This window comes from Pinus tabuliformis, chromosome X, assembly GCF_031772625.1.
Source record: "Pinus tabuliformis cultivar Carrire ecotype Pingquan chromosome X, CPIR1, whole genome shotgun sequence".
In the NCBI taxonomy this organism is placed as follows: domain Eukaryota; kingdom Viridiplantae; phylum Streptophyta; class Pinopsida; order Pinales; family Pinaceae; genus Pinus; species Pinus tabuliformis.
In genome coordinates, this window is record NC_142308.1 from 528472094 (window position 1) to 528544182 (window position 72089).

The following is a 72089-nucleotide window of genomic DNA, read 5'->3' on the forward strand; positions in this document are numbered from 1 at the left end:
TGTCATCAATGTATGCTAATTTCATCAATTCCTCAAATTTTTCACATGGTAGTGCTCTCTTCAATGCTTCTCTTCTTCTCCTAGTATGGTTTAAAGGATGAATTGAATCATCTCATTGAATTCTTAATGGTCTAGTTGGATCTTGATCATTAATAGGTGTATCATCAACATCGTTTACCTATAATTAAATGCAACCATTATTTAATGTTAGATAGCAATTACTGTATAGAACATGGATCCATTTCAAAGATATACGCAATAAATTACTCAACAAAACAACATTATACATGTATACAATAAATTAAAAATATTATTTTTGAACACATTATTTTAAAAACAAGCCACATTAATTTCATATTCTTAGATTTTCTACCTTAGGAACATCCAAAAACAACAATTGTCTCAAATTATTCATCTATGCATGTAGTATCATCATGACCAACCTCTTGTTCATTGTGTTGATTTTCTATTTCATTTACAAACTCCATTGTCATATCCTCTTCCACCCATTTCTTTTTGCGTGATTTAATTGTACGGCGTAGGCCACGTCCATATGCAGGTATTTGTATTGGTCTATCAAAATTATTAAACTCCTCATTTGTTCTGATTCCATTGCCAACCTAAAATAATTGATACATGCATTATTTTTTCCAAGGTTAGAGATTAGACTATATGATGTACTTATATCGTCCATTAATTTATAACTGAACTTATTTATAACACCCACAAAGTATAACAATTGTATCAAAGTATTCATTCCATGTATTATCATCATGACTAACCTCTTGTTCATTCCCAACTTTGGTTGAAGATTAAGATGTCATCTAAATACACCACCACAAATGCATTGGTGAAGGGTCACAAGATGTCATCCATCAACTTCATGAAGGTTGCAGTAACATTCGTCAACTTGAAAGGCATGACCAACCATTCGAAAAGTCCCTCCTTGGATTTGAAGGCAGTCTTCCACACATCAGAATTAACCAAACTTCAAGTTAATATTGCTGGAATATTTGGCCCCCTTGAGCTGGTCCAGAAGGTCATCAATCCATGGGATTGGGTACCTATTATAGACAATGATTTTGTTTGGCACCCGATAGTCAATATAGAGTCTCCAGGTCCCATCCTTCTTATGTACCAATACAATCAGACTCCCACACAGTGATGAGCTTTTCCTAATGTGCCCTTTCTGCAACAACTCCTGAATTTGCCTCTTGATCTCATTCTTCTCCAGAACACAACGTCGATATATTAATCCATTGGGAATGACGCGCTTGGGGTCAGATCGATGGAGTGCTTGACCTGACAATGGAGAGGTACCCCTGCAGGTGAGGTGAAAATGTCCTTGTACTCCTCCATGACCTTGTCCATCTGCTACTACTGTGCGGAGGAGCCATGTTTGGAATTTGTGGCCACAATCTTCTTCTTGTCCTGAGGGTGAATCATAAGGAAAACAAATTTCCTAGTCTGTGAAATGATCTTACTACATTTCTTTGCAGAGATCAAATAGATGGTGGTAGGCGGGGCTACTCGAGCTAAAGGAGTTGGAGACTTTTGGCTAGTCTAGAGAATATCACAAAACAACTCCTAAACTTCAATGCACTCGCTTTCCAACACATACTAAGAAAGGGCAACAAGTTGGTAAACATGCTTGCCAATGAAGGGCTCAACTTCACTTTAGAGCTCATGGAATCTCTATGGGAACAAATTTTTGTTGCTCAATGGAAGCATGAATGTCAGGACATTGTTGAACAAGACAAAGTTCCCTAAGGTGGGTGCACAACATTAATTTTCCTGATTGACCATGATCTGTAGTAATCATATGAGAGGGAGGCAAGATGCCCACACCTAGCGACCTACATGGCATATCTGCCACCACCATCACAATTCTCAGTAGAGGATGATATTTATGGTATTAGAGGCATTTGTACGAAAGGAGGTGGGCTACTATCATTTCGTAGATCTCACACTCTTTGAATCGAGCACACATTCATGGTTTTGTGTAGGTGAGTACACCACTGTCATTTAAAGAAGCAAAGCATATCATGTTGGATCATTAAGAGAAAAATACAGCCAATTCTCGAAGCCTTTAAAATAGGGCATATGGTCATGGGGTCCTGCAACACTCTATCAATGACTCTAGCTTGCAAGCGCCATGTAATCCCCGACGTTTGCACTTGCAATCAACCCCTTAGGATCTCCACTTTCGGTTATCATCCATGCCTCTCCTTTACAAGGATCTCTATCAATCAAGTTTGGTCTTCTCCTTTACTCCCGTTGCAACTCACTTCAGGATTGGTTCTTTTCCACAACCTCTCTTCTTGCTCCGATTTGGAATTTCGGATCTTGTCTCTCTGTCCCCATGCTTGGCTTTATTTTTGTTGCAGTTTTCCTCACCTGAGCCTCCTCACAATTTTAACCCCCCCCCCCCCACTTTCAGTTAGAAAGCTTAACCTCTATCTAGTTTATTTTTACCCACCATCGACTTGTTCCTCCTTTCAATCGACTTTCTGCTGCCCCTACCTCTCACTCAGTCATGGTTCGATGTTGCACCACCATCTCCACAGAGGCAGAACATAGGGGCAGATCGAGTCAACCCCCCTCTCCTACTCCTCCCTCCCTGCATGTCTCCCATGCTCAGGATTCCACCGGAGCCATCGTGGACCATTATCAACGTCTCGTTCTTGAGGTCATGTAGTGAGCTATCGCTTACATCAAAGGGCAAGTTCGCTAGGCTAGAAGATACGTGCCAAATCATCACGTGGAGCGAGAAACACAAGATTATATTCATGATAACAAAAACTCCACCAGGGCGAGGGCCTCTGCTTAAGAATATTAACCTGTAATGGCATACTTAGACACTCATGGGCCGGGTGCTTACTGACAGGGTTGACACCTAACAAGAGCTCCTTATTTGATGTTAGAACTCCTAAACAGAATGAACAACATGGAGAACATGCTGAATGACATGGATGACAACCTCAACCAAATTCTATCTACTACCCAACCTCCATCAACCACAGGAGATGACTCTCACCCTCGAGCTCATACTTAACACCCTATAGAATGACAACTCAAGTGCAACTCTAGGAAAAATGATAACTCTCTCTATACCGTCTCTATTCTTCTACTTGTTTCAGAATGTATTTTGGTCTCTTAGTTTATGTAATTTTTTCTATGTATATCCTTGTTTTTGGTTTAAATTCCCAGACTCTCAGGTCAGAAAGAATGCGAGCAATATGAAAATTTTGTTTATGTGCTATTGCTTTGACCTCCCTAACGATAGACCAAACCAATCCATCTATGTTATAATCATGTTTTTTCTCGCAGTAATATAATCTAAATCCTCTAATCTTACAAAAATATGTCATTATTAGCTCAAGGCTGAACTCTTATGGGATTAATACCCTTACATACCGGATTTTATTTTAAAATACTCGTTTATCTAACTTACTTGCTACATTAACCCAACTACCTTGTTATTTACTGCGCTAAGCGCATGAAATAACTCCATTCTTTCAAACAATTCTATCTCTTTATTTATCCTGTAAACTATTTATAACAACATTCTTTAACCCTACCTTATACCTTTATAAAAAGATTTAATTATCATTATAAATCTCCATCAACAATTATGTTTTTATAATATCTTTCCTCAATGATCTTATTACCTTGAAATAAAAATTAAAAACTATCCTAATCCCTAAATATAAACCTTTCCTTTTCCCTAGAATGGAAAATGGTCCTTCACACTCTTATAACCCCTAAAAACATATTCTTTTAAAATATATAGCTATCTCAATTATCACTCCCTTTTAAAAAACACCCTAACATCATATTCACCACTTTTAAAGATTCTCTGCAAAGATTCACCACTTTCGAGGATTCCTTGGGATTGGACTATTCGACATACATAACAAACAACTAAAATGGTCCAATATCAATCAAAATATCCACAATATGACATATTCCATAAATAACTAACACCCCTGAAAAAAAAAACACTTTCCTTTTAAACACACCAAGATTTGCAATGTTTAAATACATTGTAAACTAGTCTGACCCCTAACCAGAGTTTGATAAAAATCTCCTAATATTATTAAATTTATTTAAAAAAATAAAATAAAAAATATCTCTATTTTATAATAACTTAATTAACATTTGACCAACTGAAAATTTCGATCACATGATGTTCCATTCCCAATCCCGTCCCCCCAAAAGAGGGATTTCTATCACGAGCTGTCTGATTGTCAATAACTAAGAATTTCGCAATAAAATAGATTAAACCAAAGCCCTGCATAGTACCGTGAGGCTTTAAAATCCCTTTTAACAAAGTCGTATCCACACATCTCCATTGATTCGGCCTTTAAGCTCTGGAATCTCCCCCTTCTTCTTCATCTACCTTCAGCTTGCATTCTTTCAGTGTTACCAGCGGCAAAAATGAGTTCTGCAATGCGACGATTGGTGGGATCTGCACTGAAGAATGCATCATCTTCTTCTTTCAAAACTAATGTTATGCCGAGAAGGTTTTATTCGAGTGGTGGAAGTCCCCCATGCAAGGTTGTTGTGTTGGGAGCTGCTGGGGGTATCGGGCAGCCATTGGCTCTTCTGATGAAACTCAATCCTCTGGTGTCAAAGTTGGTGCTCTATGATATCGCTGGCACTCCAGGTGTGGCTGCAGATGTCGGCCACATCAACAGCCGTGATGAGGTGGGTTCCTCTTTTCCTACCGCGTTTTTTTCGTTCTCTGTATGCTGGATCTGTTCTCTCTGCGAACGATAGAGATGTTTTGATTTTAGTTTCAAGGGATCTCCATTGGGATCGATCGTACGACGACCCACTTGGTAGGATCTACTTTTCGTTAGTGTTTTACCTGTTATTAGTTCTTTGATTTTACGTTTCTGATATTGTCCATGGTCAGATACTTTATTTATTTTGGTAAGCGCCTATTTTTTTAAAGGAACCAGGCCTTATACCAGGCTTAGACTCCACTGCTATAACCTGTCAAGGTCTCTGGGATTCTTCGAATGTGGAATTTATTCTTTTGGCCACATTTTTGCAGGAAATATGCCTTCCGGGGCTTTTGAACGTGGGTTTGAGCCCTGAAAGCGCAATGATTTAATTTCTTAAACACAACCCAATTCACGTTAATGGTCAACTCAATTCACTTTCATGGTCAGTTTGTAAATGTGTTTGTGCATATTTTGATTGATGAAAAAAAGCACCTAGATATTTATTTCGTGGAAATCCATGGCTGCATCATGTGCACCTACTCGATTAGGGTTTTTAATGTTGGAAATAATACTGAGAGGGGGGGTGAATCAGTATTATTAAGCAATTTACCAAATCTTCCTTATTTGATCTTTTTGAATTATTCTTGCATATCAGTACCATAAAATAATGAGCTTGAATAAAGAAAATAGACAGTCACACCAAAGAACACAAGATGTAAGGTGGAAACCCAATGCGGGAGAAAACCACCTGCTGCAATATGTCTCTATCTTCTTTCAAGAAATTCTTTTACAATGATTTTGTACTGGTGCAGTCCTTTACCAGCACGCAGGCTGCAACCTGCAGAGAGCTACAACTCTCTCTCGTTTTCCAGTTTCTCCTGGAAGGGAGCTACAACCCCCTACTTCTTTTCATGAAGAATCAAATGATCAACAAGTATATAACAGATACAGTCCACTACAGATATCAGATCAGTAATTACAGAACAGAAATATACAGTCAACAGATCATCTTAAGATAGGGACGCATATTTTCTTTCTGTGGCCTGCGACTGGACGCAGTCTACCCTCCGCTGTTCTGCGTGCAGACGCACTGTTCCTCTATGCTTTGCTGCGACCGGCGCACCCCGAAACACTATCGCGCCGCGTCTTTTGCTTCAGAGACGCACCCAATAACACAGTCGCGCCACGTCCTTTGCCTCAGAGACGCACCTGAGCCTTTACTGTACTGCGTCCCGGCGCACTTGCCCTTCACTGAACCTGCGTCCCTTCAGATATAAAAGATATGAGGACTTCAGAACCAACCCAAACACTCAGATCCACAGATCTGATCATGCGCCATAGAGATCACAGTCCATTAGAAGATTCGCCCTCATAGATCTGGACTAGATCTCACCAAAAGATATTCAACCAAGATGATGCTTAATCCAAATGAACTCCTTTGCTTTATATAGGCAAGCTTCTCCCCAAAACATGGAACAATACCACGAGCCGACACCATAGAAACACAAAACCGTCGGCTAGATACCACGCAAGAAACCCCCACGTGCTTTTCTCTGCCTTGAAATGTGTGCACTGGGCGGACGCACCTCCTGAACGGCTGGCCGGCGTCCCTGGACGCGGGTTCTGTATGGTATACCTGCGGGGACGCACTTGCTGAACATATTTCCTGCGTCCTTCTTGATTTATCACCTGAATGGGTTTGCCATCAAGGACAACACCTGAATCATAATGCCAACAATCTCCCCCTTTGGACTTGATGGCAACCACATAATCTTCAGCTTCATTCTCCCCCTTTGACATCAAGAGCAAAGGGTATGCTCCCCCTATGCTCATGCATCTCCAGATCTGTTACCAGAAATCCATCATGAAGGAGATAGAGACATATTGCAGCTATTTCCAAGATCTCCTTCTCCATAATGCCAACAATGCATTATGTGCTCCCCCTGAGCCTATACCACCAATAGGAAGATGATCAACAGTAAGATGATGCATCAACAACCCCCAGCTTTTGCCTGAGGTATTCAAAAGTGTCCCTGGGCAATGGTTTGGTGAAAATATCAGCAACTTGTTCCTTAGAAGGAACATACTCCAACTTGACCTTCTGTTCAAGTACTTGTTCCCGGAGAAAATGGTACTTGATTGGTATGTGCTTGGTTTTTGAATGCATAACCGGATTCTTTGAGATGCTGATTGCACTTGTGTTGTCACATAAGATAGAGATTGGAGGTGTACAAGTGATTTGATAATCCTGCAAAGTCTGCATCATCCAAAGGAGTTGGGTGCAACAAGATGCAGCAGCAACATATTCTGCTTCAGCTGTAGACAAGGCAATTGAACTCTGTTTCTTGCTGAACCAAGAGACCAGTCCGGGACCCATAAAGAACGCACCACCACTTGTGCCTTTCCTGTCATCCACGCTTCCGGCCCAATCTGCATCTGTATAGGCATGAAGAGTAAGATCTGTATCTCTAGGATACCATAAGCCATAATTTTGAGTCCCTTGAAGATATTTGAAAATTCTCTTCACTGCTTGAAGATGAGTCTCCTTCGGATTTGCCTGAAATCTTCCAACTATTCCAACTGCATGCATGATGTCTGGTCGGGTACCTGTTAAATATAGTAAACTTCCAATCATAGATCTGTAGGTTGGTTGATGTACTGCTGCAGATTCATCATTTGCACTGAGACTGCATCCTGTGACCATGGGTGTACATACTGGTTTTGCATCTTCCATGCCATATTTCTTCAAAATCTGCTTGAGATACTTGGTTTGAGATAAAAGGATTCCTCCTTCCTTTTGTTGGATTTGCAAACCAAGAAAGTATGTCAGTTCTCCTAGCAAGGACATTTCAAATTCTTTCTGCATGACTGAGGCAAAGCTTTGACTCATAGCTTCTTCATTGCTGCCAAAAATAATGTCATCTACATACACAACAAGTATTAGCAATTTGTCATTTTCAATTTTTATATATAGATTGCTATCTGCTGAACCTTTTGAAAAACCTTGTTGATGAAGATATTTGTCCAACCGGTAGTACCAAGCCCTTGGGGCTTGTTTGAGACCATAGAGAGCCTTTTTCAATCGGCATACAAGATTTGGATCATTTCCAAGAATGAAACCATCTGGCTGTTCAATGTACACTTCTTCTTCCAAGTCTCCATTCAGAAAGGCTGATTTTACGTCCATTTGAAATACTTTGAAATTCTGAGAACTTGAGAGAGCAAGGAACATTCGGATGGCCTCAAGTCTTGCAACAGGAGCAAAAGTTTCTTCAAAGTCTATTCCTTCTTGCTGTGCATATCCTTTACAAACAAGTCTGGCTTTGTTTCTAATTACTTCTCCATTTTCATTCAATTTATTTTTGAAGACCCATTTTGTTCCGATAACATTCTTATCCTTTGGTCTAGGAACCAGCTCCCAAGTGTTGTTCTTTTCGATTTGCTCAAGTTCTTCATCCATTGCTTTCACCCAACATTCATCTTTGCATGCCTCTTTCACATTTTGTGGTTCAGTAGAGGAGAGTAATGCCAAATAACTTGAAGCTTCTGCAACTGTTCTTCTAGTTTGTATACCTGCTTCTTTCTGTCCCATGATCTGAGATTCTGGATGGTTCTTTTGAACATATCTGGATGGAGTCTTTTCTTCTATTCTTGTTCGTTCTTCTGCTTCTTCGTGAGGTTCTTCTTGAGATTCTTCTTGCGGTTCTTCTTCTTCATCATTCTGTCTTTGAGGGTGGCTTTCATCTTCTTCGATGTCTTCACGATGTATTTGCCTAGGAATGTATCCCTTCTCATCAACCACTACATCAATGCTGTCAACAATTTTGCCAAGTCTTTTATTGTAGCATTTGTATGCTTTGCTATGTGGAGAGTAGCCAAGAAGAATACCTTCATCTGCTCTAGGATCAAGTTTACCAAGCTGCTCCTCAGTATTCTTGATATAGCATTTGCTCCCAAAGATTTTGAAGTGCTTTACCGAAGGAGTTTTACCACTCCAGAGCTCATGAGGAGTTTGAGTGCTGTTCACTCGGACATTTGTCTTGTTGAGAATAATAACCGCCGCATGTGCAGCTTCACCCCAGAAGGTTGCAGGGGTTCCTGATTCATCAAGCATAGCACGAGCCATTTGCTGGATTGTTCTGTTCATTCTTTCAACTACTCCATTTTGCTGAGGAGTTCTAGCTGTAGAAAATTCTCTCCTTATCCCATGTTCATCACAGAAATCGAAAAATTCATTTGAAGTAAATTCCCCACCTCTGTCAGATCTGAGGCACTTAATTTTGTGACCTGATTCATTTTCAACCAAGGCTTTGAAGGATTTGAATTTTTCGAATGCTTCATCTTTGTGCTTCATAAGTCCTAACCAAACAAACCTGGAGAAATCGTCAATAAATAATATCAAGTATTCCTCTCCTCTAGGTGTTCTTTTTCTGAATGGTCCACATACATCTGTATGTACTAGCTCAAGAGGCATGCTGGCTGATCCTTCTTTCTCTGGAAAGTTAGTTCTGGTTTGTTTTCCAAACTGACATGATCTGCATATGGTGTTGTCAGGAATTTTGATATCTGGAAGATCGCGAACTGCCTGATATTTGCAAGCTTTCCTTATTTGTGAGAAGCTTAGATGTCCCAACCTTCGATGCCATAGCCAGTGCTCTTCATCCTTGCTTAGATAGCATTGTTGTTGTCCTTCATCAAATATGTATAGATTATTTGGAGTTCTTTTTCCTTTGAGAACTGTTTTACCTGTATCAAGATCACGAACAAGGCATCCATTTGATCTGAATATAACCTCGGTTCTTTGATCACACATCTGGCTGACACTTAGTAGATTATGCTTCAATCCATCAACAAACAAAACATTTCCAGCCTTAACATCTTCTTTTAAAGGAGCAATACCTTTTCCTTTTATAGTTGCAGGAGTATCATTTCCAAAAGAGACTTTCTTTCCCTTTTCTAAATTAGAATAAGACTCAAGTTTTTCTTTATCACCTGTCATATGCTTCGAACATCCACTGTCAATGTACCATAGATTTTCTTGTCCTTCTGCATAAAATGCTATCCCACATCTTTCTGTTTGAGGTTCCTTTATTCTCCATGTTTTGGTGCCTGAGGCTTGTTCCTTTTTCTGCTCTTGTACCTTTCTTTCCGGAAACCTGCTTCTGCATTCAAAGTCTTTATGTCCAAAATTATTGCAAATAGAACATTCAACTTCATTTTCAAGAGCTGAAAAGTTGTTATAGGTCCTTTTTGTAATCCCTGTCATACTTCTTTGTTTTTGAGCTTCCCTAGTCATGATTGTTTTATACGCAACACATTGAGCTGCTTTGTGACCAAAGTTATGGCAAGAAAAGCATTGTCCATTGAAGAAGCTTCTGCGATTATTGGATCTACCAGCCAACTGATTGTAATTTCTATTTTCATCTATTCTTGAACCAAATTGAGAAGATTTTACCTGTGGCTGGTTGTGGCTTTTGTTCACCCTTAAGCTGGATTGCCCCTGATAGTTTCTGTTTGACATTTGTCCCTGCTTTACCTGATGATCTTCCTTGTGCTCTTGCTCATTTCTTCTTGCTGCATCAAGATAACTTTTTGAAGTGGATGCTTGAGAAGTTTCTCCATTATAGCCCAAACCTGTCTTATTTAGTGGAGACCGCTGCACACTGATAATCTCATCCAAAGTTTCAGATCCTTTGACAAACTTGAGATTAATAGTTTTTGTTTTCTCAATTTCTTTTCTAAGACCAACAATTTCACCTTCTAATTTTTCAAGATGTTTTTCCTTTTCATCAATTTGGAATTGTAGAGTATCAATAATCATGTTCTTTTCTTCTATGCATCTCTTGAGTCTAGTAATTTCATCATAAAGGTTATCCACATCTACAGCATCCTCATAATCATCATCTTCAAATGCCATTAACAACCTATATTTATTACCTTGTTCATCTTCATCACTGTTTGATAAGCCATCACTATCTTCATGGGTGTAGTAGCTTTTCTTATTTGCGCTTTGTTTCTTGTTCCATCTAACTGGTTCCTTTCCTTTATCCTTATAAGAGCATTTTGCAGCATAATGACCTACTCTTCCACAAGCAAAGCATTTGAAAGGTAGCTTACCTCTGAACCTTCCAGAACCTCTTTGAAGATTTCTGACAAAATTTGATTCTTCTTCCTCTTCTTCTGGATCATGGCTTGCTTCATAGTAATCTTCTTTGCCTGATGCTTTAAAAGCAGCCTCCCTTCTGTCTGATGGTCCTCCCTTTCTCATTTCATAAGCAGTTAGAATTCCATGTAGCTGAGACATAGTAAGAACACGGAGATTTTCTTTTTCTTCTATTGCAGATACTTTGGATTCAAACTTGGGGGATAATGATCTTAGAATCTTTTGAACTACTATGGACTCCTTTACTTCTTCACCCAAATTTTTCATACAATTAACAATCTCATCTACCCGAAGAAAATAATTAGCCACACTTTCATCATTATACATCTTGAGAGTCTCATATTGAATCCTGAGAGTTTGAAGTTTAGCTTGTTTTACCTGTTCATCTCCTTCATAGCTTGTGATCATTTTGTCCCATATTTCTTTTGCTGATTTGAAGTGCATTACCTTCATGAATTCTGTTTGGGATATACTTCCTAATAGAGTACTGATTGCTTTTGCATTTGTTTCATACTTCTTTTTCTCAGCTGGATCTGTAGGAGTAGCTGAAGGAAAAGCATAGCCTGTTTCTACAATGTCCCAAACTTCAGTACCAAGAGATTGAAGATATGCAGTAACTCTTACCTTCCAATAATTGAAGTTTTTCCCATCAAAAACTGGTGGCCTGATTGATGCTTCTCTCTCGTAGTTGCTCATGATGAACGATCTACCTTCAAGCGATCAAGCTTTTCTGAAGGACCTGCTCCGATACCAATTGTTGGAAATAATACTGAGAGGGGGGGTGAATCAGTATTATTAAGCAATTTACCAAATCTTCCTTATTTGATCTTTTTGAATTATTCTTGCATATCAGTACCATAAAATAATGAGCTTGAATAAAGAAAATAGACAGTCACACCAAAGAACACAAGATGTAAGGTGGAAACCCAATGCGGGAGAAAACCACCTGCTGCAATATGTCTCTATCTTCTTTCAAGAAATTCTTTTACAATGATTTTGTACTGGTGCAGTCCTTTACCAGCACGCAGGCTGCAACCTGCAGAGAGCTACAACTCTCTCTCGTTTTCCAGTTTCTCCTGGAAGGGAGCTACAACCCCCTACTTCTTTTCATGAAGAATCAAATGATCAACAAGTATATAACAGATACAGTCCACTACAGATATCAGATCAGTAATAACCCAGAACAGAAATATACAGTCAACAGATCATCTTAAGACAGGGACGCATATTTTCTTTCTGTGGCCTGCGACTGGACGCAGTCTACCCTCCGCTGTTCTGCGTGCAGACGCACTGTTCCTCTATGCTTTGCTGCGACCGGCGCACCCCGAAACACTATCGCGCCGCGCCTTCTTCTTCAGAGACGCACCCAATAACACAGTCGCGCCGCGTCCTTTGCCTCAGAGACGCACCTGAGCCTTTACTGTACTGCGTCCCGGCGCACTTGCCCTTCACTGAACCTGCGTCCCTTCAGATATAAAAGATATGAGGACTTCAGAACCAACCCAAACACTCAGATCCACAGATCTGATCATGCGCCATAGAGATCACAGTCCATTAGAAGATTCGCCCTCATAGATCTGGACTAGATCTCACCAAAAGATATTCAACCAAGATGATGCTTAATCCAAATGAACTCCTTTGCTTTATATAGGCAAGCTTCTCCCCAAAACATGGAACAATACCACGAGCCGACACCATAGAAACACAAAACCGTCGGCTAGATACCACGCAAGAAACCCCCACGTGCTTTTCTCTGCCTTGAAATGTGTGCACTGGGCGGACGCACCTCCTGAACGGCTGGCCGGCGTCCCTGGACGCGGGTTCTGTATGGTATACCTGCGGGGACGCACTTGCTGAACATATTTCCTGCGTCCTTCTTGATTTATCACCTGAATGGGTTTGCCATCAAGGACAACACCTGAATCATAATGCCAACATTTAATTTTATGGATCTAGGTGACATTTGGCCCAACAATCCATTGAAGCAACGCCCATCACATTGTCATTCTAAAACGATTGTATTGTACACCGTGAATATTGGATTTGACTATACCTGACATTCTTTGGGCCATTTCAAAAGAGGCAGATATTGAGGGCTACATTATTATTATTTTTTATTGTTTTCTTGTTGGCAAATGTATTTCTGTTAACATAGTGGGTTTTGCCCTCATCATAGATGCTACAAACATAGAATCTCTATTCCACCAATTTCATGCAGGATTTGCACCTAATCTTGTCTGTTGAATCTCAATATGGTAGTTAACTCCGATGGTGAGATAATGCTGCAACATACTTCTAAGAGGGCACTGAAAGTGCTATGATTTAACTACTTGACTACAATCTGCCTGACATTTATGGCTAGATTGAAATTTGGGCTGTGCTTATTATTATTATTAGTAGTAGTAGTATTTGCTATTGATAGGAGAAGGTTGAAATTGAGGTTGGGCTCACTATTATTGTTTTTGTTTGGTCAAGGCCTTTTGACTGGCGTGGGTGAAACACCTTAATTGCATCTATTCATCAAAGTCACGCATGACTTGCAGATGGGCTCATCTGTGCAAACCTCAATAGCACAGGGGTCATCATTAACAGCACCTCTGCATTATCATTGAACTGGTGTTTATCACGTTAACCCGACTTCATATTTTGGAATGACATGGGCAGCTGCATTATCATGGGAATATGCCTCCTGGGTTTTGAACCTGGGTCATCCTCATGACAAGCACCCTACAACTTGCCACTAAACCATAGCCCAATGGACGAGGTAGTTCATATTTTTTTGATGAAAAGTGCATCTATATTTTTAGCAGAATCCACGGCTGGATCATATGCCTCTGCTTAATAGGACTTTTTGATCTGATGGATCTAAGTCATACTTGGCCTAATGACTACTTAGAAGTTAGAATAGTCTCATTGCATTGTCAATTTGTTATTTTGTGAGGATTGAATTGATGACCCTCTGCATATTGGATTTGCCTCTATATCCAACCTTTTTGGGGTCGTTTAGATTTGTCTCTTTATCCATGAGTAGATTAAATCAAAATAGTCTTCGCAGCGTAAATTAAACTAAGGTTGAATAAACTCCCTAAAGTGGCTTGTGAGATGCTAATTATTTATCACAGCATCACTTTTATACCTAGATTGGATAAGAGTCTTAAATGATAAAACTAAGGTCCTATCCAGTCGTACAATGCTCCCTTTGATCATCACATTTAAAGAGGATTAGTTAAATGGCTACTATTTTGTTTAGCGAGTTGTGGTATTTAGCCCCCGCCAGACATACAAATAACCATTTATCCCTTGAAAGGGATTGGAGATCACATTGAATTACACTATCCAAATCACTAAATGTCCAATTCCTCTATGTATATTTTTAGAGTTGCCTGTGGCATTCTCAATATATATTTAGTATCAGTGCCGGTACGTCCTGACTACTTGTTCAATGTGCCTCCGACACAGAGGACATTCTGATAAGCGTGATGAGCATGATGTACAGCAGCACATATGGCCACACCTGTTGCACCAATAGCACACCCACTTAAAAGACTATTAATATTAAGCTATGCAATCATCAAGTTACATAACCCTGAAAACAGTTTCTACCCAAAAAAGAGGTTCGCTGTAAGAAGTAGAAGGATGAAACATACGGAACAAAGACTACATTATATTCTTGCTCCAAACATATAATACACAGAGCTGGCATGGGATTCTCCCTTTTCACTTCATGATCATGTTCGCTCCCTGCATCATTCTGAACCCCTGGGCAATTCAAATTACTTGAAAATTATTTATAGCAAAGATACTTCTTTTGGATATTCTATGAAGAATAATTCTAGGACAAATCTGAAGTGACTGCAACAAATTCTGGAGCTTACCTTCATGGACATTCTGCTCCCTCCGCTGAGCTGCAGCTCTCCTTACCCTACAGGAAACAAATTTTAATTGGGCTGACATCAAATGAATAGGTATTTTCGATGGTATCATTTACACCAAAAAATATGAAGTAAATATAAGCACTCAACCTTCTTTGCCATTCACGGTGCCTTCTCCTTTCCATAATATGCTGGATGGCATGTGTTGTCATTAAATACAAACCAAAAATGGTTAATCCCAGAGATGCAAACTTGTACCACCTGATGCCAAGCTTCTCTATAAGTACATTCTGTGGAATAGAAACACACAATATTCATGGAAAAAGAATCTTGTAATGCAAAATTCTCAAAGGAACTAACTACCTTGCCCATTTGCCAAGATTTGCAATAAGTTGGTCAATACTCTTTGGGGAGACATAAAATGGCCCTTTGCGAGGCTTTTGAATTCGAATTGTCCCTATGTCATCTTTCATGGCCTACATAAAAGTACAGCATGGAGAAAACCATGTTATTTATTTCAACAAAGAATTGAAAACTTTGCTTCTTGATTCGAATTGTCCCTATATCATCTTCCATGACCTACATCAAAGTACAACATAGAGAAAATCATTTTATTTATTTCAACAAATAATCCAAATTTTTCTTCATGGGTTTTCTAGAACAACTACTGATTGATTCCAAACATTCTTTGCTAGATGACGATGACGGAAGACTCATTATGCAAACAGTCATAGAGGATCGGAGATAAATGAAACTGGCCAAAATAAGTCATATACTCTAAGCAACTGCTTTAGATTTCTTGCCTATTCAGTGCTCTTAAACTTTAAATTTAATAGAGAATCAAAATCAAGCATCCTCGAATAAAAGTATTATTGGATCCCAATACAACACATGGAGCTTAAAACGCAAATTAGTCTAGGGGAAGACAATTGGATTGAGGCATTGCCTTTGAAATTGGGAAAAACCAGCTAAGGTTCTATAAGCACTATGCAAGGTCAAAAGGGCAGGCTTGGACCTGCTTAGCCATTCTCAAATAAAAAGTATTATTGGATCCCAATACAACACAAAGAGCTTAAAGTGAAAATTGATCTAGATGAAGACAACCGGATCAAGGCACTGCTTTTTAAATTGGTAAAAAACATCTTAAGGTCCTATAAACACTAGGCAAAGTCAAAAGGGCAGGCATGGACCAGCTTAGCCATATTCTCAATGCAACTTTGGTGTTTGCATTTGGAAAGATATTTCTGATCATAACAAAAATGGCACAATTTCTAGTCTTCAAGTTTCCTTCATGGCATTGTTGGATAATCCTCTAGAAACTAAATGACTAAAAGGAACATCCTTTTAGTTAACAATGAACATCAATAAGCATCAAAATTTAAAAACCAAGAGTAAGTCAAACGTCAAGACAAAGTAGTGTAATATGTAGTGCCAGGCACTGACGTTCCAAATAATCTTTTATCCTTGGCATTGTCTTCACACAGTCATCAGGATACTCTCTCACATAGTAAAATTGCCCAGTCCACCATTTCAACAATGACCATAGAATCTCAACAGTTCTTTCACAATTACAGGGATACATGAATAAACATCAAAAAATCTAATATTATGATTTAAATACATGGAACTGTCTTGTGTCAAGCACAACAATACCTCGCCAACAACTGTCAGAGTAGTACCTGTGGGAAGTACTTTCTCGACTCTCTTCACTCCAAGCATCTGTTGTAATAAGTTATAACATTCATTAAATCAACACAATGACTGATCTTCAATACTTCTTTATATAATGGTAGTATTTCAACAAAGCGTAAGTGTGAAACACAGACCTTAAGGCCTTGCAAATAGTCTAGTGTACCACGCACAGGTGACTGGCCAGATTCTTCAAAAACTTCACTTGCAACAGTTAATTCTAAGCCCCTTGCTCCACGAGCACCAACAACATATGCACTGCCTGTTCCATCCTCCTGAAAATAAATAGACATCCGAGATAGAGAACATAAAAGCATATGAATTGCAGAAATATATATTAGTAAGGCTCCTTAATGCATTTCTCACAAGATAGTTTTGAAACACTGGGCTCAAATATTTGTATTCTGATATGGTTGAAAATGTTGATAGGTACATAGTAAAGACTATACCCTGATTGAAATGTCGTATACCTGGATTCGACAAGATTATACCCTGATTGAAACGTGGGTTGGTATAGGTCTTCAATCTCCTACAAGCATAATCATTGCTTTTGGTGCTCTATCTCCTCGGTAAAAGCCAAAAGGTGGATTTTACTATAGAATACAAATAATCCTATTCTTGTTCACTATGAGGAGGACATACCATTGCTTGGGTCATGGAACAAGGATAACAAGTTTTACTTCTTTTGGAACTTTGCGATAATAATTTCTTTTCTTATTTTTTGGTCTACATATTTATCATTTAATTTGGTACTGCCATATTGATTTTATCATGCTTGTGTCACGACCTTGTCAGTAATTCACAGCAGTGTGACCTAGGTGCAGGTTGTAGGATATATGGGAGAGGAACAACTTGGCACGGCATTGGAGAATGCAGATGTTGTGATCATTCCTGCTGGTGTGCCTCGAAAACCTGGCATGACCCGTGATGATCTCTTCAACATCAATGCAGGGATTGTTAAATCTCTTTGCTCTGCAATTGCAAAATACTGCCCAGAGGTAAGTTGTCATGATTTATGATCTTCTTTGAAGTTTTTGTTTTCATGCGATTTTCTTACTGACTATTTCATAGGAATAAGCATGACGTTCAATGTAAGTTGCTTTGTCGAAGGCTTTGTATGTTTGAGATCTATAGAGATGGCAATATATACAAATACATATTTGCAAAAAACCTTTAAGCAAGTTGTTGATCTAGATTTACATACTGTTCTTGTATATAATCAATTCTACTGGAGAGGTTAACGAAGCTTGAAGACTTCTTTGAGTCAAACGAATAGGTGATTGACTCATTATTGACTCTTTATTTAGACAAATTGCAGCTAACTTTTGCCCATAAGAAGGAAATACTAATTGAAATGAACTTAAGAGTAATTAGCTGTGTAGTCCAATGCAAGTTTGCAGCCACTGTTAAAGCCCTGTTATTCTTGTTTCTCCTCTTGTAGTTAGTAACTTAGCTTTTGGACTTTTGAGAAAATTGGCATATGAATATCAATATAAAAAATATCCTTGGTATTCTATTTAACTGTGCACAAATCCACTTGATCACGAGGTATCCTCTATAACATTATTTATTACATACAATCAGTATGTACTACCATTAGTGTGGCAAGTTAATAGATAAAGAAGTATGTTTCACAATTATTTGTTTTGTACTGGTGTGTGTGTACAGTATGTATAGTATATTGTTACATATTATATAGATAGAGATATGGAGAGGGGGGAGAGTGTACTGGATAATGTTTTCCTTCTATCAGGAATGGTATATTTGGATTCAAGAAATCATCTAGAATTGGTTTTTATGGCATTGTTGAGGACTTGATATCCATGGCAGGCAATTGTAAATATCATCAGCAATCCTGTAAATTCTACTGTACCAATAACTGCTGAGGTTTTTAAGAAGGCAGGGACCTATAATGAAAAGAAACTCTTTGGTGTTAACTCTTGATGTTGTCCGCGCAAAGACGTTCTATGCTTCAAAAGCAGGAGTTCCTGTTGAAGGTATTTAAAATTCTGGCTTGTTATGCTTAGCTACTCTCAAATATCTAGTATTTTGTAAAATATTTTTATTTTTTATAATTTAATTATGAAATATGCATCCTGGGCAAACATGTCAGGCACTTCTCCTCATTTCAAGGATGGTATCATAGGGCTCAAGGCCATCAGAAATATAGTCAGCTCAAGATGTCACTTGAGGGAATTGAACCCGGGTGGGAAGGATAACAGTCTTTGCACACAACCATCTGGGCTAGACCCAATACATGATATGCTGCAGGATCTTACCAACATCATGCTTTTTTTAACATTAGATACAATTCTCAGTTTTATGTTTGTTGTTGATGTCATCCTATGCTGTCTGCAGAAGTTGATGTTCCTGTTGTAGGTGGACATGCGGGTGTTACAATTCTTCCACTTTTTTCACATGTATATGACTTTGTTGGATCCTCATCTTGAGTTTGTTCTTTACTCTTGGATATTAGAAGATTAATTTATCAAAGATAAGATGAGATCATAATTACCTACCCTTCAATACAGTTAAAAAGGGAACTAACACTTTTTTGTTTTGATAATTTTTTTTAGGCAACACCAAAGCCAAACTCTGTATTGTCTGAGGAGGACATTAAAACCTTGACAAAGCGCACACAGGATGGAGGAACTGAAGTTGTTGAAGCAAAAGCAGGGAAAGGTTCAGCCATGCTGTCTATGGCGTAAGTTTATGTTTTGGTCCTCTATAGTGGCTAATATGCATTCATATCTTTTGAGTGTTTTTTTATTCTTATGTGACTGTCTAGAGTGCTGAATTTTTCATCTTGATGCAGTAGTTGGAGTCAGATAATCTTATCATGGTGTGTGCTTCATGATTTCATGCTTGGCATGCAACATGATTTCATGCTTGATAAGTACCTAATCTGAGATTCACTGTCAGTGAGAATATGGCATGAAGGAGCTTCTTTCTCTTTATCTGAATCTTGTACTTCATACATTTGCATGTCTCAAATCTTTTGCCTTAAGCTTAGGTACTTATCCTACATGAAATCATGTAGCATGCATGTCTCAAATCTTTTCCCTTAGGCTTTCTCATTTGTGTGAAACTCAGCGGGTGCTTTTAACCTGTGAGGTTTGACCGATGGATTGTTGCCTTTTTACCTTAGTTTGATTGAAATGTTCAGAGTTAATCTAGATTCTGCATGCAAAGATCCTTCCCTAAGAAAAGCCATGAGTCTCTTCAAGGATGTTATTCCTTCTTAAACATAAGATATGTCAAATGGATCCCGCAAAAGTTGTGTGCTTGATGATGGGTAAATCTGGGTATGAGATTTACAAATTTGCACTTACATGTATGCCTGTGGTTGCAATTTCATAGATAGGCGCATAAAATCCATTCATTACCTCATCTTGAGCATTTGAGCATGGTTCATGCAAAAAACATTGCTGGTCAGTTAAATCCATTAGTTGAAAACTTGGAAGTGAAGAGTAGTGTTGTAGTCTTCTCTATGTTGATGAATGCTTTTTGAGACTTCAAAATGTTTAGACATGCAATTCCTTTTTCATCTTGCTCCTGTGTTCTCAATTTTTTTTTTTCTACTGTTTTTTAAGGCCAAATATAAACCATGGGATATATATTTTTACCCTAAAGACCTCCAAATCATTTGGAAAAGGAGGTGCTGCAGCAAAAGAGATGGGTTGAATTTGTTGTTTGGATGGACTCTATGGTATGTAATCTTAGTTGGATTTCCAATATACTTTTAAACCATATTTTCATTTTATTTTTTAGTACTATTAGATATTATATCTTACCTCATTTTATGGTTAACATTGTATAACAAAAACATGCGTTGTGTTATGTAATTAATACTAACATGTAATATTGAATTTTTTTGTCAGAATGCTATAGGTAATGATTGCCAAGACGATGATCCAAATTATGTTCAACATATATCAGGAGATGATGAGGATGAGGATGAGGATGATGGTGGTGAAGGAGGAGATGATGATGATAGTTGCGGTGTTGGTGATGATGTGGATCAGAGTAATGAGGATGGTCAAGATGATCATGAGGATGATCTTGGTGGTGGTAGCTAGGCATGCACATGCATTGTTTTTTATGAAGAAATTATTGTGTAGAATGACATTGTTATGTTTAAATGGGTGTTGTGAATTTACCCTATATCAATGAGACATTTTGATTTTGTAATCATACGATGAGTTTGATTTATGTATGTTGTTAATTTATCGTAGAATAACGATATTCATGAAATATTTTGATTTGTTAATCATATTTGAATTTTAGTTGTTTTGATTAAAATAATACTGATTTTATTAGTATTATGTTGCTATTTTATACATGTTTTGAAAATTGTTAATGACACATTGTTATTTTTTTGGATGGATGTTGTCAATTTCTCTTAAATTTCTTTACAAATGATTTTGAATTGTGATATTTGCTTTAATGATATTTAGAAACTATCATATATTTCACTATGAATCTATAAAGGGGGTCATATATGTAAAGAAAAATATACTCTATATAAGAAGTCAAATGCGGATGTAACCATGGATGCAAAATTGAAAGTAAAATTGGATGTTAAACTAGGAATTAATACAAAATGCAAACAATTGACATACAAAGTGTTTTAAATTAGAAGTGAAAATTTGTGCAATAGTTGACACAAAGAAGGGAACAAAACATGGCATACAAAAGGATATCAAATTGGGCAAAAACAAGGACACATAAATGGGCACCAAATTAGATGCAAAAAAAGACAACAACTAGATGTAAAATAAGATGCAAAGTTGAGCACTAAAAAGAAACAAAAAACGTTACAAATTAATATGCCAAATGATGATGCAAATAATGGTGTAAATTTGGGATGCAAACTTGGGTGCAAAAAAGGAAAAAAAAAAGATGTAAGAAAAGACATAAAACAAGATGCAAAATGGGGCTGAAAAAAGGTGAAACCAAGGATGCCATATTGGATGTAAAAAATGATTCCTAATCACATGCAAATTTAGGCTCGAACTCAGACACAAAATTATATGCAAATGTGGACACAAAATGAGGCAAAAAAAGATGCAAATTTGGATGGTGAAAATGATGTAAAACTAGACACCAAAAAAATGCAAAATTGGATGAAAAAGTCGGTGTAAATAATGGTGCAACATTGGACACAAGTAGACAAAAAAATGGTGCAAAAAGGGGCATAAAATAGCTTAAAATTGGATGCAAAACTTGGTGCAAAAACAAATACAAAAGTAGACGTAAAAAATGGCTCTAAATTGAATGTACCATTAGACACAAAATAAGATGCAAAGGTGGACACAACACATGACTCAACATAAGATGCAAATATAAATGCAAATTTGGATGCTCAAAATGATGTAACATTAGATGCAAGAGATGGTGTTAAAAATGATGCAAAATTGGATGAAACAAATGACGCAAAATATGGTGCAAAATGAGATGGGAAAAATGGAGACAAATCAAACGTAAATGTGGATGTAAAAAATGGTCCAAAAAAAGATGCAAAAATGGGCACAAAAATGGATGCAAAATTTGGTGCTAAATCAAATTCAACACATGGTGCAAAGATAGGCACCAAAGCTGGTGCAAAAATAGAAGCAAAAACTAGTGTAAGACTAGATACAAAACCTGGTGTAAGACTAGATGCAAAAACTGACACAAAATGGATGCATAAAAAGACGTTAAATTGGATTCAAAATACAGTGTAAACTTGATGCAAATGATGGTGCAAAAATGGAAGCAAAAAATGACACAAAATAGGAAGCAAAAGAGAATGAAAAATAGATGCAAAAAATGACACAAAACTAGAAGCAAAACCTGTCATAAAATAAGATGCAAATCTTGGTTCAAAATTTGATGCAAAAAATGATGCATAGTTTGGTGTAAAAAATGATGCAAAATCTAGCGTGAAAAAGGATGCAAAATCAGGTGCAAAAAAGGACGCTTTAAAAATTGTACAATAGAGCCAGATTTAGCGCCAGGTTGCTCATCACAATTACAAAAAAAATGCACTAAAATCTGGCGCTAAATCTGGCGCAAATCGCTGGTTTTGTTGTAGTGACTACTAAGTCGGTGGAAGAGGTGGGTGGACACTAATATACATATGGATCATTGATCCCCCCTTATAGATAAGTGTTTTTCATTGCATAAAGTTCCCTCATCACATAGGGGGGCTTATGTTGAATTTGACTCTTGATGAGCCATTGGCCTTAATGGAGAAACTACCCTACCTTGACAACCTTTTAGAGTTGTATATTTTGCTAGTAGGTATCCTTTATCTTGGTGTCCATGATCCAATCCACTATAACATATTAAATCTAGTGAACATTTAGTTATATGGGGGCCACCTACTTAGCCACCTTTGAAATGTCCAATTGAGGTGGAAAATATGGTCAAAATAGCTCCACCTTAAATACTGGGTGTAATCCAAGGAAAGAGGGAATACTAAATTCATAAGCATATTCACCCACAACCTTTGTGATTATTTAAGGACCATATTAGAGTGGCTTGAGCTTTCTATGGGGGGTTGTGAGGCACTCTTTCTATAAATACAACCACACCTTATCACCCACCTAAAACTTGTTGAAACTTGATGTTGGTCATGACATTACTTGTACCTGGAATTGGATTTCTATAAGATATCATCAACCTATTGTTGGAGGTTTTGGATATGTTAAAAAAATTTGGTTACTCTCTCTTCCTCAGCCTAAGCATGTGAGAACTATGCTAGTAAATATGCAATTAGTAGAGCTACATAAATTGGGGCCAATGTCTAGGACCTCAAGCTCACTTTAAAATGATTTTGGCCAATGGATTTGTGGAGGGATCTGTTATAGCTACGTTTAACATATGTAAGGATTTCATCTCATGTACATGGATGCTTGGATTTTTACATCATAAGATATGTAGAAAGAGTTTATCAATGAATTCAACTATAATACTCTTCTTGCAAGGTGCGAACATGGCCATCTTAGAGAACCTAATAACAACGATAAAAACATAATCATTACCATGCTTAGTGAGGGGAAAATATGACATGTAATTTATAGATACTAACTCGTACGGTTTTTTTGGCATAAGTAGAGTAGCATAAAACCCCAACTTCTTGATGGTTAGTTTAGAAATGGCATAAGCAAACTAGAGGCAGGTTGGACAAACGCTCTGGAGCCTTGGAAGGTTGTGGGTTGAGTTACTAGTTCTTGGAGCCCTAGATAGCTTGGGTAGGGACCGATCTAGCTGGTGTTAGTGATGTTCAACCGTGAGCTAGAATCATTAGTTGAGGTTTGAGGTGGTTTGGACTTTGGAAGCCTTGGTTTGGTTTTGTTTGGTTTATTCCATGAGATCCCACATTCATGCTTGGAATATGTGGCAAAGATGATTGACTAAAAGAGAGATTTGGTTTATCGCAATCTATGGTAGGGTGGTATGTGGAAGTCCTTGACTTGGTTGGTATTTTAATATGTTAATAAGAGTTATTCTTATATTTTGATTCATGTATATTTGTATCGATTATGTTGGTGATATTATGGTTGAGTTTCCATGGTTTCTATGTTGGTTATTTACTAGTTATATGTTGGTTATGTGATGTATATTTCTTATGGCTCTTGACATGTTTTAATGAATGTATGAATGGCCGATGAATGCATGGACTAAAATATGTTATTTTATCTATTATGAGAGGGAATTAGACCTTCTTAGTAATTTTTAGATAAGTCTTGGACCCCTATGATCAAATATGCATTCATGACCTGTAGCTTACATGTTCGCCATATTTTTGATGAAATGACTATCATGGCTAGGATTCGTTAGGTCAATTTTTTGACTCAAGTTTCAATTGTTAGATTTTTTTCATGTCTATAATGATTTTGAGAAGCCTTAGGCAGTTCTGGGTAGTGGTCTGGAGGCTGACTTGGAATTGTGGCTTAGATCTCAAGACTACACCCGCTAAACTGGACAAGTTGGGTCATAACCGCACTCAGGTAGTGTTGTGCATGCAATTGGAGGCTTTCAATTTCACTCAAGCCATATCACGCATGCAGTTGGGAGCCTAGGTTAGTGAAAGGGAGCCCCAGCTCAGGGTTTGGTCACCTAGGGTGTTTCTTTGGGCCCTGAATGTCATGTAGCCATAAGGGACGTTATGAGTTATCAGTTTATGGTTAGTTGGTAAGCCCCACTTCCTTAACTGGATCTTGGAGGTCGGGTCATGTCATAGTATCTCATCGTCTCATGTTTACCCAAAAGGCTGATGAAATTAGGTAAATGTGGGAGCGGTGGTTAAAGGGTGGTATTAAAGCTCCTAGGCTCAACAGTTGGATTATGTTTATATTTAGTTTATCTGGCATGGTATGTTTGCAGGAAGAAGAATATCAAGATGACTAGTAGAATGGTGGAGTACAATTCACATGATTCTCCCTACAGATCATATAGAAAACATGGCAATGAGTAATCCCTTGACATAGTAGATACATTGATAAGTTTGAAAGAAGAGATCAGAAATTGTAAGGTGGATAATGATAGAATATTTTATTCACATGAAATACTTGCCAGGGCACAGGGAAAGAAAGAAAAATTTAATGCATTCATCCTTCATAGTCTATCAGATTTGCACAGAGAGGGACCACTTAGGATCAGTCATAGATAAGAGGAAAGGGCCAATGGGGCATATGGTAGTAGGTATCAATCAGGATACATGTTTGACAAGGATGGCACAATCAAATATGGTAGGTTCTTTAATACACATGACAGGAAGGGTGATGACCATGGGTTCTATTCTAGTTTTGGTTTAGAGAGACATCATCATCATCACCACCACCATCCGTATAGGAGGAGTGAGAAGTAATACTTTCCAGAGGAGTTCAAGAAAGTAAAGCCTCCTACATTTTATGGATAAATGATGAAGTCACAAGATGCAGAATCTTGGTTGCTTGAGATGAATAAGTTTTTCAAATTGTATGAGTATTCAAAAAATATGAAATCCATGATAGCTACTTTTAGTATGAAAGGAAAAGTAGACATTTGGTGGGAATGCGTGAAGAATGTCAAAGGAATTCGAGAAGAGGATCTAATTTGGAGTGAGTTCGAGAGACTTTTTATGAAGAAGTATCTATTTGAAAGATACTATGATGACAGGAAAAATGAGTTCTATGAGATGAAGATGGGATCTATGACTAATATGGAGTATACTAGCAGATTATTGGAGTTGTTGAGGTATGTGCCTTATCTTAAGGAGGAGACAGAAAATATTCAAAAATTTGTCAGTGGGTTGTCAATATCATTCAAAGATAGAATTAAGTTTGATGAGACTATATCGTTGGAGGAAGCCATCCTAAAGTTGAAGCACTGTTATGAGAAATCAAAGCGCAACACTGAGTCTAAGTAGGATTAGAAAGGTAATGAGAAGAATAAAGAAAATTGGGCTAAGAAGAGAGGAAAACCTTAGGATACAGATGAAAAGGAGAATGCAACACCTTACAAGAAATTCAATGCAGTTGACAAAAGGATAGGGATCTCAGTCTGCGGAGAAAAACAAGGGTGATGTTAGGAAGCCTTAATTTGCAGTGTTGTACTTGTGGCAAGGATCATCACAAGAGAGATTTTCCACAACATCAGGGTGGAAGATCATAGATTCATAGTGCTCAAGAGGCACAAATAGTTGGGGATGTTGGACAAAGTATTCCATAGATCTATGTAGCATTGGATAATAGGAAAGTTGATCATCAGGCATCTATTATCGAGAAGGAAGGTAATTTTTGTGATCAAGTTGTTTCTATTTTTATTGACCATGGATCTAACTATAGTTATATTAGTCATGGCTTGGTGGATGTAGTTTCCTATAGGTACCAATAAAAGAGTTCATCATTGGGTAAGATCTTGTGCATTTGATATGAACGGTATGTCTACACTAGCGCATCTAGATGTGTTTCTGTTGGGATCATATAGTATGTTGTTGGGTATGGATTGGTTGTACATTCACAGGACTAAGGTAGATTGCTATGATAAGGAAATTTAGTGCTTGAATGATGACATAGAGAAGATAATCGTGCAGGTTAAAAAGAATCCTACATCAGTGAGAATGATTACAACTATGTAGGAAAAACACAACAACATGAAAGGATGTGTATTTTTTGTAGTTCTTATATCTAGTGACAAAGGGAAGGATTTTGAAGATGTTGAAGTCTTAAAGAGGTATTCGATTTTGCAGTAGTTTCAGGATGTATTTCCAGTAGAGATTTTGGAGTTTCCTGCTCGGATTTATCTATTGAGTTGGTAGCGAGAGTAGCACTGGCATCGAAGGCACCTTAAAGGATGAGCACTATGGAATTGGTGGAATTGAAGTTGCAGCTTAAGGAAATTCTTGATAAGTGATACATTAGGTTAAGTGTGCCACCTTGGGGTGCACCAGTATTGTTTGTGAAGAAGAAGGATGGTACTCTCAGGTTGTGTATTGATTAGAGGCAGTTGAACAAGGTGATGATTCAAAATAGGTACTCTTTGTCGCAAATTAATGACTTGTTTGATCAGCTGAAGGGAGTATTAGTGTTCTTGAAGATATCATCAGGTACGCATCAAAGAAGAGGACATCCACAATACTATTTCCTCGACAAAGTATTGAAATTATGAGTTGTTGTGGTTCCTTTTGGTTTGATTAATGCTCCACCTAATTTCATGTGTTTTATGAATAATGTGTTGCGTCCTTATTTGGACAGGTTTGTGATATTATTCATTGATGATATATTGGCATATCCTAAGAATGAGGTAGAGCATGGAGAAAATTTAGCAGCAATGCTAATATTTCTAAGAGAGCATCAATTGTATGCCAAGCTTAGTAAGTGTAATTTCTTTCAAACAAAGTTCATTACTTCGGCATGTTCTTTCCAAGGAGGGAATAACAGTGGACCTGGAAAAGATCAAATTTACCATGTAGTGGGAAACCCCTAGGAATGTGGATGAGGTCCTATCATTCATGAGATTAGTAGGTTATTATAGATGGTTCATCAAGAACTTCTCTCAGATTCCCTATCCTATTACATTTTTGCATAGGCAAGGAAATAAATTTGAATGGATAGAGGAATGTGCAGCTAGTTTTTAGCAGATGAAGAAGTTTCTTACAAATGATTCAGTCTTGAATATTACAGATCTAGATAAATATTTTATGGTATGTACAGAGGCTTGTAAGAGAGGACTTGGTGGAGTTATGATGCATAAAGGATAAGTGGTATGCTATGATTCAAGGAAATTGAATAAGCACGAGCAAGACTACATGACTCATGATCTTGAGTTGGTAGTGATCATTCATGCACTGAAGATGTGGAGGAATTATCTTCTTGGAAGGAGTTTAATCTTGATGAGTGATCACAATGGGTTGAGGCACTTATTTGACTAGTTTATTTTGAATGTCAGGAAAATTAGGTGGTTGGCTATGCTCAGTGAATTTGACATCAAGATCAGGTACATTAAGGGTAAAGAGAACAAGGTTGTAGATTCTCTTAGCATAAGAGTGCAGTTAAATCATATTGTAGCTATGAGTTCATATGGGATAGACTTGCAAGATCAGATCTTGAAAGCAAGACAACAAGTTGACAAGTACCAATAACTTAAGCACATATTACAGCAATAGTGTAAAAATTATGACTGTAGATTAACCTGATAATGCAATATACTAAAGCAAAATACTTTAATCTACTTCTACAATCAAACTTGCGGAAGCTTAATATATTTGAGCAAGATCAAGCGGAATACATATAACCAGAAGAAGCATAAATGCACATGAAACATAGAAGAATACTCAGGGGAAAGCCTCAGCTAAAAACCCCACTATCTGTATTATCATAAAAGTTGGAAATATATCAGAATTACACAAAGCTTTAGCTCTCACATCTAGCCAGCTCTCAATACAATCCTCACAGATGCTCATAGGCAAAATAGACTTCTCATTAAGTCCTCCACACTGCTCTCCAAGCTCCTATTTCCTAGCGCAGTTTTTCCCGGGTGATCCTACTATTACCATGTGTAACACTGATCACTCACACTGATCTCACACCCTGTAAAACTTCACATTCCTCAAGGAATGAATTCCTTTTGTATGCATGAGCTTTCCTTATAGGAAAATTTATGCAACTGATAGTACAATGTCCCTGTCTTTAATCTCAACTGGGTCTTTTTCAAAATAGACATGCATGAGTTATTTATGAGAGAATCTTTAGTTATCTGGAGTAACCTAGTTTGATGCATGCATGCATTAACTGACAGAACTCACAATTAGTGCCTCAAACAATTTGGAACTAATCTAACTGGACTTAAATCAGTTAACTTAGCTAACTAATTACAACTCAAATTTATCTCCTTAATTAAGGGATAATCTCCTTAATTTAAGGGATAACTGTTGCATGACTTCAGAAAGACTTCTAACTTGAATTTATCCAACTAATTAACTCAAGATAGATTAATTAATTATTTTTCAAGCAGCTGGTGAGACTAAATTCAAATTTTAATTCAAGGACAAATTAAAATTGGAATATTCTTGTTGCCACATTTCAACAAATAGGGCATAAGTGATCAGGAAGTGGATTATCATCACATGACAGATGGTTTGGTCAGATTTAGGGATAGGATCTATGTTCCAGACAATAGTGAGCTCAAGAATCTTATCTTGAGGGAATTTCATGTCAAGCCTTATTCAGGTCACCCGAGATATTAAAAGACATTGACAGTGGCTAGGAAATTCTACGACTGACCGAACTTGGAGAAAGAGGTGGTTGAGTATGTTGCGATATTTTTGGATTGTCGGCAGGTAAAAGCAAAGTGCAAGCATCCAGGTGGTTTATTACAGTCGATTCAAATTCCAAAGTGTAAATGAGAGGTTATTTCCATGGACTCCATTACAGGTTTTTCGAGGACTTCGAAGGAGCACGATTCTATTATGGTTGTCATTGACAGGTTGACTAAGGTAACTCATTTTATCACAGTTAAGTCTTTGAACTTAGCTAGTGACATAGCTTAGATTTTCATCAGGAAAATAGTGAGGTTCCATGGTATTCTTGAGAAGATTGTGTTAAACAGAGATGCCAAGTTCACTTCCAAGTTTTGGAAGGAGTTGTTTGTAGGTTTGGGTACAAATTTGGCTTTCAGTATAACTTATCATCCACATACATATGGATAAACAGAGAGGGTTAACAATATTCTTGAGGACATGTTGAGGATGTATGTTATGCACCAACAATGGAAGTGGGGGGAGTATATTCCACTAGTAGATTTTTCCTATAATAATGGGTATGATGAGTCCTTGAAGATGAGTCTGTTTGAAGTAATTTATGGATAGAGTTGTAATACTCCCACCAGTTGGAGTGATCCAGTGAACATGGTATTGATTGGACTTAACATGTTGGTAGAGATGGAAGAGGAAATGCAGGTTATAAAGAAGAATATGAAGGCAGCACAGGACAAGCATCAGAGTTATGCAGATTAGTGCAGGCTATTTAAGGAGTTTAAGGTTGGGTAACATGTGTACTTGTTCGTAAAGCCCAAGAGGAGCTCCCTGAGGATTAGATCATATACCAAGTTTGCACCTTGGTATTGCGGGCCTTTCTAGATCCTTGAGAGAATTGGACGAGTGGCCTACCGACTTGCACTACCTTTGATAGTGAAAGTCCATGTTGTTTTCCATGTTTCATTGCTTAAAAGATATGTGAAGGATGTTGATCATGTGATTGACTAGTCTGTATTTCAAGTGGAACCAGAAGGAGAATTTCAACCAGAACCTCAGTGTATTTTGCAACAAAAGATGCTCATGCTCTGGAATCGAGCAATCGAGCAAGTTAAAGTGTTGCAGAAGCATTTTGGGCCTAATCAAGCTACATGGGATATGGTTGATCAGATGCGGGCTATGTATCCTTCTCTATTCGTTGGTTCAGCAGGTGTATTATGATATATGCTTTAATTTTGTGTTTTGGTTGTGTCTATATATGCATATGTATGTAATACCACATAGAGCTACGTTATAAAGCTCCAATAATCAATATGGTTTTCATGTTATGGTGGTCATGGTATCAACAATATGACATGATGTAAATGTTGCATCGAGTTGTGTTATAAAGCTCCATGGGCAGCATGTATTTTGTTGATTTATAAGTGTCATTGAAGATCGAGGATGGTGTTCCCCCAAAGGGGAGGGGTTTGTAACAACCCTTAGTTGATTTTCTATATAAATAAAATAAGACCAAGGTCATGAGACACGTATTCCAAGCTGAATGTTGAGCAAAACATATTGATGGGTATCACTAGTGATTAATAAATGGCTATGGAAATTAGTAAAGGATTGGTAAAGGAAAGGAGACATTTATTGGCATTTATGTATGAAAATAAAGGAAAATAAGATAAGAGGGATATGAAAGGTCACAAATTTGTATGCTAAGGAAATTTATGGAAAAATGAAGGAAAATGAAGAAAATAGAGGCCTCAATGATAAAAAGGCTTATGAGGATCAATTGCTAGCTTTCGACAGTTTGGTTAAGCATTTTGACAGTTTTTGGGTGGATATCTCTTCTATTCTCTCGTTTTCTCATACTATTGCACACTTAGAGTATTGTTGGAGCATTATTGGAGCACATTGACATACATTGGATATGGAGAAAAAAGGCAAAGCAAAGTAGGGAAGCGTAAGAGAATAGTTGGATCAACATCTTCAACTGGATTGCTTTGCAGGTAACAAGTTGCATGTGTGATTTCCTTACTGATTTATGGATGCATGGTATATGCATGTGGTTTTCTAGTTATGTGTTGTCATTAGCATGGAGGATCACCTAGAGTGACAGTGGATTTAGCCTTGCGTTGCCATTTTCTAGATAGCCATGGTGTTGTGGGGTTTTCCACTTAATTGTTTTCTGATTGGTGCTCATAATTCCTTATGGTTGTGGGTTGGAACAAACGCTTTGGAAGCCCTAGAACAACTTGGGTTGAGTTAATATTCCTGAAGCCTAGGTTGGGAAAAATTCTATGGAGCCCTTGGTGGTTTGAGCTACTAGTCCCTGGAGTTGGGTTAGATAAACCCTTTGGAGACCTGGAAGGTTGTGGGTTGAGTTACTAGTTCTTGGAGCCCTGAAAAACTTGGGTAGAGACCGATCTAGTTGGTGTTAGTGATGTTCGACCCTAAGGTGGAATCAATAGTTGAGGGTTGATGTGGTTTGGTCCCTGGAAACCCTAGTTTGGTTTTGTTTGGTTTATTCCATGAGATCCCACATTCATTCTTGGAATATGGCGTGGGGGTGATTGGTTGAAAGAGAGATTTTGTTCAACCCAATCTATGGTCGGGTGGTATGTAGAAATCCTTGACTTGGTTGGTATTTTCATATGTTAATAAGAGTTATTCTTCTATTGTGATTCATGTATATTTGTGGTGATTATGTTGGTGATATTATGGTTGAGTTTCCATGGTTTCTATGTTATGTATATTACTTATGGATTTTGACATGTTTTGATGAATGCATGAATGGTTTATGAATGCATGGAATAACAGATGTTATTGAAACTATTATGAGAGGACATTAAACCTTCTTGGTGATTCTCATATAAGTCTCATACCCCTATGATCATATATGCATTCATGACCTGTATTGTACATGTTTGCCATATATTTGATGAAATGACTGTCATGGTTAGGCCTGGTTAGGTGAACTTTCTGACTCAAGTTTGAATGTTTAGCTTTTTTACATGTCTATAATGATTCTGAGAAGTCTTAGGTAATGGTCTGGAGGTTGACCTGTAATTGTGGCTCATATCTCGAGATCGCACCTTCTGAACTGGACAATTTGGGTCACAACCACACTCAGGAAATGTTGTGCATGGAGTTGGAGGTCTTCAACTGCACCAAGGCCTTGTTGTGCATGTGGTTTGGAGCCTACGTTAGTGAAAAGGAGCCCCAACGCAGGGTTTGGTCACCCGAGGTGGTTATTTGGCCCATGAGCGTCATGTAGCCCTAAGGGATGTTATTAGTTGTCAGTTTGTAGGCACCCCACTTCGTTAACTAGGGCTTGGAAATCAGGTCATGTCATAGTAACTCTTCATCTCTTGTTTAGCCTGGAAGGCCGATGAAATTGGGTAAACGTGGGAGGGGTCGTTACAAAAAAAATAACAGGCTTTTCCTACACCAAACCAATCTCTCTCATCAATTGCCTAAGCCAAAATATATCGCATGTTATTGAATCTTAGTTGAATATAAAGTAATTGTATGTTGGTTCCTTTACTCCAACTCACACTAACCAAGAAAAAGGAACACAAAACTAGATATTGACTATTCCTAAATTATTTATATTTTGGTGTGTTTTCTAAAAGCATTCAATAGTGCTCTGCAAGTGTGTATTTACAAAAATAGTTTGGATATTTTGTATTTTTAGAGTAGTGATATTAGTTGTAATGGACTAATTTATTTTCTCAACTTTTTTACAGTGCTTAAAGTGCATGGGGATTGTAATTTTTTGTTCAACTAACCAAAAAACTCAAAGGCCTCTCCTACAAGCTAAGCTTGTCTAAGTAATCATTTCAATGCATACAATAACAAATATTAAATATATCCTATCATAGGAAGTTGCTTAATTGATACAGAAGTTTCACCTTAGATAATGACAAAGGTGTCCCCTAGTAAGATTTTTTATGTTGTTTGATACACACTTAATATCAATATCTACCAGCAACATCTTCCAACCTGAGATATTAGAATGAAGTAAATACATCTTACAACTCATCAAAACTATCTTTTAATTAAATATTACATAACGTATTATCTATTATGTCAAATGCACCAATATATTTTATCAAATTGATTGAAATCTTACACCTAACCCAACCAACCACATAAGTGTCTTTATACAAATGATGTAATCCATGTATTTGAGTGAATTTAAACCTTAATTTTAATATAATGAGATAAATAACCCTACTTTACTCATTAACCAAACTTTGTAACTATTAATAAGATTTTGAAATGAATATATGATTTTCCTAGTACTGTTCAAAACTTTTTAGCTAATTGAAAGACTATTGAAACTCTAAATATTTCCCAACACAAATGCAGAAATAAAAATAACTTTTTTGGTTAATGCAATGTTCGAAATAGTTTACTTAAATGTAACAATGAACCAGTAAAATAATTAACTATAAGCAACCTTCGAATAGGCAATTCCTTTTATTGAAAACGATGAGGCAATAAGTGTAACGGACCGAAACAATCTAATTAAAATAGACTCATCCAAATTTAATAATTAAAAATATTTAATAATCGTTTATAATTGTTATTGTTTTTAAGTTTTAAAACTTAATTGATATCTATTTTTTTTTCATTATAAATTATGAGTATTATATAAATTATAGAGTAGGAGTATTATATAAATTAAATAGCACATAAATATTTATTTTGATGGTTAAAAAACAATCATTTAATTTATATGATTATATTAATAATATAATTTTTTAATTTCATTAATTAAAAGCAATATTTATTTAATATATTATTAATTTAAGTAATAATAATTTATTAATTTTAATAAAAATTAATAAATTTATAAAATATAAATTTTTATTAAAAAAATATTAATTTTGAAAATTTTTGAGAAAATAAATTCATAAAATTTTTAAATTAAATTTATTTTAAATTTTAAGAATCTGTTTAAAAGTTTTAAGCTTTAATACTCTTTATATATATATATGAAATTTTTTAAAAGTTATTTTCATTTTAATACTCTTTATATATATATGAAATTTTTTAAAAGTTATTTTATATATATATATATGAAATTTTTTAAAAGTTATTTTATATATATATATATGAAATTTTTTAAAAGTTATTTTATATATATATATATATATATAATTATAATTATAATTATAATGTAATTATATAATTTTAAATTAATAATAATTTTATTAAACAAGATTTTTTGGAAAAAATCACATGAGATAATTTTTTGGTTGATGTCTTTCAAACCAACAAGTGTGGTTCATCCTCAGGACTAGATCACCTATGAGGATGAATCACACTTGTTGGTTCTAAACGCGTTTGCCAAAAAATTTTCTCATGTGATTTCTACCTAAAAACTTTGTTTAATTCATTATGGATCACAGAAGCTTGAAGACAGAAATAATAATAATTTTATTAATTTTAATTTAAAATTATCATTAACTTAAAAAATTTAAATACATAAAATAATCAATATTCACCAAATACCAAATATACAACTTATTCCAATTAATAAATATATATATTTACTAAGTGTAAATTCATGAAAAGTTTGACATTTTGCACCTACCAAATATTATTATTATTATTATTATCATGTTTTAAGGTCAGGGCCAAATCATTGGTGTATAAGACTCCTTGTTTGTAGGACAAGGGAACCACTTCCACTCAAGGCATAGGTACTCTACCCTTTTGGGTTTGAACTTGTGACCTCTTAAAAAGAAACACATACTTTTATACAATGATGTGTGGTGAGGCCGGTGGGTTTGTTGGGTGAAACCCAAGAGGTCAGGATTCAAATCACACTGAGTATATTTTCCTACTATGGTGTGTCATAAGAAATTAATATATCTGTTTGCAGGTTATTGGATATACTCTTGGTGTTGTAGTAGCAGCTACCAAAATTGATCCCGGAAGACCAATTCACCATATTGTTAAAAATCATTTAAAAAAAAAAAACTCAAAAAACTATCTTACCACCATGGCTACATATTTACTTTTCCGCTTTCTTTTGAAAACTTCTAGATACTACATATTATACAAACTTTTCTACTTTCCTTTCATAAGTACTAAATACTACTGGTTATACATACTTTTCTGCTTTCTTTTTAAAACTACTAAATACTACTTATTATACATACTTTTCTGCTATCTTCAGTTTGAAATCTCTACCAACTCTACATACGTTTCTGCCTTTTGTAACGCCTTCCACGCCATAAAAGCGGAAGGAAGGATAGGTTGGCAGTATTGTTTGACTGATCTCTGTACGGGAAATTTCCAGCTTTGACGTTACCATAAAATATAAGAATAAAAATCCAAAATGTGACTACAGTTATTACGTGTATATCCGATCTTCAATTTCAAATCTATGAAAGCAATTGAATTTGAGCCTGAAAGATATCGTGAAGGACTTGGTTGCGGAATCATGGAAGCGTTCAATGAAGAAAGCGCCGTGAAAGTTCTCGATGAACGATTTCAGAGATTGGGTGGTACAGCTGGCAAAGTCATCACCTGCAAAGGTAAAAAAATATTTTCTCCAAATTGAACAGAGTTCCCATCTTGTTAGCTTTGCGGCTTCATTTTTTTTCATGCAGAGCATAATATGAATTTGTTGAACTATCAACAGCGGCTGTGGCATGGGGGCCGAAGCAGCCACTGGTTATTGAAGAAGTTCAAGTAGATCCACCGAATTCTCTGGAAGTTCGCATTAAAATCACCCACACCTCCCTCTGTCACTCCGACCTTACTTTCTGGATGCTCGAGGCAAGTGTGAAATTTAATCATTTCATTCTTAATTCAAAGTTATTTCATTCTGTTCAAATTTTTGGAAGTATCACCCAGTATTGTAAGAGGATACAAGTAAAATAAATGTAAATCTCATGACTCTAAGAGTTTTGATGTTTGGAATCTATTTGCAATAGTCTTACTGATATTGTTACCAAAAATTTATACCGTGTTGTTACCAAAAGTTTAGCCTATTAAAAAAAGTTTTTTTATATGGCATGCAGGATGCGAAACAATTTCCACGCATATTTGGCCACGAGGCTGCAGGGTATGCTGCCATTAACCTGAAAAAAAAAAGATTAACTTTTTTTTTTAATTAGGCTAACTTAACTTTAAATGGAAGTTGGTCTATTTATTAGTTTTTATTTAAGTGAGAACATCTGTCATAACTCAATTACCAAATTAATAGTAAAAATAGATAATTATTAAATTAACAATAAGATGTTAATCTCTAAGTGCTAATACGGATAATAGGAAATACAAACTAACATATGATCCTTGCCTATTTATTGGTTGATTGAAAAAAAACCGATTCGCTGAGAAATAATTGATTGATAACCATTGATGAATTGCAGGATTGTGGAGAGCGTGGGAGCAGGCGTAACAGGTCTCAAGGAAGGAGATCATGTGATTCCTTTGTTCGCTGGAGAGTGCGGAGATTGCGTTTACTGTAAGTCGAAGAAGACCAATCTATACGGAATCTTCAGAGTCGACGCCTTCAGAACTGTGATGCGGAGCGATAACAAGTCTCGTTTCTCTATTTCTGGAAAACCGGTCTATCATTTCATGACGTCAACGTTCAGCGAGTATACTGTCGTTGATTATGCCTGTGTTGTCAAAATCAATCCAAAGGTTCCTCTGGAAAAGGTCTGCCTTCTTAGCTGTGGAATAGCGACAGGTCCGTCACCCCATTCATCACTCCAATTTGCCATGTTACTTTTGGATATTAGACAATCTATATAAAATCAAGATCGAGATTTAATACAGAAATGGAGGGAAGGTTAGGTCACCAGTTCTTTTTTTCCAAGGGGTGAAACTCTGGAAGAAGTTCGCTTCTGGGTTAATTTAGGAGTGGTATCAGACATATACAATATAGTCGTGTCATGGTACATCAAATATATACAAAATAGTTGGAACTAGCGGAACTCGAGTGGGAGGTTATCATTAAACCCACCCAACTATCCTTGATATCTTCCTGGACTTAGGTTAGATCAACGGTTCGGAAATATAAGTATCATGGATTACAAATGAGGTATTTACCAATAAAATATTAATCCCATGCACTAAGATAGTCATATAATAAATAAAATTTAATTTAAATAACAGTAAATTAGTAGCTTATAAATATTAGACCCCATGCAGTAATGAATAGCTTACTTACTTTCTAACAAATATTCAACATCATGTAGTAAATTAATGAATGGTTTATTTACTTTTTATTTTATTTATTGAATATTACTTATTCTTATTCAACTAATGAGATGTAAATATAGTGAGCCAACTAAATACAGTGAAACAATTATTCATTGACCACACAATGCCTCATATTTGTTTGGCATAAGTATCACTTACAAATATATATATATATAATAAGACAATCATTCACTTACTACATAGTGTGATATTTGAGACAATCATTCACTTACTACATAGTGTTTGATATTTGTTTGACAAAAATATTATATACAAATATAAATTCAATTCCAATTTGGATTTGATTTGATTTGATTGAGCCTATTAAATCTAGTAACCTATCCCTATTTGTATTATTTGAAATGAATTTTTATAATTTAAATTTTTTTACATTATTTCCAGATAATTTTAAGAGTTGAATTTATTTTTTTTGTTTAATTTTATATATTTAACAAGGAAAAACTAAATATTATATAATAAAAAAAAATTAACTTTTAAATAGTGAAAATTTTATAATTTGTTTTGAAATTTTAATTTTTTTATAAAAATATAATCAAATATTTTGTATGTTAAGAATTAGTAAAATTTATCAATACTAATTAATAAGATTGGTTAAGATTTTTATACTTCAAATATATATATATATATAACTTTCTATACATTATTTATATAAATATTATATAAATAGATTTTTACTAATTTTTTTTATACAAAGAGTATAAATTAAAATTTCCATTATTTATTTAGATATTATCACATAAATTATTTGAATATTATCACATTTTAGCTATATTTTTTTTATTCAAATACTATATAGGGAGAGTATGTATGCCTTCATATACTTAGCAATGAAACAAATAATAATAATCAGAGAGTCTCATACACCAATTTAGTGTCTGGCTTGGCTATAACTTTAAAATTATATAATAATAATAATAATAATATAAATTAGAATTTTCCAATTACTATTTAAATATTATAACATAAACTATTTAAATATTATCACATTCTTAGATAAATAGATTCTGACTATATTCCTTTTATCTAAATACCATAAATTATTTAAATATTATAACATAAAGTGATTCTAGCTAATATCATCTAATAAATACTCTCGCGATATTCCTCTTATCCAAATACCAAGAATTAAATTATTTCAAAAACTATTTAAAAATGATCACATAAACTAGATTCTCTTGGGATTCCTCTTATCACAAAAACAATGGTCATATTATAAGTCCCTGCTATTTTCCTCTTATCCAGGTACCATAAGATAAACCTAACATGGATTTGTCATCATGTCTAAATATAGGAAATAATATAGGAGTTATTTACGGAGCCTGTTGAAGAATTGTCTAAACTCTCAAAAGTGGTTGGAATTCCGGTAAAAAAATTTAAAAAATCATGCATAGTAGTGTTTGAATCATATTTTTGATAGTGAAAATAAATTCAGCACCATCAAAAACTTCTAAAACACTCAAAATATGAAAATTAACAACCATAATTAAAATTTAGAAAAATTTCTATCAAATTATATCAAAATATAACCAGAATTTCCATAATTTTTAAGAGAAACCACAATCAAATTACGATAATAACATAGCCTGCCTGCTTCTTATCGTCATCTCTCGTGACCCAATGACATTTATGGTTATCTGATTTGCTCTCTGCATCGAATAATATTCTTCGTTATCTGATCTGCAGGAGTTGGGGCCGCATGGAATACAGCTAACGTACAGTCTGGATCAACAGTAGCCATCTTTGGTCTCGGCTCAGTCGGTCTTGCGGTCAGTAGATTTTCACCAACCTTACAGCTTGTCTTGCTTTTTCGTGTTAATTATTTTTCCTTCACCCGCCAAGCTTACTTTACTTGAGCACTGGCAGCGTGATTATGATTGATCAAAGTAGAATTGAATCCGCGTTTATGATAAAGAGCAATAATTTAACAGGGCTTCAATCAACTGAATTATTTATCAAAGTTATATTAATAAGTATATTTATCAAAGTTATAAAAATATATGTATAATTTTGATAGCTATAGTTATTATATATTTATTTATTTATTTATTTTATTTTATTTTTCTAGGTTAAGACTAAACTAAGTACCCACGGGGAATTGAACCAGTGACCTATCGCAAGGAGTGCCTTAACAGCGCACCCATTCACCGTCAATCCAAAGCCCCGTGGGCTTAGTTATTATATATTTATTATAAGTGTAAAATTTTTATTTTTATTTTGTTTAATATATTACTTTATTTAGAGGGAGAATTGAATTAGCAATTTTATATTAAAGAATGGTTTAACAGAGCACCCAAATGCCTTAACAAAACACCCAATCATTATCGTCTATCTAAAACTCCGTACACCCATCAAAACTATAATAATAACTATATTTTATTAACGGAGCTTCAATCAACTGAATTATTTATCAAAGTTATATATATATATATATATATATATAATTTTGATAGATATAGTTATTATATATTTATTATAAGTTTGTAAAATTTTTATTTTTATTTTGTTCAATATATCACTTTATTTAGAGAGAGAATTGAATTAGCAATTTTATATTAAAGAATGTTTTAACAGAGCACCTATCAAAAAATGCCTTAACAAACCCGATCACGACAGTCTATCTAAAACCCCATACACCCATCAAAACTATATTAATAACTATATTTTATTATAATAAATTACTTTCTTCACTGATCCTATCGTTTATGATAGAGAGCAATAATTTAACAGGGCTTCAATCAACTGTATTGTTTATCAAAGTTATATTAATAACTATATCTATCAAAGTTATATATATATATATATATATATATATATATATATATATATATATATATAATTTTGATAGATTTAGTTATTATATATATTTATTATAAGTTTGTAAAATTTTTATTTTTATTTTGTTCAATATATCACTTTATTTAGAGGGAGAATTGAATTAGCAATTTTATATTAAAGAATGTTTTAACAGAGCACCCTTCAAAAAATGCCTTAACAAAACAGGGCTTCAATCAACTGAATTATTTATCAAAGTTATATTAATAACTATATCTATCAAAGTTATATCTATATATATATATATATATATATATATATAGATATAATTTTGAGAGATATAGTTATTATATATTTATTATAAATTTGTAAAATTTTTATTTTTATTTTGTTCAATATATCACTTTATTTAGAAGGAGAATTGAATTAGCAAATTTATATTAAAGAATGTTTTAAACATTACCATCAAAAAATTCCTTAACAAAACACCCTATCACAGTTTACCTAAAACCCGGTACACCCATCAAAACTATATTAATAACTATATTTTATTATAATAAATTACTTTCTTAACTGATCCTATCATTTATGATAAAGAGCAATAATTTAACAGGGCTTCAATCAACTAAATTATTTATAAAAGTTATATTAATAGCTATATCTATCAAAGTTATAGTTATATATATATATATATTATATATATATATATATATAATTTTGATAGATATAGTTATTACATATTTATTATAAGTTTGTAAAATTTTTATTTTTATTTTGTTCAATATATCCCTTGGGAGAATTGAATTAACAAGGAGAATTGAATTAATAATTTTATATTGGAGAATGTTTTAACATAGCACCCATCAAGCCTTAACAAAACACCTGATCACCACAGTCTATCTAAAACAACCCCGTACACCCATCAAAACTATATTAATAACTATATTTTATTATAATAAATGACTTTCTTTACTGATCCTTTAATAGGTTGCTGAGGGCTCCAGAGTGCGAGGAGCATCCAGAATAATTGGAATTGACACCAACCCTAACAAGTTCCCCAAAGGTAAATGAACAGATCCACACTTTTGTAACTTATTAAGTTGTTAACGCACAGACTCAATCCATAATTTTTTTAATTCCCTGCAGCCATGGCCCTAGGAGTGACGGAATGCATCAACCCTAAAGACTACTCCAAGCCCATACACGAGGTATATTTTTATGTCCTTTTCAATAAGGCACTATATCTGAAATTCTGTGTACCTGATTGCAATGGGCATCTTTTATATTTACATGCTCAAGAGATCTTGTAAAATCTTGCTCTTGCTATTGAGGAATTAGGAGGTAACCTTGTTACATAGTTAATGGTATAAAAGGCTCCTATGAAGCAAACATGTTATAATTTAAAAATTAAAATTAAGTGATGAAGATGAAAACAATCGGTCCTATTCTTTGACCTGCAAATTAAATTCTTGTTAGCTCAAGAGGTCAACTTTCTAGTAGGTGATACGAGAAAGAACAGATGGAGGCGTGGATTACAGCTTCGAGTGCATTGGACATGCAGACATAATGTACCAGGCATTCCTATCAGCACACGATGTAATGTCAATTTTCTTTCTTTGCCTTTTTTCTCAGGAAATAATTGTTCAAGTTTTCAGACCCCTAAACCTCAACTGATGATGTGTATTAATTTGGCACAGGGGTGGGGTTTGGCAGTGCTGGTTGGAATCGATGCAAGCTCGCGAAAAGTAAGCATTAGTCCATTGGAATTTTTCGATGGGAGGAGGATAGAGGGATCAACATTTGGGGGATTCAGGGGAAGATCCCAACTGCCCGAGCTGGTGGAAAAATGCATGCACAAGGTGCAAACACATACATGACATCTGTTAGTTTTCAAATTTGTTTTTAATGGTGAAGGATATCAACATTTTCTTTCATTGTCATGGCTGTTGCAGGAGATCAGGGTGACAGAATTTATTACGCATGAGCTCCCTTTTTCAGACATAAACACAGCATTCGACTTGTTGATTCAAGGAAACTGCTTGAGATGTGTGTTGCATCTTTGAAATGATCCACCAACCTAAAATACTATAAGTTTTTCCTTGGTCTACTTTCTGGCTGAACAATCCATGCATGTCAGATCATAGTCTTGTTTAGTTCTTGGCATTGAGCTAGGCAGTAAATCTATATATATTATCATACTCTAGTTTAGTTCTTGGCATTGAGCCAGGTAGTAAATCTATATATTATGTTCTACTAATAATGTTATCTTAAAAGACTATAGACTATATTTATATGATACGTTGTTGGGAAGTCTCATTGCAAATTACGCGTTTTTCTGTCTATTTACATGGTATGTTTTTGGGAAATTTCCATTGCAATGTGTTTTTATCTACTGCCAATGGAATATTAAAATTTTTTCTTTCGTTCACACAGGATTAACGCAAGTTACAAAGTAAACTACTTATCCCACCAACAACAGAAGTGTCCGAGACATATTAAATATATACTCTTTTAACAGAAGTATCGGAGACATTGAATACATACACTTTTAACATTTTGAAGAAATGGAATTTAAATAGGTTAAAAGTTGTTTTTCCAGTGAATTTTGAAGCTGAACCCTTGTATTTCAATGGTGATGTGAATCATAGTTAGATAAAAAAAGTTTGTATATATAGAGTAATCGAAATCTTTTTAAATTAGTTATATAAAAAATTATATACCCCAATTAAGTTAGTTATATACAAATTTATATACTTAAATTAATGTATTTTTAATTTTAATTTAGATTTAAATTGAACAATTTTGTGTTTTAATAAATATTTATTAATATTATAAATTTATCAGACAAAACTTTCAATTTTTTTAATTTTATCACTCTATTAACTGCAATTCTCTTTAATAACATTATTCAATTAATATAAAGTTTGTTTCTTCACATATGCTTGTGAAAGTGAGTAACTTTAATTGTTATTTTTGGTTAACTATAATAAAATTGATACTTCCAATGCATGGTTTATAGTGAAAATTTTGTTGAGTAGTTTAGTAGAGTAAGATGTTTATATATTGTTGTAACTTCTTATGTTGATTCTAAGTGTTTTTTTGAAAAAGATAATAATATAAATAAATTTAAAATATTGAAAGTTTAATCTTGTGAAGTTTTAAATTTTTTTTTTTATATGGTTATTAGATTCAAGATTGAGATACATCTAACAAAGACATATACATGAAACATGAATAGCTATAGTTAATTATGGTTAATTTATGTTTATTAAAGTTTATGATTAGTATAAAATTAATATATAATTAGGGTATGTAAGAGTAAAGGGAGTCATTATTGATTACAAGGAATGAGGATTGTTGGTGAAATATGTTACAACCCACTAATTATTATTGGGGATTTAGAGAAAATTATTAAATCACCAAATAAACATCCTACTTAAGTAGTATTTCTTTATCCAGAATATTTACTCAAGTCAATAAAAGAAGTGGTAAGATTTGAGAGCATTAAATTCTTCCATGTGCTTAAGGCACTCAATCAACAAGAAAAATCCTTCGCTAGTAAGGAAATTTGTCTAGAACAAGGAATTTGTCTAGAACAAGGTTTTCTTAGATTAAAAATCATGGAATTAACCTTTTGTTGATGGTAAAAAATGACCCCATTAACATGTGAGAGAGACCACCCAGTCAGAGCCCCAACTAAGCCCTTATCAATTTGATGTAGTGGTTATGACTGGTTCAATTATGTCTAGTTACCCCCTCTCTCTCTATGTTGGCTTATAGTATATCTATTATTTACCAATAGAAAGACAGAAATCAGATTTTCCCTCTTGTTGTGCACATGCAAGCAAGCAGATCCTTAAGTTGACTTTATGGCTCAACCAAGCCGCAACTAAGGTCTGCCCCTATGTGAGGAGACTTTTAAAATGCAAAATTAAATCTAAATGCAAATCTACTCTAATATGCAAGAAAAAACTAACCCTATCTCGAATTGGAAAACCAAATAAGCAAAAACCATGTAATGAACTACAAAAAGACACAATATCATGTTGTCAACATACCTGGTAGTGAATTTATATAACTCCAAAAAGATGGAAGTATGATTTAGCTCCAATGAGAGTATGATCCAGCTCCAATATCCTTACCAACTCATTATGAACCATCCAATTTTCCTCCCAACCATATCCAGGAAGAACTTCTCCACCTGGAACCCCTGAGCTGCAAAAGCTCACAAGCAGTACCAAAATACAACAATAGAGAGATTTGCAAGGCAAACTAAGGAAGAAAATTTTCACTTCCTCTCAATACCACTCATGTTCAAGCTCAATAGCTAGATCTACTTAGGATTTTAGTAATAATTTCATATTTATTTTAGAGGCAATTGGATACTCTCCATATCTCTCGCTTTCACCATCTTCTTCAAGCCTCTTCCACTCTTGGCATCATAATCCACACACCCAAGTGAGAATACATGAGACTCATATATAGGAGGAGCAACCAATTCTTGTCATAAAGGAGTAATATGCATGTCTTGTATTCCATTTAAAGGAGTGTAACTTATGCCATTAATGAGAGGTGTGTATGCCTTAGTTAAGGAGAGTGTAACATATGCATTAAAGAGAGCATAAGAGGAATATTTTATGACATATATTTAATGAGTGTAAGAGGAATATGCCATTCTTTGATGAATCCATAAAATAGAGAGTAATGTATTATTTAAAAAAGAGAGAGAGTTACATAGAGCCATGAGAGTCATGAAGAAGAGAGGTGTGAAGTGATTGAGGAGATGAAGTTGACTTGTAATTCATTTTTAATAATAATATCATAGTCTCATAAAATATAATAAGAATATTAAGGATTCAGTCAAGATTGAACTATTATGATTGATTAATGATAAGTTAAGTGGTTTTCCTTCAACTATGCTTGATTACCAATTTATGCAAGGTGATTTACTATTTTTGGAAAGTCATGCTTTAGATGCTAGACATGACTTTCTATTTTTAGACAGTCATCCATAATTGTGAGAATGACATTTTATTTAAGGAAATTCATCCATGAGCTGCCGATTTTCAATATCCATGAGTGGTATTTTTCTTCCAGAGAATAGGGATTCCGCACCCCTATTTCATGCATCTCTGTACCTATGTAAATTGAGGACTTCAGGCCCTGATCTACTCCAAAGATCCAAGGTTCCAAAAATTGATCTTTTAAATATTCAAGACTCTAAATATACAAAACTCCACGTCTTTATATTTCTTGGATTTAGGTCTCCAAGCCCTAATTTCCATGTCTTCTCATCTACTGTGCTACTGTGAGATTTGCAAGAAAAACTAAAGAAGAATATTTAAATTTTTTCTTTCATTAACACAGGAATAATACAACTTACCAAGTAAACTACTTATCCCACCAACCACACAAGACTGCCAATGGAATATTTAAATTTTTTCTTTCGTTCATACAAGAATAACACAAGTTACAAAGTAAACTGCGTATCCCACCAACTTATCCCACCAACCACACAAGACTGCCAATGGAATATTTAAATTTTTTCTTTCGTTCATACAGGAATAACACAAGTTACAAAGTAAACTGCGTATCCCACCAACAACAGAAGTGTCCGAGACCTATTAAATATATACTCTTTTAACAGAAGTATCAGAGACATTGAATATATACTCTTTTAACATTTTGAAGAAATGGAATTTAAATAGGTTAAAAATTGTTTTTCCAGTGAATTTTGAAGCTGAACCCTTATACTTCAATGGTGATGTGAATCATAGTTAGATAAAAAAGTTTGTATATATAGAGTAATCGAAATCTTTTTAAATTAGTTATATAAAAAATTATATACCCCAATTAAATTAGTTATATACAAATTTATATATTTAAATTAATGTATTTTTAATTTTAATTTAGATTTAAATTGAAGATTTTGTATTTTAATAAATATTTATTAATATTATAAATTTATCAAATATTAATAATGTTAAAAAAATTTAGACAAAACTTTCAATTATTTTAATGTTATCTCTATTAGCTACAAGTCTCTTTAATAACATTATTCAATTAATATAAAGTTTGTGTCTTCACATATGCTTGTGAAAGTTAGCAACTTTAATTGTTATTTTTGGTTAACTATAATAAAATTGATACTTCCAATTCATGGTTTATAATGAAAACTTTGTTGAGTAGTTTAGTAAAGTAAGATGTTTATATCTTTGAAATATTTAAAATAGAGTTGTAACTTTTTGTGTTGATTCCAAGTGTTTTTTTGAAAAAATAATAATAATAAATAAATTTAAAATATTGAAAGTTTAATCTTGTGGAGTTTTAATTTTTTTCGATGGTTATTAGATTCAAGATTGAGATACATCTAACAAAGACATACATGTAACATGAATAGCTGTAGTTAATTATGGTTAATTTATGTTTATTAAAGTTTATGATTGGTATAAAATTAATATATAATTAGGGTATGTAAGAGTAAGGGGAGTCATTATTGATTATAGGGAATGAGGATTGTTGGTGAAATATGTTACAACCCACTAATTATTATTGGGGAGTTAGAGAAAACTATTAAATCAACAAATAAACATCTTACTTAAGTAATATTTCTTTATCTAGAATATTTACTGAAGTCAATAAAAGAAGTGGTAAGATTTGAGAGCATTAAATTCTTCCATGTGCTTAAGGCACTCAATCAACAAGAAAAATCCTTCACTAGTAAGGAAATTTGTTTAGAACAAGGTTTTCTTAAATTAAAAATCATGGAATTAACCTTTTGTTGATGGTAAAAAATGACCCCCATCAACATGTGAGAGAGACCACCCAGTCAGAGCCCCAACTAAGCCCTTATCCATTTGATGTAGCAGTTATGACTGGTTCAATTATGTCCAGTTACCCCCTCTCTCTCTATGTTGGCTTATAATATATCTATTATTTACCAATAGAAAGAGAGAAATCCGATTTTCCCCGGTTATGAATGGTTCAATTATGACCAGTTACCCCCTCTCTCTCTATGTTGACTTATAATATATCTATTATTTACCAATAGAAAGAGAGAAATTAGATTTTCCCTCTTGTTGTGCACATGCAAGCAAATAGATCCTTAAGTTGACTTTATGGCTCAACCAAGCTGCAACTAAGGTTTGCCCCTATGTGAGGAGACTTTTAAAATGAAAAATTAAATCTAAATGCAAATCTACTCTAATATGCAAGCAAAAACTAGCCCTATCTCGAATTGGAAAACCAAATAAACAAAAACCATGTAATGAACTACAAAAAGACACAACATAATGTTGTCAACATACCTGGTAGTGAATTTATATAACTCCAAAAAGATGAAAGTATGATTTAGCTCCAATATCCTTACCAACTCATTATGAACCATCTAGTTTTCCTCCCAACCATATCCAGGAAGAACTTCTCCCCCTAGAACCCTCGAGTTACAAAAGCTCACAACCAGTACCAAAATACAACAGTAGAGAGATTTGCAAGGCAAACTAAGGAAGAAAATTTTCACTTCCTCTCAATATCACTCATGTTCAACCTCAATAGCTAGATCTACTTAGGATTTTAGTAAGAATTTCATATTTATTTTAGAGGCAATTGGATACTCTCCATATCTCTCGCTCGCACCGTCTTCCTCAAGTCCCTTCCACTCTTGGCATCATAATCCACACACCCAAGTGAGAATACATGAGACTCATATATAGGAGGAGAAACCAATTCTTGTCATAAAGGAGGAGTAATATGCATGCCTTTTATTCCATTTAGAGGAGTGTAACTTATGCCATTAAGGATAGGTATGCATGCCTTAGTTAAGGAGAGTGTAACATATGCATTAAAGAGAGCATAAGAGGAATATTTTATGACATATCTTTAATGAGTGTAAGAGGAATATGTCATTCTTTGATGAGTGCATAAAATAGAGTGTAATGTATTATTTAAAAGAGAGAGAGAGTTACATAGAGCCATGAGAGTCATGAAGGAGAGAGGTGTGAAGTGATTGAGGAGATGAAGTTGACTTGTAATTCCTTTTTAATAATAATATCATAGTCTCATAAAAGATAATAATAATATTAATAATATTAAGGATTTAGTCAAGATTGAACTATTAGGATTGATTAATGATAAGTTAAATGTTTTTCCTTCAACTACGCTTGATTACCAATTTATGCAAGGCGATTTACTATTTTTGGAAGGTCATGCTTTGGATGCTAGACATGGCTTTTTATTTTTAGACATTCATCCATAATTGTGAGAATGAAATTTTATTTAAGGAAATTCATCCATGAGTTGTCGATTTTCAATATCCATGAGTGGTATTTTTCTTCCGGAGAATAGGGATTCCGCACCCCTATTTCATGCATCTCTGTACCTAAGTAAATTGAGGACTTCAGGCCCTTATCTACTCCAAAGATCCAAGATTCCACAACTTGATCTCTTTAATATTCAAGACTCTACATCCTAAATATACAAGACTCAACGTCTTTATCTTTCTTGGATTTAGGACTCCATGCCCTAATTTCCATGCCTTCTCATCTATTGTGCTTTGAAACTCTACGTTTCTCCTTATGGTATTGATTGTGAGCTTCTACCCATGTGATGGTTCGCTGGTAAGGCCTTGTTCAAAGACCTGCACACATTACAATCTCATAGATCAAAGGAATCAAATGAATTTCGTAATGAAATTAACTTAATCATGTTTACCTAAGAATGGTGCATGACTTCCACAGTCATTTTGGTTTTGAAGAAATGACTTCCACAATCATTCATAATTGAAAATCCTTGTTGGAAAATGACCAGGTCCCCTACCACATCCTTCTTAGTACAATATTAGACATATATAATCACACAAATAATGTATCATCCATAAATCATAATTAACCATATATTCCACATAACCATGGGCATCCATGAGTCTATGTGTCTCAATCCTGTATCACCATCCATGTCATACACCTACTTCATAAATCAGATGCAAAAAGAGAAACATATGTATAATATTTACTTAACCAAAACCATCTAATACACATAATCAAAGATACCAAACATAAGAGGAAATATAACTATATAAAACATTGTTCCCCAATCTAGCGATCAATTTGCCATACTTAAACATAAAAGGAAATATAACTATGTATATAAAACATTATTCCTCAATCATGTGATCAATCTTCCATATATATAACTCGTCAAAAGTCACCCTTGATAGGAGTGACAAAACTATACTAGGAAAAACATATGACACTACATACTCCCCCTCTTGGAGTAAACCTGGCCAGAAGTTTGACTAAAAAAAAAATGAAACCCAAGACGCATATAATGTGCATCTTCCTAAGTGGTAGAACTAGGACTGTACGGGTCCCATTGGACCTTTACTTGGTCCACTATGCGACGTTTGAGCTATCGAGTGTGATGGTCCAAAATGCAAACTGGCTCTGCCTTCAAAGTCCCTTCGCTTGTTACCTGTAATTGATTCCAATCTAAAATGTGAGAAGCATCATGAACATACTTACATAGTACTAAAATATGAAATACATCATGCATACATTGAAAAACTAGTGTAAAGCAAGACGATATGCCACAGGTCTAATCCTTTTGATGATACCAAAAGGCCCAACAAATCGCCGAGAGAGCTTAGATCCTTTCCCAAACCTAATAGAGATTTTCTGAGGTTTTACTCGAAGAAATAAAAATTCCCCTTCTTTAAAACTACGATCAAATCTATGCATATCAACATAGCTCTTCTGTTTATCTTGTGCCTCCTTTAATCTTTGTATTATACGACACACTTGTTCTTACATTTCTTGATGCATTTCAGGACCTACTGAGATTTTATCCTCTAATCTATCCCAACTTAAAGGTGTTTTTCATGGTCTTCCATACAATAGCTCATAAGGTGCCACTCCAAGGGAGCAGTGATAACTGTTATGTAAGAAAATTCCACTAGAGGAAGATAATCTTCCCACTTAGGTTGTTGATCCATTACATACATTCTAAGCATGTCGTCCAACACTTGATTTACTCTTTCAGTTTGACCATCAGTTTTAGGATGATAAGTTGTATTGAAATTTAATTATGTCTGAATGGCTCCCTGGAAACTAGTCCAAAATCTTCCTATGAATATAGAGGCCCTATCTGATATGATTTTCTTAAGAAAACCATGAAGTCTAATGATCTCTTTTATAAATACTTTTGCTATTTCAAATGCTTTGTAAGTATCTCTAACACGTATAAAATGGGCACTCTTAGTAAGCTTATCTACCACCACCAAAATGGAGTTATGCTTTTTGGTTGTTTCACGTAATTCAAAAATAAATTCCATAGATATTTCTTCTCATTTGGACTCAAGAATGTTATGTGGCTACAACAATCCTGTTGGATGACCATGTTTTGCTTTAACTAGTTGACATTCCAAACATTTTTCCACAGAATTTGATACATCCTTCTTCATGCCTACCCAAATGAAATTTTTATTTAAATCAATATACGTCCTCTGAACTCCCGGGTGAGCCATATATGTTGCACGGTGAGCTTCTTTCAAAATGAACTCACGAATCCCATCTTGATTTGGAACTACAATCTTTTGCATAAATCTCACCATAACATCATCATCACAAGAATACCCTTCTACCTTGCTTTTCTTAGCCTCCTCCCCACAAAGAAAAACTTTAACTTCCTTTCACCATTCATCTACATATTTTTCCCCTAAAACGCACTCCCGTAAATCAATCTTCAATGGAATTACTGAAAAGGTGTGTGGTCTTCGACTGAGTGCATTAGCTACTTTGTTCAATGTACCCTTGATGTATGTTATGTCAAAATCATATTCACTTAGGAGTTTTGGCCACCTTCTTTGCCTAACATTCAGATTACTTTGAGTAAATATATGTTGCAAACCTCTGTGATCTATTTTCAATTCAAACTTCTTGCCCACCAGATACTGTCGCCAAAGTCGCAAGGCATGAACTATAACTGCTAGTTCCAGATCATGGGTTGCATAGTTTTCCTCATGCGGCCTTAACTTCTTAGAGGCATATGAAATCACCCTACCATATTGTGATAATACTACACCCAATCCATCTTATGACACATCGGTACATACTATAAATGGTCTATCCATATCTGGAACCTTTAGTATCAGAGTTGTAGTCAAACATTGTTTGATCTTGGAAAAAGCTTTCTCACACTCATTTGTCCAATTAAATTATACTCCCTTCCTAAGCAATGAAGTGATTTGGTAGGCTATTTTTGAAAACCCTTCCACAAATCTCCGATAATATCCTACCATACCCATGAAGCTATGCACTTCATGCACATTAGAGGGTGTTGGCCATTCTGAAATTGCATCGATCTTTGTTGGTGAACAACAATGCCTTCACTGGAGATAATGTGTCCAAGGTAATGAATTTTTGATTGGAAAAAATAACATTTGGACATTTTTTCATAAAGTTTATTTTCTCTTAAGCATTGCAACACCAATCTCAAGTGTTTCTCATGCTCTTTTGGGGACTTTGAATAAATTAGGATGTCATCGAGGAAAAATTCTATAAATTTGTCCAAGTACTTCTGAAATACACCATTCATCAAACTCATAAACACTCCAAGATATTAGATAATTGTTGTAGCGACTACAACCACCCTCCAAAATTTTGGCCTGCACCCAATTTTGGAGCCTCCCTTGAGAGTTTCACTTAATGACTGCACACACTCGGGTTTACTCCATGAACTTGTGTGAGTCTTAGCATTCGCCTTGCTTGTTAATTTCACCAAGTCTTGCATGTTGATGTCAAAGTCATGCTTGCGACCATGTTCTAGTTATACCCAAAGTCCTCGCTTCATGTGTACATGTTGTGTTCGCTATGAAAGCATCTGTCGCACTCACGCACGAAGTCACATCCACTGTCGCACAAGCGTCGTCATGGCCGATCAACGATCAATCACGAGTGTCGTGCTTGTCACTTGCACCATCAGTCAGTCATGTTGAACATGTGTGTTAGGTTGGTTTGATTCGTCTCGTCGTTAAGTCATGTTGGTGCGTGTTTGTAAGATCACATTTGTATCTTTCACTCGTTAACACACTTAGTCATTTTGCTGAAGTTCTAATGACCAGACTTCCCTCTGATTGTTGGACCATCACCTCGCCATCAACTCAATCAACTGTCACCCAAAACAACACAGAAGCAACAAGAAAGTATTTTCAAGCTACGCTACCCGCAAGCAATTCAATCAACCTTTATGTTGGCCACCTGGAGAGTTGGACCTGACAGCCACCCAAGGATTGACTCCCCTCAAAAATTGCACAGAGGCTGTTGACCTTTCCTGCTCTACTGACTGAGGAAATTGCACAGATAGGTTGGATAGACACCTAGTGCCCATCCATGTCTCGCTCAGAAAATTGCGCAATTTTCCCAATCAGTCCTCCCGACAGTCGACCGACTGCTCATCTAGAAAATTGCGCAATTTTCATGAGCAGGCCTTCTACTGCCCAATAGTCTACTCATCTCAGAAATTGTGCAGAGATGATCAGTAGGCTGACCTCCTGTCTTTAATGTAGTTTCTCTCACTAGCAGCTCCTAGCAACAGACTGACAGTTCCCTCCAGGAATTGCACAGTTTCTGTTGCCAAGCTCCCAGCAACTGACTACTAGTTCCCCTTAGAAATTGCATAGTTTCTGCTGCCAGTGACCCAATAGCTAGATTTGAGTTCCCTCCAAGAAGTGCACAGTTTTAGCTGTCAGGCTACCAACCAGTTCCTCCAAAAAACTATGCAATTTCTACCTGTTGATCCTCCATGCATCCCAGCCTATTCCTCCAGAAAATTGTGCAAATTTTGTTGTCAAGCCCTTGCTACCCGCTCATTTTGGAAAATGTGCAGATTCTGTCTGCCTTGCCTTCCTACACCCTAGTCTGTCCCTCCCAAAATTTGTGCAGTTTTGCCTTCCAACCGAGCTACACCTCGCAGATAGTCATTGTCAACTCGGATTGCCCATCTCCATCACCCAGTGACTATTGCGTAGTTTTCATCAGCAGTGCCTGGAGCCATCATCCTGCCTCGCAACCTTGCTGCCTCTCTGGGTCACTCGCATTTGAGATGATCATATGTCATGGTAGACTAGGAAGATTTTGGATTTGATGTCGTCTCATCATGAGTGAATGCAGGTACACGTACACTAACAAACATGGTGCGATGACGAATGGGATGAACGAAGGGAGCACATGCATAAGGACAGGTTCACCCACAGATGAACGAACGATGCATGCGAAGGGATGTGCTTGCGAACAGATGATCATGCAAAGATGTGTTCGTGGATGGATGAACGAGAAAACATGCAAGATGTGCTCACAGATGGACGAACGGACGAACATGCACCTTTCTCAAACTGATGATCCTGTCAAGCCTTTCAACATACAAGCAAGGAGCAACGTGCCAAAGCAACATCAAGCGAACCAATGACCATAGAAGACTCCACGCACCTTGCCATGTGGAGGTGAAGCTATGACACACCATGAAGACATCCATCACCCAGTAGCACTGCAGCTTGACATGCACTCCAACAACAGCATGAATGTACCATCATTGTCATGTCGAGTCGTGTCATGAGTCATGTCATCCACATCTCTACTTTGGACCATGTTGTCAATCAATAGAATGTAAAGTGAAAGTCCAAGAGACCCACTTGTTGTAAAAAGAGTGATGTAAAATTGAAAAGTCATGGAAGTCAAATAGTCATGAGGGTAGTCAAACAACCACAAGGGTCAATTTCATCCTTGGTTATAAATACCCCCTCATTTGTACATGCAAAGGACTTTTCACCTCAGCTCCTCCCACATAGCCAAGAGAGTCTGTAATCTTTCCTTTGAGGAGTAAGTAGTGGCTTCAACGCCCCTCACACGGGGTTAGTGATGTATGGTGTAACAATGTGTCTTGGACCTTTCGCTTAATTCAAAAGCCTACTAACAGGCCAACACATTTTCACCCATGTATTGTAACTATTGTTAGACTAATCTTTAACACTTGTGATGCATGTTTCTTTAACCTGTGTTCTACATTTGAAGTATTTCACCTGTTGTAATACATAATCTATTAATGGAAATATGTTGTATATGTTTTTAATGTTGTCTCACCCGAGTGGACTACTCTCTCGGACATCAAACAAAACTTCCACATAGAACTTGCTATAACAACCATTGTACTCATGTAGACTAATCCATTGAGTGTAATAAGTGTTATTTTCCCTTGTGTGTTGTGACTTCCGCATTCGTGTGGACTGTTCTGCCAGAAGTTGCACATGTCTTGTTGTGTTGTATGTTCCTAGGAGAGTTGGGACTTCTCCCAACTAACTTGGGACTCACTCTTACCCTCTCCCTCTAGGGTGAAAGAACCATTGACACAAGTGACACTTACACTCACTAAGCACACAAACATCACTTCTCGAAGACAAAGAAAACCACTCTCTTGTGCTGACGAGCAAGAGTTGAGGCAAATCCTTAAGATAATGGCAATCGAGCCATCGTACCGGATGGGACTCCCACACCAAACAGTGTGAGGTCTAGTTGGGACTTCATACCGGGGTGATCCCCTGAATTTTGGCAAATCCAGCACCGTCAACATTCGTCAACATTTCTGGCACTAGAAGGAGGGCCAGATGACAAGTTGTTTCCTCTCATCTTGTTTTGAACCTTTGCATATCTATCATGGATTCTTGCACTCTTCTCCCTCCGCGATGTTTTTCGAATCACAAAGATGTTAGCATCACGAGGGATTTTTTTTATCACTTTTCCACTTACACATATAATGGTGAAGGCGAAGTGGCCTGGCCTGAGTTCTTACATGACTTTCTTTCCATGCTTCATGAGGAAGATGGATGTTCTAACAAACAGGCCAACTTGCTGCTTGCATACACACTTCGTGAATCTCCACATCGATGGTTGTACAGCCTACTAGCTGATAGCATGCACTCACTTGAGCACTTCTGTGATCTGATTGAAGACACTTTCTATCATTTTGATCTAGAACATCTTGACCAAAAATTGTAACAACAACGGAAGGCTCCGCATGAATCACCTATGGATTTTTGGCACTGCTTCTGTCATTTTCAGTTTCAAGCTCCGAAGAGCCAGATGAAAGTTTTCTATCTTTGGGACTGATTCGAGTACTGTCTTAAGAAATCTTCTCATCCCAAGAAGAAGTTCAAGCTCAAACCCTGCTAAAAATTCTTCAGTGATGGAGTTGCGCAATCACAGACAAACTCGGTCGCTGTCACAAGTGACTGTCTGTCGTCCTCCCATCAAACATCTCCACCATCATAGAATGATTTGGGATAGCATGAACACACATTTGTTGAACCATCACGCCTCCCAACATCGCTCCTTCCGATTTTCGCGCAGACTTGGTTGTGAGTCCCATACCTCGTCACATGTATTTTGTACCTAAACCTCCATCTTCATATTATGATCATCCTCTGGATGACACTGCCTTGTGTTCTTCCATTACAGACTCTGCACTTGTTTTGAATGAGGATCAATCTATCGACGAAGTTGGTGTTGCACAACCAACATGCACTAGCATTCATGAAGAGCATGATGGGGAGCTTGAACATCCACTGGTAGTAGGGGACCATCCATGTCTATCTGTACCTCCTCCATTTTTTCCTGGAATCCTTGTTGATCCTACCATCCCTGATTTTTCATGTGTATCTCCATCCGCAGATGCACCCATTGTTGATCTTTTGCAGGACACACTGTATGTCAACCCATCATCCAACAATGGAGAGGACCAATCATTCATTGAAAATCCACTTGATCTTTTTCTCTTTCCGGAAATGTGGAGGGTGAACATCCTTCCTTCTCATCTACCCCTCTGTGTGATTCATCAAACCATGAGGATGCCGACCAACATCCTGAATTTTCTGATCTTGGTTGTCATGATCTCTTCACCTCATCATCTGATCACAATGTTGATTCACTCATTATTAATCCATCTAAGCCACTGGTCTATGAAGATCCATCTGTCAACGAAGTCGAAACCCCATAAACTGTCAAGGCACTTTAGCCCGAGTTGATGGTTATGTTAGGCCCTCGCTGTCTTGAGGTTGGTTTCACTTCTTATCAGGAAATTGTTCAAACACTCAAGGCTCCTCATCACTCATCTGTATGCACTCAAGATTAATCTAACACTCATATTTTACTTCCTCCACTTGAACTACACGATCCCATCGCTCATGCATTGGAGGAATCTTACACAGCAAGCACACTTGTGCAATGTAAGTGGTCTACCTTTCTCACATTTTCTTGCATATCACGGTCAAGGGAATGATTACACTCAAAATATGCATGTAGTGTAGCATAGCACCATGGCAAGTCTACAGAGTACATGTCATGCGCTTTCACTAATTTTTTTTAGTGGACGTTTGTAAGCCTAGAGTGTGTCTGTTTTCAGTGTTGTATCTTTCTCATTTGTTGGTTCACACAAATGGGTTTCTCGCGGACCAAGCCTTCACCAACATGGGTCAAATAATGCATCGGTGGATGCATTGGAAATATCACTTCATGTGATCAGGCCCATGCATCGTTAGCTTAGGAGTAGGAGTAGTGTTTGCTTTCAGTTTGCTTGCTTGCATGCTTGTTTGTTTTCTTGCTTTGCATTTTTGTTTGTTTGCTTTCTTGTGTGTTTGCTTACTCGCTTTTACTTCTGCTTTTGTTTTCAATTTGGTTGCTTCACTTACTATTTTTGTTTTCATTTGTTTGATTTGCATAATACATTACTATTTTTTTTACAGAAATAAGTGCTACCAACTAGTGTGTTCTGGCTTTTGAATAGAGTATGTAGCTGAGATTTGAAGAAACTTGTGACTCTGCAACACTTGGCCAATCTTGTGTCTGTCTTCTTTGTGCTTGGTTATAACCTTCGGCCAATGAAGTCTTGACGAAAAATTCAAACCATTTGTGAGGGAAGTTTTGGTCGAACTATGAACCTTTGTCCACACTGGGAAGCCCCATGCCTACACTTAGCCTTTTGCGCTATGTGTTTAAGCTCATCCAACTAGTAGAAACAGAGAAGGGGGAAATCTAAATGAGCAAACCTATGTCAGAGGCCTTACATGATTCTCTGAAGGAACAACCTCTTCTACTCAATAAATCAGGATCCCTCTTCTGCCCAAAAAATAAATAAGTGTTGATGCATAATCCTCTTTAAAAAATACAAAGGTGAAAGAAGAGAAAGGCTTCCTTCGCAAAGAGGTGAAGAATGAAACTCCAACGGGGTACTAACTAGGCTCGCTGACAATGGAGAAATGTGTGTGTTCCTACGCGAGTCCACTGGGGTACTGTCCAGGCCTGCTGGCAGCGGAGCAACACCAGAGATGAAAACTTATACTCTGAAAACCTTCAACTCACGAGCTAAACTACCCTTCCCGGATTTGAAAGACTATGATAAAGCTAAAATTTTGATTGTGTTTGACTGAGTTGGCACAAGGTGAACGATGTATGTCCATGGGGTAAGTGGGGAAGCCGAAGTAACCCAGAAAACAATTCAATACTCCCCGAAAGACCAAGGCCCTGTGCTAGCAATGAACCAAAACAGAGAAGCTAAAATTCTACCAGTGTGTCACCAAGTGTTGTAGCGTCTACAACCACCCTCCAAAATTTTGGCCTGCACCCAATTTTGGAGCCTCTCTTGAGAGTTTCACTTGATGATTTCACACACTCAGGTACACTCCATGAACTCGTGTGAGTCTTAGCATTAGCCTTGCTTGTTCATTTCACCAAGTCTTGCATGTTGATGTCAAATTCATGCTTGCAACCATGTTATGGTTATGCCCAAAGTCCTTTCTTTGTGTATACTTGTTGTGTTTGCTATGAAAGCATATGTCGCACTCACACATGGAGTCACATCCACTGTCGCACAAGCATCGTCACGGTCGATCAACGATCAATCATGAGTGTCACGCTTATCGCTTGCACCGTCGGTCAGTCATGTTGAACATGTGTGTCGGGTTGGTTTGAGTCATCTCGTCATCAAGTCATGTTGGTGTGTGTTTGTAAGATCACATTTGCATCTTTCACTCGTTCACACACTTAGTCATTTCACTGAAGTTCTGATGACTAGACTTCCCTTTGACATCCATACCATCACCTCATCATTGACTCGATCGACTATCACCCAGAACAATGCAGAAGCACCAAGAAAGTCTTTTCAAGATGCGCTCCCCGTAAGCAATTCAATCAACCTTCATGCTGGCCACCCAAAGAGTTGGACCTGGCAACCACCCAGGGACTGACTCCCCTCAAAAATTGCATAGAGGCTATTGACCTTGCCCGCTTTGTTGACTGAGGAAATTGTGCAGACAGGTCGGGCAGACTCCCAGTGCCCATCCCTATCTCCCTCATAAAATTGCGTAGTTTTCCCAGTCAGTCCTCCCAACTGCTCATCCAGAAAATTGCACAATTTTCATGAGCAGACCTTCTGCTACCCAGAAGTCTGCTAAGCTTAGAAATTGCACAGAGATAATCACCAAGCTAGCCTCCTCAGTATAGTTTCTCTCACCAACAGCTCCCAACAACAAACTGACATTTCCCTCCAGGAATTTCGCAATTTCTATTACCAAGCTCCCGGTAGCTAACTGCCAGTTCCCCTTGGAAATTGCACAGTTTCTGTTGCCAGTGACCCAGCAACCAACTGCTAGTTCCCTCCAGGAAATTTGTAGTTTTGGCTGTCGAGTTCCCGGCCAGTTCCTCCAAAAAACTGCGCAATTTCTGCCTACTGATCCTCCATGCAACCCAGCCTGTTCCTCTAGAAAATTTTGCAAATTTTGCTGTCAAGCCCTTACTGCCTGCTCATTTTGGAAAATGCGCAAATTCTATCTGCCTTTCCTTCCTGCAGCCCAGACTATCCCTCCCAAAATTTGTGTAGTTTTTCCTTCCAGCCAAGCTAGACCTCGCAAATAGTCACTCTCAACTCGGATTGCCCATCTCCATCACCCAGTGACTATTGTGCAATTTTCACCAACAGTTCTCGGAGCCATCATCCTGCCTCGCAACCCTGCTGCCTCTCCTAGTCACCCGCATCTGAAAAGATCATGTGTCATGGTAGACTAGGAGGTTTTTGGATTTGATGTTTTCTAGTCATGAGTGAATGCAGGTACATGTACACTAACAAACATGGTGCGACGATGAATGCGATGAATGAAGGGAGCACATGTAGAAGTACAGGTTCACCAACAGACAAACGAATGATGCATGCGAAGAGATGTCCTCGCGAATGGATGATCATGCAAAGATGTGTTCGTGGATGGACAAATGAGAAAACATGCAAGATGTGCTCACGGACAAACGAACAGATGGACATGCACCTTTCGCGAACAGATGATCCTGTCAAGCCTTTCAACATACAAGAAAGGAGCAACGTGCCAAAGTAACATCAAGTGAACCAATGACCATCGAAGACTTCGTGCACCTTGTCATGCAGAGGTGAAGCTGTGACACACCATGAAGACATCCATCACCTAGTAGCACTGCAGCTCAACGTGCACTCTAGCAACAGCACAAATGTACCATCATTGTCATGTCGAGTCATGTCATGAGTCATGTCGTCCACATCTCTAATGTGGTCCATGTTTTCAATCAAAGGAATGTAACGTGGAAGTCCAAGAGGCCCGCTTGTTGTACAAAGAGTCATGTAAAGTCAAAAATTCATGGAAGTCAAACAATCATGAGGGTAGTCAAACAACCACAAGGGTTAGTTTCACCCTTGGCTATAAATACCCCCTCATTTGTACATGCAAAGGACTTTTCACCTTAACTCCTCCCACCTAGCCAAGAGAGTCTGTAATCTTTCCTTTGAGGATTAAGTAGTGGCTCCAACGCCCCTCACACGGGGTTAGTGATGTATGGTGTAACGATGTGTCTTGGAACTTTCGCTTAATTCAGAATCCTTCTAACTGGCCATCACATTTTCACACATGTATTGTAACTGTTGTAAGACTAATATTTAACACTTGTGATGCATGTTGCTTTAACCTGTGTTCTACATTTGAGCTATTTCACTTGTTGTAATACATAATCTATTAATGGAAATGTGTTGTATATGCTGTTAATGTTGTCTCTCCCATGTGGACTACTCTCCTAGACATAACTTACTATAACAACCATTACTCGCGCAGAATAATCCGCTGAGTGTTATACGTGTTATCTTCCCTTGTGTTTTGTGACTACTACAACCATGTGGATTTTTCCGCTGGAAGCTGCACATGTCATGTTGTGTTGTGTGTTCCTAACAGAGTTGGGACTTCTCCCAACCGACTTGGGACTTCTCCCAACTAACTTGGGAAAGAACCATTGACACAAGTGATACTTACAATCACTAGACAAGCGAACCTCGCTTCTTGAAGACAAAGCAGACCACTCTCATGTGCTGACAAGCAAGAGTTGAGGAAAATCCTTAAGATAATGGAAACGTAGTCATTATATCGGATGGGACTCCCACACCAAATGGTGTGAAGTCTAGTTGGGACTTCATACCGAGTTGATCCCATGAATGTTGGCGGATCCAACGCCCTCAACAATAACCCAAAAGGAACAACCATGAACTCATAATGACCAAAACGAGTTCAAAATTTAGTTTTTGAAATATCCTCTTCTCTAACTTTGAGATGATGATATCCATATCGAAGATCGATCTTGGAGAATACGGTGGCTCCCTTCATTTGATTAAATAGATCATCAATGCGAGGAAAAGGATATTGATTTCGAATAGTTACTTGATTCAATTTCTTATAGTTAACACAGATTCGATGAGATCTGTCCTTCTTCTTTACAAATATCACAGAAGATCCCCAAGGTGAAACAATATGTCTAATCATACCACGGTCCAGTAACTCTTGAAGTTTCACTTGCAACTAACAAAGTTCAACAATAAACATTTTTTAGGGAAATTTGAATATAGGTTTGGTACTAGGCTTTAGCTCTATGGAGAAATCAACCTCTCACTTTGGAGGTAAACCAAGCAACTCCTCTGGAAAGACATCAGAGAATTCTAAAAGGAAAGGATATTGTTCAAAGGATGAAATCTCTCCCTCGTTTAAGGTCATTACAACATACATTTGACATATTTTCCTAAGACTTCTATTCATCTGCAAGAATGAGATAATTCTTAAAGAAACAGGTCTCCTTTCCCCATGGAGAACCATAGATTGGCCCTTGTCAATAAAAAATCAAGGGTTTTGCTTTGACAATTAAGCACATCCCAGTGGGCTTCGAGCCAGTCCATCCCAATTATCACATCATAGTGACCAAGTGGCGTCACATAAACATTCACATTTCTGACACACACTCCCAAGTCTAAAGGGAACTCTTGCTCTAAGCATTTCTCCTTTTGAGACTGCCCTAAGGCCATCTCAACCTGATCAAAATCATTTTTCTTTATTGGCACCAATTTACATTTCAATAACGCAATAGGAGAAATAAAAATTTGAATTGCACTAGGATCAATCAAAATAGTAACAACCATACCATTTATCTTACCAGATGCTTCAAGAATTGTAGACTAATGCTCGACTTGGCGATTTTGCACAACTACATGAATCCTATGGGCTTCGTCCATATCTCTAACAGTGGCTTGTTCCTACTCTGATTGTACTTTAGTATTGTTTTCAGGGAAATCTCGCTCATAATGAGGTCATCCACAAGTCCAAAATCCATTAGTGGGAGAGATTTTCATAAATTTGAACCTTTTATTAGGTTATTCTTGAGTGCGAGCATCACTTTGTTGAAGATGTTTCCTTGGGTTATTTCTTTGGTTCTTAAAAGTATGATTTTTTTGAAATCCCTGATGATGTGAACCACATGACATATGTTTTACATCTCGGCCTCCCCTTCGAGGAGGTTTCCCATGGAATGATAGATTTGGGGTTTTATCCCCACCTTTATTCCCCAACAATTCTTCCTCAACTATAATTGCTTGTTGCACTCCCTCATGCAACATAGTAGGCCTCAAAATGTGCACCTTTTCCTTCATAATAGGATTCAACCCATACAAAAACGTGTTTACCTTGAGGGCTTCAATATTTATATGGGTAGCATATCTAAGCAACTCCATCAATCACACCTCATATTCAAGGATTGTATTAGTTCCTTGCTTAAGATCATGGAACTCATTCAACTTCCTCTCTAAGTATTCAACAGAAAGGTACTTTGCTTGAAATTCCTCTTCAAATTGTTCCCATGTCAAGGTAGACATGGAGTATCCAAATTGGGATTCTAAGTTCCTCCACCATAATAGTGCACTTTCCTTAAGTGGGTATATATCCAAATTTGCCTTTTGGTTGCTAGAATAGTTCTGCAAATCAAAACATACGCGCATGATTTCCAACCAAGGTTCTGCTACCTCCCCTTTTGAGGTACCCTTAAAGATAGGAAGCTTAACTTTTTCCAACTCTCTATGTACATATCCATCAGACAGTATTTCTTCCCTCTCTTCTTGAGATGAAGAACTAGACACTAAAGGATTTCCCCCAACCCTACTAATCAAGACTTCAATCATCTTATGGAAGGATAACATCATATCCCTTACTTCCCTGATGGATATTTTCTTAGATTATTTAACTTGGGGAAGTGGAGATGAGACTTCCTTCCTCCTCCTTCATGTTCTCTCCATGATTACTTAACCTGACCAAGGAATATTTAGGTAAGTAAATAAATAAAAGTAATTAGCATTGATTATTAGCAGGAAATCCCTAGGTCCTAGAGTTTTAACTTGGCTCTAATACCATATGTAAGGTCCCACCTTACCAACCATCAGTATTGTACTAAGGTTGACTCAAATGCAATATTATTTTATTTTAAGTTTTTAAGACATAAAAGTTAATGCAAGATCATATATATATATATATATATATATATATATATATATATATATATATATATATATATATATATATATATATATATATATTTCAATATTATCCTTTACACTACACACTAATTTCTACTAACTAACTAACCCATGGTAATTTTAATTTTCTCTTCAAAGCTACAGGGGTCATGCTTCATCAAAATCCAAAACTTACAACCATAATACTTGCTTCTCAAACTTAAAATCACAATTAAATAATATCAATCTTTACAAACCACAATTTCCAATAAGTTATTTGTTCATTCTATTGTAATTAAATGTGTTTAAGAGTAACTAATTTGATTTTTTTCTAAATAACATGCCTATGAATTCTTTGATAAAAAAAGAAAGAAAGAAAAACAAGATAATTCAACTTCTAAAGGAGTGGTATCCAATGATTATGAATTCATATGTGAGCTAACATTACAACAATTCACTCTCACCCCAATTTGACTTTTTCAACATGAATTTTTAATTCAATGGAATCATCACGCTTATTCATTGAGATATTTCCAGAAACACCTTAGTTGCAAATCCTAAATTCACTTAGTCATATTGATAGAAAATTCATAGATGTAATTATGTACAACCATTGAAGCATTATGAAAAACAGTTTGCAAGCATGAAATGTATAGCCATTGAGGCATTTTGTCAAACACTTACAACCATAACCTTTAATGCAATTTCACAACAATTAGCTAACATGAATCTAAGATTACATAACTTCTTTTTCATTGTCAGTAATGCTAATAATTGAACCTAATATATAAGTATAAATATTAGCCATCTTTATTGTTGCATCTACAACACTTTAGGCACATAAATGACTATAAACATTTAGGAAATTTTACAAATAGCTTGCAGCGATGTAGCTACAACCATTGGATAATTTTGAACAATAGTTAGCAGTCACAAAACAAGTTTCCATAAAGTTATTTAAAATATCAAGGTATTAACCATTGAGACTTTAAAACAAGAATTCCAAGTTCATAGAATAGGCTATTTTCATCAATAGAAATCACCAGGTAAATCCAAGCTAAAAAAAAATCAGCAAAACAAAACACTGGTAGTTCATACATGCAACAAAAAATCTATAAAATAGACCAGTTTAGAGAATCAGAATCTGAAAATTTGGTTTTTGAAATCAATGTTGGGGTGACATGTTCTTAAGGTACAAATACCCCCTGATGTTAAGATGAATCGCAACAGAAATTCCTAGAAACACGATTCTTTAAAACAACAACCAAAAACAAATTCCTACTATCTCATTTATCACTTCTGTCAAACACATAATGTGCAAACTTATCTACAATTGTAAAAGGAGAAGGAACAACCAAATTTATGCTATTAATATGTTTTCATCAAACTCATGGAAGCCTGAATACTTCAACCATTAGGACATGTTTTCAATCAACTTGCAACGAAACTATACAAAAAAAGCTTACATAAAGTGAACTACAACTATTGCAAAATTTCCTCGACATTTATTGTGCAACATTTTATATACATCCAATTTTCAGCTAGAAACCAAATAAGAAAAAACCATGTAATGAACTACAAAAAGACACAATATAATGTTGTCAACATACCTGGCAGTGAATTTATACAACTCCAAAAATATGAAAGTATGCTCCAACTCCAATGAGAGTATGCTCCAGCTCCAATATCCTTACATTGTGAACCATCTAGTTTTCTTCCCAACCATATCCAGGAAGAACTTCTCCCCCTGGAACCCCCGAGCTACAAAATCTCACATGTAGTACCAAAATACAACAATAGAGAGATTCACAAGGGAAACTAAGTAAGAACATTTTCACTTCCTCTCAATACCACTCATGTTCAACCTCAATAGCTAGAGCTATTTAGGATTTTAGTAAGAGTTTTAGATTTATTTTGGAAGCAATTGGCTACTCTCCATATATCTCCCTCTCACCATATTCCTCATGTCTCTTCCACTCTTGGCATCATAATCCACACACCCAAGTGAGAATACATGACACTAATATATTAGAGGAACAACCAATTCTTGTCATAAAGGAGGAGTAATATGCATGCCTTGTATTCCATTTAGAGGAGTGTAACTTATGCCATTAAGGAGAGGTATGCATGCATTAGTTAAGGAGAGTGTAACATATGCATTAAAGAGAACGTAAGAGGAATATTTTATGACATATCTTTAATGAGTGTAAGCGGAATATGCCATTATTTGATGAGTGCATAAAATAGAGCATAATGTATTATTTAAAAGAGAGAGAGAGAGTTACATAGAGCCATGAGAGTCATGAAGAAGAGAGGTGTGAAGTGATTGAGGAAACGAATTTGACTTGTAATTCCTTTTTAATAATAACATCATAGGCTCATAAAATATAATAATAATACTAATGATTCAGTCAAGATTGAACTATTAGCATTAATTAATGATAAGTTAAGTGGTTTTCCTTCAACTACGCTTGATTACCAATTTATGCAAGGAAATTTACTATTTTTGGAAAGTCGTGCTTTAGACGCTAGACATGCCTATTTTTAGAAAGTCATCCAAAATTGTGAGAATGAAATTTTATTTAAGGATTTTCATCCATGAGCTGCCGATTTTCAATATCCATGAGTGGTATTTTTCTTCCGGAGAATAGGGATTGTGCACCCCTATGTCATGCATCTATGTACCTTAGTAAATTGAGGACTTCGCGCCCTCATCTACTCCAAAGATCCAAGATTCCATAATTTGATCTTTTTAAATATTCAAGACTCTACATCCTAAATATACAAGACTCCACATCTTTATCTACTGTGCTTTGAAACTCCGTGTTTTTCTTTATGGTACTGATTGTGAGCTTCTGCCCATTTGATGGTTCGCTGGTAAGGCCTTTTTCAAAGGCCTTCACACATTACAATTTCATATATCAAAGGAATCAAATGAATTTCGTAATGAAATTAACTTAATCACATTTACCTAAGAATGGTGCATGACTTCCACAGTCATTTTGGTTTTGAAGAAATGACTTCCATAGTCATTCATAATTGAACATCCTTGTTGGAAAATGACTAGGTCCCCTACCACATCCTGCTTAGTACAATATTAGGCATATATAATCACACAAATAATGTATCATCCATAAATCATAATTAACCATCTATTCCACATAACGATGAGCATCCATGGGTGTATGCATCTCAATCTTGGATCACCATCCATGTCATACACTTGCTTCATAAATCAGATGCAAGAATAGAAACATATGTATAACATTTACTTAACCAAAACCATCTAATACACATAATCAAAGATACAACACATAAGAGGAAATATAACTATATAAAACATTGTTCCCCAATCTAGTGATCAATCTGCCATACCTAAACATAAAAGGAAATATAACTATGTATATAAAACATTATTCGTCAATCAAGTGATCAATTTTCCATATATATAACTTGTCTAAAATCACCCTTGATAGGAGTGACAAAACTATACTAGGAAAACAATAATACACTACACAGAGCCACTAGTTGTAGAGGAGAGGAACCCTTTCCTCCTTCTCAAATTTGATATTTATTCATTTACAAGAATCTCCAAAATGGGGAGTTGTTGGGAGAAGTTTTTCAGGTCCTCAATTAGAGTTGTATATTCTCCATCTTCTACCTTATTGTCCCCTTGAAATTGCTCCAAACCTTGTTTGCCTCATCTTCCAAACTGCTCTCCTGCCAAAAACAAATCATGTAATACCCTTCTATTTCTATGTAAATATCTTTCTATTTTTAGACTAAACTATTTTTAGATATGATGGCTAGAAAGCCATGATGGATTTGAATTAAGGTGAACAATAAAGTATGATGATGTAATAAATGAATTTTATTAATAAAAAGAAAATATGGAAATTACTTGGGAAAGAAACACTAGAGTTAAGAGATTCTAGCCAAGATCTGGAAACCAATGTTAGTGGATGTGATCAAAATAACATTCCCCTAATTAACTCTTAAAAATCCCTAGGAGTTGATCAACAAGATTTAATATGATGGGAGAGGAAATCTATTAAATCACTCAGTTGTAGAAAAGACATTAAGTAAGGGTGGGATAAAGCATCGTGGGAGAGAAAGGCGGGTTTTAAAGAAAAAAGGAGGAAACACATTTTTCAAAAAAAGAAAAGAAAAGAAAAAGCCTAGGCTAGTGGGTTGGTAGACCCATGAAAAGTGAGATGTTGCTAAGGAAAAATCTGCTAGGGAAGTAATCTATAAAATACATTATCTGGAATCACAAGAGGTTGTTGATTTCATTGCCAAAAGATCATAGCTCAAGGGGAACTGGAGGATCAGTTCATGGTTTGGAGGATAGTGATTCCTCCCAGTATAGTTTCAACAATATTTACAAAAATTGATATAGTGTTCTTCCCAAGTGGAGTTATTTGAATAAATTATACGGTTAGAGTTTGGGTACATTTAAGTTTTGATTTTACTATTGGAATTATTGTTGCGCCTAGGGAAATTTAATTTTCTGCTTATTATTTAATTGTGTATATTATTCTATGCATATTATTTATTTTCGTGCATGTTAGTAAATGGGGGATTGAATGAATAAAAGAAAATATGCTTCAATTATAAGGTGTGAGAAATATTGTAATTGTGAAATTGATTGTTGGTAATTTATGATTTTCTTGATGGGTTGGTGATTACATATGAATCTTGTGGTATGATCTAATTATGCAGTTTTAGAGGGCGATCTAATTAGTGCCCATCTTTATTCAATATACATGCAAAATTTATATATATATAAGTTTTCAGAAAGAAAGGTTATGAGTGGGAATGTAAGAGTATGACTAAGATGCCTAAATGGAATGAGAGAGAGAGAGAGTTAGCTTTCCTCTCCTTTGACTATATTGTACTTAGGAAAATCCTATCGAACAAAATGGTTACCCAGTAAACAAGTAATTCGGTGGTTATATACATATTTTACTAGTTGAAGACTAAACTAGGAGGTAAACCTTTTTGAAAATACAAGCTAACGCAATGGTTAAAAAAATAAAACAAAACTTGTTAAATCTTGCTACCCTGACTGACTATACAACGAGCTCAGGTTAGTTGGGTGAATCTATAACAAAAATACATGACCAAACTCGGAACGTCAGAAAACAAGTTTTTGAGACGATCCTTGCAATACAATTAAACTCAAGAGGAAATTGTATTGAAACAATTAATTTTCCGAGAGGGGTTATTTTATAAAGAAAATATTAGGGACGCGAGGGGTATGATTTTCCTTATTTATAAATGGAAGTGTAATCTTGCATAACTACATAGGGGAAACATGAAGTGAACCTTTAGAAACAGGGTAGAAAATGACATTTACGTATATCTGCCTAGTATAGATAATTTAACTATATCTTAGAATCAATAATAAAAGTTTATTATCTATAGTACAATTTAGGAGTTAAATTATGAGCCATAATAGAAACAATGCTAAGAAATTGTTAAAATTACTATAGACAAATAAAAACCAAAGAGAATATGACAACAAAAATATGCCAATAATCTACAATGAGAAAAAAAACTTGCAATTTATCTCATATCCAATCTTTGTACAGAAGCAATAGTCGGTAGACACATCGAGTCAATGGAAGCCCAGACCCTAACTCACATGATATTTTTAGTAGGAAGAAAAAATATAGAGCACAATTGATGAAATAATTATTCGGATGAAGGTAACTAGGTTGAAAAATATATACATACATTTCCAAAATTCATAGGCTTACAACCTAGAAATTTAGTTAAAAAGTAACAGAAAAATACAAAGTAGCTTCTCGAAGGATTGTTATAATGGTATTGTCCAATTTCCTATGGGAAGGTTATAAAACCACCCCAAATCTATAAATACAATGTACAGGATGAGCCAAAGGCTACATGCCTAGCATAAATTGCTCACCCATCATTTACAATAAGAAATAACAATAAAAATAAGTTTTCCAATCGCTAGATAGCTAGATACAAGGGTTCATCCTTGTTGTAATAAACATAATCGCCCCTCTACTATAAGGAAAAACCCTCTAAGAGTATGTATAGAGTGCCGACTTGGAATATTGGAGAAAGCAAATTATGCCCAATAGGTGAGGAAAATAATACACAACTCCCTCTGGCGGCAGGGACATCGAATAACAAGCGTAGTTGTACAAAATAACAAAAGGAATTAGGAAAGAAAATAAAATGGCCATAGACGAGTTCAAACGTAGGAAATAGGTGAACTTGACATTGTCGCTTGAAATAAAGAAAAAATGTATATGTATATTTCTTCTTAACTATAGGAATCCACGATCAAAATCCCTTTTGGGAGCCTGAAAGGAACCAAACTCAAAACACACACACAAAAAAAGAAAAGAATTTAATATTAGTATGCTTAAACCCTTGTACAAAGTCCAGATGCGGTAAAAAAGAAAAAAAGAGACAATAAAATAAATGAGAGAGGCACATTACCACCTAAGGCAGGTTCCAAATTTCAGTGGAATGACTCTCAAAGGCACTACATGGAGTAAATGGTGGCCAAACCCATTTTCCCTATAAGAAAATTGTGTAGTAAATTCTAGTAGGAAGAAACCCTAAGTACAAGAAACTTAAAGACAAACAAATTAAGAGAAAGGAGCACGAATATTTCCACATAGACATGTTAAGGAAGGAAGGCTTTGAATGTGGTTGTCTAGATACTCGAATGCTCACTAGTTGGGATGTAAAGTAGCAAAATAAATACAAATTCATAATGGAATTATGGTTTTTCTAGTATCGATAAACCCTCAAAGGAGAAAAAAACAAAGAAAGCAATCATACATTAGGAGTAAAGATCTATGAGCCCACAACATCCATTATGTTAGTAGAAATTCCACCAGGGTTAGAAATAGGTTGCACCTTGAACCCTGGCAGAAAGAAAATGAAAACAACGGTAGTATTGACATACCTGCACATAGGTATAACATCATTTAAAAGATGGAATACCTCCAAACCAGAGGAAACATACAGTACAAAAAGAAAATAAAAAAACACCAGTGTTTAATGTTACCTAAAGGTAATTTCGGTGAGCAGAGTAACTATTCCGCTTGCATGAAGCTACTGCCATCAGAGGGCTTGTTCTGGAGTTCATCAATTTTCTACCCAATATGTAAAAACCCTCATACCAGCCATAATGATGATATGCAAATGGAAATAAGAGAGATGGATGGGGTAAGTCATCAATACGAATTAAGGTTGGGGATCAATGCCGAGGAAGGTTACAATCATTGGATTAGGAACCACCCTCATCCATCGTCAAAGGAGGACTGTAAGGCAAGGCACATGGAAATCATGTGACAGAAGGAGAGATTATTTTTTAAGTAGTTACCACGTCACAACCCAACGGAGACAGAAAAATCATGTGTATCAATGAATTACAGTAACCAAAGGTTATACCCATAGTGTTTATAAAAAACTTATAATCAGCAACAAACATAAATATCGTTTACCATGGTCTTATCCTAGGGGTATAGAATTATTATAATGACCTTTATATATCAAGACAATAAGTTATGTGCGCCCTAGTGTCACAGAGCATAGATTTTAGGATAGCGCCAAATTCAAATGAATGGTAGTGAGGAGTGGTTAGGGTATAATTCCATGGCACACATTTTGAGATGCTTTAAGACCTTAGGTAATTTAGAAATTTCAAACTATACCCTTGTTGTTGCTCAAAATTATGAGCCAATGTTTTTTCTTTTTAAAAACAATGAAATTAAAAGGGAAACAATACATATATCAAATTGTCAAGGAGCATGAAAGGGTTATGCTTGCATTATATATGAAACTCAAGTTTATTTAAAAAAAAATGTTGATGTGGAGAAGGGTATGTAACAAATCAAGAATAAGTTAAATTGCAAATCAAAACCAAAATTACCAAATTTAGGAAAAGCAAACTTCTCCAATCAAAATTCAATTAATTAAATAAATAAAAAGAAATATGAGTTTCCCATTGATCTATGTAAATATTTTTTTGGTCAAAGAGGATAGAATCAAATGGATCTACAATAGCAGAAGCTTCAGGCAAATGAAAATGCAAAAACAAAGCTCAAAAAATCAGTTTTGTTGGCAAATTCGGAGCTTAATTTTATGCTAAATTGTAGGCATAGTTAATGACCAAATATGGTCATAAAACCACCTCAAAAATATTCTCCATAATTTTATCTTTCTAATGAGCCATCTTGAACTTGATTTGGTCAAGTAAATCTCAACTTATGAAGCTCCAAAATTGAAATATCAAAACTGCGACAATCCTGGAAAAATGCATGCCTAGGCCAAAATTGAGCATTTTTAATTAAAAATTTTAATTTTAAATTAATTTGATAAATTTTAATTAACTATATATTTATAATTAAAAATTATTAATTACAATTATTAAATTAATTAATTATATACAAGTTAATTACAATTATAAAATTAAATTATAATTATTAATTATTAATTAAATTAATTAAAAATACAAATTAATTTAATATATTCAAATATTAAAAAACAAGTTAAAGCATGGCAAGGTGGATTGGTAGCCTTTTGGTGGATTGGTGGTATTTTTATTATATATGAAGTGGGATTAATGAGGGCTTTTGTCTGCATCTCACCAATAACGCAGATCTGAGTCCCCACAAGAACCTAAAATCTTCACGAGAGTGGAAGGATGCATGAAGGATACGTGCCCAATATTCAGTGAACAGGTTGACGTTTGGTTTTGCATGCCCAGACGTGTCACCATAGACGTCTTCACTCCCATTTTTGTTTCTGTCCCTACGAGTGTTTCCGGTTTTGGCTCACTCCCGCTCCAGCCAGCCTTCTAGGCAGCAAGACTGGTAGCCTCAAGTATTGGAGGTTTCAACTGACAGCCCGAATACTGTCTTTCTGTTGTCACCTTCGCAGTTCAGGCTCCATTTCATTTGGCTAGCTTTGCCTTTTCACCAGTTGTTGGATTTCTCCTTTTCAGTCAGCTTTCTGTGAGGGGGCACTGGTTAGCA

The 72089-nt window shown here is 35.8% G+C and overlaps 3 protein-coding genes and 1 pseudogene across 3 annotated transcripts; 3 read left to right on the forward strand and 1 right to left on the reverse strand.

Moving 5' to 3' along the window:
- Nucleotides 1-14273: 14273 nt before the first annotated feature.
- Nucleotides 14274-16887, reverse strand: LOC149141043 (E3 ubiquitin-protein ligase SP1-like). Its single transcript, XM_089449106.1, has 7 exons — nt 16595-16887; nt 16422-16487; nt 15132-15244; nt 14887-15029; nt 14782-14807; nt 14544-14647; nt 14274-14410 (listed from the first exon to the last, which is right to left on the reverse strand). The coding sequence occupies exons 1-7, from the start codon at nt 16772-16774 to the stop codon at nt 14308-14310; spliced, it is 735 nt and encodes a 244-aa protein (XP_089305232.1). The 5' UTR covers nt 16775-16887; the 3' UTR covers nt 14274-14307.
- Nucleotides 16888-16998: 111 nt separating this feature from the next.
- Nucleotides 16999-20651, forward strand: LOC149141044 (uncharacterized). The gene is made up of 2 exons (XM_089449410.1): nt 16999-17455; nt 20339-20651. The coding sequence occupies exons 1-2, from the start codon at nt 17294-17296 to the stop codon at nt 20534-20536; spliced, it is 360 nt and encodes a 119-aa protein (XP_089305536.1). The 5' UTR covers nt 16999-17293; the 3' UTR covers nt 20537-20651.
- Nucleotides 18366-19165, forward strand: LOC149141045 (malate dehydrogenase, mitochondrial pseudogene; annotated as a pseudogene).
- A 14975-nt stretch (nt 20652-35626) lies between the features above and the next one.
- LOC149141046 (alcohol dehydrogenase 3-like) lies at nt 35627-42254 on the forward strand. Its single transcript, XM_089451133.1, has 10 exons — nt 35627-35720; nt 35828-35964; nt 36210-36253; nt 36561-36883; nt 39103-39185; nt 41179-41254; nt 41338-41399; nt 41692-41787; nt 41889-42050; nt 42144-42254. Exons 1-10 carry the CDS (start codon nt 35627-35629, stop codon nt 42252-42254), a joined length of 1188 nt encoding a protein of 395 aa, XP_089307259.1.
- Nucleotides 42255-72089: the final 29835 nt, after the last annotated feature.

Excerpts from the sequence above, each read along its gene's own strand:
- LOC149141043 (XM_089449106.1), bottom strand. The coding sequence starts at position 16,774 with ATGCTTTTATGTTCTCTATCTCGGATGTCTATTTATTTTCAGGAGGAT. Across the intron at positions 15,030-15,131 it reads AATCTTGGCAAATGGGCAAG|GTGGTACAAGTTTGCATCTC; the intron begins GTAGTTAGTTCC and ends GCTTGGCATCAG. Across the intron at positions 14,808-14,886 it reads TATTTACTTCATATTTTTTG|CTGCAGCTCAGCGGAGGGAG; the intron begins GTGTAAATGATA and ends GGGTAAGGAGAG.
- LOC149141044 (XM_089449410.1), top strand. The coding sequence starts at position 17,294 with ATGGGAGAGGAACAACTTGGCACGGCATTGGAGAATGCAGATGTTGTG. Across the intron at positions 17,456-20,338 it reads TTGCAAAATACTGCCCAGAG|AATGCTATAGGTAATGATTG; the intron begins GTAAGTTGTCAT and ends TTTTTTTGTCAG.
- LOC149141046 (XM_089451133.1), top strand. The coding sequence starts at position 35,627 with ATGGAAGCGTTCAATGAAGAAAGCGCCGTGAAAGTTCTCGATGAACGA. Across the intron at positions 41,255-41,337 it reads CCCTAACAAGTTCCCCAAAG|CCATGGCCCTAGGAGTGACG; the intron begins GTAAATGAACAG and ends AATTCCCTGCAG. Across the intron at positions 41,400-41,691 it reads ACTCCAAGCCCATACACGAG|GTGATACGAGAAAGAACAGA; the intron begins GTATATTTTTAT and ends ACTTTCTAGTAG.